Source organism: Seriola dumerili, unplaced genomic scaffold (assembly GCF_002260705.1).
Source record: "Seriola dumerili isolate Sdu_G_001 unplaced genomic scaffold, Sdu_1.0 BDQW01000017.1, whole genome shotgun sequence".
NCBI lineage: Eukaryota > Metazoa > Chordata > Actinopteri > Carangiformes > Carangidae > Seriola > Seriola dumerili.
The window spans coordinates 10,603,003-10,675,091 of NW_019174272.1; the positions used below are offsets into that span (position 1 = coordinate 10,603,003).

Sequence of the window (72,089 nt, forward strand, 5' to 3'; positions counted from 1 at the left end):
TTACTGTCTATGTGCTCTACTAAATTACATTATAGTTCCCATCATCCACATCTTCAGAGACTGTCCCTGTCTGGCCTTACAGCATCCTTCTCACTGTCTCTTGTGACCAGATATTATTATTGTACTAGAAGAACAATAACTGACCCTGAGGATCATTTTATCATTTTATTTCGATACATTGAATATTTTGCTTGTATTACTAGTGTTACACACACACATACACACGACACAAGGAGAGAGAGAGAGAAAACAACAGCACACATGGAAGACACAGAGTTCAAAGGACCCCTTTGAAAAGTTTTTCCCCCACCAGAATTAGCCTAACTTGTTATTTAGCCCAAATTGTGACGGGCTATCATGACATCGTTGGTACTAGCTTCATATTATACAAGTTTCTTCACTTCAAGCTAGCTTAACTAACAAACTGAGCCCTTTTTAACGAGTTAAATATTTCAAATTAATTCAAAAATTAACACGCTCATTTTGACAACATCACTCCTCTTTAGCTATCTAGCTGCTTACTGTCTGAAAAAAATGTGTATGTCCTGCTTTTTCCGCTTTTTGGGCAAAGTCGGACCAATTTCTCCCTCCATCGTTTCTCATTCACAGCTCTATTGTTTCCTCAGTCGTGTGGCGGTCGGAGGCGGCGCTTCAAATGGAGCCGGTGTTACATGGGCGCAACCAAGTGTACAATCGTTGTTGGCAACTGATAATCAATTCAATGTAATAACTTTCTTATCAGCTGATTGGGTGGCTGATTTGATCAAAATTGTCGTACAGTATTCAATTACCTTCTAGTATTCACCCTTCTTAGCCCCGCTTGCCACATCATGTAATGTGCATTCATCATAATCTGCTATGTAAACATTTTATTCAGCATTTTATGAGATGAAACTCAGTTATTTTATATCCTGGATTTATTATATTCTAGATTTTTAACCAGGCCGCCTGCATGTGGATTCATTACGTATAAAGGTGCATCCATCCTGAACAATGAGGCTCTGATTCAGGGGCTCTCCATCCGCTGACTCACATATACACACTGTCAGATGTGATAAGGGTGATCTCATGTGCCAGGCTGTGGGGAGAAAGGGTCTTTCCTGAGTTTGATTCAGACCACACCACGTACTTGGCATTATGCCTGGTTTACCTAAACTATAAATGGCAACAAGATTAATTTAATTTTGAGCTCGACTCATTTCTTATGAAGGATATGGCATCAAATATCTGTGCTCAACAGACAATGCAATAAATGTATTTAAACCAAATTTTGAACTAAATCTGATAGATTGCCACTTATTCCCCAGGGCAGTCTGACCTATTGCCTGCTACAGAAGGGGGGGGGGGGCGCCTTCAGGTCCTGTTAATACAACATTAGTCACCACCTTCCAGTTCATGGCAAGACTATTTCAGGAATTGTCATCTGTGTTTCCTGATTCTTAAATCCATTTAGGAGGCATGAGGTTGACTTTTCCCGCTGGTAAACTCAAATGTAACCAATCATTTAAATGCTTCCTGACTGACTTTAACCAGGATTTTGAACTGGTTTTGATTGTTTACATTGTGCAAGGACTGTCAACAGAGGGAATATCATCATCATTCTTTTGTATGCAGTGTCCAATCCTGCAGTTTTTGTGTCTCATGATAATTAACAGGTAGAATGTGCAGAATGTGATGTACTCATATAGAAATTAATGTATCCTCTAAAGAAAGAAAATACAGGCCCAACCTAATAAGGTCACAGTTTGCATCCAAAATAACAGTCTGGGAGCTAAAAATCAACACATTAAGTCAAATAGTTGCAGGCTTTTACTCTAAGAAATTTTTACAGGAGAAAACAAAGAGAATTATCAAATTATCAAATTATCAATGTAGATTTTGGAGGATCAATCCTCTAAACTGAATCCACTGCTTCATTCTCTGTGCATGTTAAAGAGTATAATTGAAAAATTAACATTATACACCATGTGAAAAGGAATACATACATTCGTTACTTTGTAAATACATATCTGATACATATTAACAATTCCAAAAAAAGAACACAGAAAACATCATAAACAGATTTGATGAACATACACTTAATTGCCTGTTTGGGTAATTGGGTCTACCTAGCGAATGCAATTTTTTAACAGTCTTGCAATTAATCCCACCATAATAGGGGTTAATCATATCAAACTAGGGCTTTATTGATTCAACTTTATTATCATTTTAGCAATGAATATATTGCACTTTGTTCTTGCTGTAAAACTGTATTACTGTATACTGTCATGCTTCTGTTTAGTCCACCCCATTTATTTCAGTGAGGAAAGACTAAATATTCATAACACCTTACAGCACATAATACTGTTCAAACTACAGCCTCCAGATTGATAATATCTACAACTGGTAGGATTTATTGCAGTGCTATTGTATTAAACTGCATTAGATTTAGCTAGGTGTACCGATAAAGCTGAGGGTGAGTGTTTATATTGAGGTTGAGTGCTTATGTAAACCCCTTTAGCACGGTGCAGCCTCTGGGTACATCCAGGTCTTCCAGGACTTTCCTCATTCATGATCCTTGTGCTAGCTGGATCAGACTTTATGGCACCTCTGTCTACAACAATCTCAAATGATGTTGATTTATTGCAGTGCTATTGTATTAAGCTGCAATAGTTTTAGCTAGGTTATGTAGAATATAAACAATAAAAGAAGTAAAATAAAGAAATTTTTTTGACACCTTCTAGTGTACAAAGATGTCTCCACAACAGCCTTTTCAGGAGAGGTTGGAGAAATCCTTGGCAAAAAATACACAAGAGGTGCCTTCTTCCAAGGCGCGAAGGTGTCTTGACAATCGAAGAAACGCAAAGGAAACCTAACATTTTAAAAAATAAAATGAGAAAAAAAACTGGAAACTGATTTGACACCTCTTGACAGTAAAATCAATGCAAATAATGACATTGTTTTACAAAAACAAGAAGGAAATATGTGGAAGACATACTCACGTACAGCAATGTCACAAAGCTCCAGGGCGTCTTGACAATAACCAAAAGGCAATGATGTTGATATATACAATGAAAATAAAGAAAATAAAGAACTTTTTTGACACCTTCTAGTGTACAAGGATATCTTTACAACAACCTTTTCAAGTGAGGTTGGAGAAATCCTTGGCAAAAAATACACAAGAGGTGCCTTCTTCCAAGGCGCGAAGGTGTCTTGACAATCAAAGAACAGAAAGGAAACCTAACATTGTAAAAAATAAAATAAGAGAAAAACTGGAAACTGACTTGACAGTCAATGAAATGTCAATAAAATATTACATTTAAATAAAAAAAAAACCCAAAAAGAAATTTGGAAACTGACTTGACACCTCCCTCATGTGAGCAAGAAAAAGCTCCAGAAAGACTTTGAAGTCATAATGGAGTCATTCTTGGGAAGAACTACACAAGAGGGGCCATCGTCCAAGGCTTGAAGGTGTCTTGACAGTAAAATCATTTCAAATGATGAAAATATTTTAGAAAAAAAAGCAGGAAAACTTTGCAGGACATAGTGCGGCAATGTCACAAAGCTCCAGGGCGTCTTGACAATAACCAAAAGGCAATAATGTTGATATATACAATGAAAATAAAGAAAATAAAGAACTTTTTTGACACCTTCTAGTGTACAAGGATATCTTTACAACAACCTTTTCAAGTGAGGTTGGAGAAATCCTTGGCAAAAAATACACAAGAGGTGCCTTCTTCCAAGGCGCGAAGGTGTCTTGACAATCAAAGAACAGAAAGGAAACCTAACATTGTAAAAAATAAAATAAGAGAAAAACTGGAAACTGACTTGACAGTCAATGAAATGTCAATAAAATATTACATTTAAAAAAAAAAAAAACCCAAAAAGAAATTTGGAAACTGACTTGACACCTCCCTCATGTGAGCAAGAAAAAGCTCCAGAAAGACTTTGAAGTCATAATGGAGTCATTCTTGGGAAGAACTACACAAGAGGGGCCATCGTCCAAGGCTTGAAGGTGTCTTGACAGTAAAATCATTTCAAATGATGAAAATATTTTAGAAAAAAAAGCAGGAAATCTTTGGAAGACATTCTTCAGTGTGGCAATGTCATAAAGTTCAAGGGCGTCTTGACAATAACAAAACGGGAAATGATGTTGATATGAAAAATAAAAAGTAAAATAAAGACATTTTTTTGACACCTTCTAGTGTACAAGGATATCTTCACAACAACCTTTTCAGGTGAGTTTGGAGAAATCCTTGGTAAAAAATACACAAGAGGGGCCATCGTCCAAGGCTTGAAGGTGTCTTGACAGTAAAATCATTTCAAATGATGACATTGTTTTACAAAAACAAGAAGGAAATATTTGGAAGACATACTCACGTACAGCAATGTCACAAAGCTCCAGGGCGTCTTGACAATAACCAAAAGGCAATGATGTTGATATATACAATGAAAATAAAGAAAATAAAGAACTTTTTTGACACCTTCTAGTGTACAAGGATATCTTTACAACAACCTTTTCAAGTGAGGTTGGAGAAATCCTTGGCAAAAAATACACAAGAGGTGCCTTCTTCCAAGGCGCGAAGGTGTCTTGACAATCAAAGAACAGAAAGGAAACCTAACATTGTAAAAAATAAAATAAGAGAAAAACTGGAAACTGACTTGACAGTCAATGAAATGTCAATAAAATATTACATTTAAATAAAAAAAAAACCCAAAAAGAAATTTGGAAACTGACTTGACACCTCCCTCATGTGAGCAAGAAAAAGCTCCAGAAAGACTTTGAAGTCATAATGGAGTCATTCTTGGGAAGAACTACACAAGAGGGGCCATCGTCCAAGGCTTGAAGGTGTCTTGACAGTAAAATCATTTCAAATGATGAAAATATTTTAGAAAAAAAAGCAGGAAATCTTTGCAGGACATAGTGCGGCAATGTCACAAAGCTCCAGGGCGTCTTGACAATAACCAAAAGGCAATGATGTTGATATATACAATGAAAATAAAGAAAATAAAGAACTTTTTTGACACCTTCTAGTGTACAAGGATATCTTTACAACAACCTTTTCAAGTGAGGTTGGAGAAATCCTTGGCAAAAAATACACAAGAGGTGCCTTCTTCCAAGGCGCGAAGGTGTCTTGACAATCAAAGAACAGAAAGGAAACCTAACATTGTAAAAAATAAAATAAGAGAAAAACTGGAAACTGACTTGACAGTCAATGAAATGTCAATAAAATATTACTTTTAAATAAAAAAAACCCAAAAAGAAATTTGGAAACTGACTTGACACCTCCCTCATGTGAGCAAGAAAAAGCTCCAGAAAGACTTTGAAGTCATAATGGAGTCATTCTTGGGAAGAACTACACAAGAGGGGCCATCGTCCAAGGCTTGAAGGTGTCTTGACAGTAAAATCATTTCAAATGATGAAAATATTTTAGAAAAAAAAGCAGGAAATCTTTGGAAGACATTCTTCAGTGTGGCAATGTCATAAAGTTCAAGGGCGTCTTGACAATAACAAAACGGGAAATGATGTTGATATGAAAAATAAAAAGTAAAATAAAGACATTTTTTTGACACCTTCTAGTGTACAAGGATATCTTCACAACAACCTTTTCAGGTGAGTTTGGAGAAATCCTTGGTAAAAAATACACAAGAGGGGCCATCGTCCAAGGCTTGAAGGTGTCTTGACAGTAAAATCATTTCAAATGATGACATTGTTTTACAAAAACAAGAAGGAAATATTTGGAAGACATACTCACGTACAGCAATGTCACAAAGCTCCAGGGCGTCTTGACAATAACCAAAAGGCAATGATGTTGATATATACAATGAAAATAAAGAAAATAAAGAACTTTTTTGACACCTTCTAGTGTACAAGGATATCTTTACAACAACCTTTTCAAGTGAGGTTGGAGAAATCCTTGGCAAAAAATACACAAGAGGTGCCTTCTTCCAAGGCGCGAAGGTGTCTTGACAATCAAAGAACAGAAAGGAAACCTAACATTGTAAAAAATAAAATAAGAGAAAAACTGGAAACTGACTTGACAGTCAATGAAATGTCAATAAAATATTACTTTTAAATAAAAAAAACCCAAAAAGAAATTTGGAAACTGACTTGACACCTCCCTCATGTGAGCAAGAAAAAGCTCCAGAAAGACTTTGAAGTCATAATGGAGTCATTCTTGGGAAGAACTACACAAGAGGGGCCATCGTCCAAGGCTTGAAGGTGTCTTGACAGTAAAATCATTTCAAATGATGAAAATATTTTAGAAAAAAAAGCAGGAAATCTTTGGAAGACATTCTTCAGTGTGGCAATGTCATAAAGTTCAAGGGCGTCTTGACAATAACAAAACGGGAAATGATGTTGATATGAAAAATAAAAAGTAAAATAAAGACATTTTTTTGACACCTTCTAGTGTACAAGGATATCTTCACAACAACCTTTTCAGGTGAGTTTGGAGAAATCCTTGGTAAAAAATACACAAGAGGGGCCATCGTCCAAGGCTTGAAGGTGTCTTGACAGTAAAATCATTTCAAATGATGACATTGTTTTACAAAAACAAGAAGGAAATATTTGGAAGACATACTCACGTACAGCAATGTCATGAAGCTCCAGGGCGTCTTGACAATAACCAAAAGGCAATGATGTTGATATATACAATGAAAATAAAGAAAATAAAGAACTTTTTTGACACCTTCTAGTGTACAAGGATATCTTTACAACAACCTTTTCAAGTGAGGTTGGAGAAATCCTTGGCAAAAAATACACAAGAGGTGCCTTCTTCCAAGGCGCGAAGGTGTCTTGACAATCAAAGAACAGAAAGGAAACCTAACATTGTAAAAAATAAAATAAGAGAAAAACTGGAAACTGACTTGACAGTCAATGAAATGTCAATAAAATATTACATTTAAATAAAAAAAACCCAAAAAGAAATTTGGAAACTGACTTGACACCTCCCTCATGTGAGCAAGAAAAAGCTCCAGAAAGACTTTGAAGTCATAATGGAGTCATTCTTGGGAAGAACTACACAAGAGGGGCCATCGTCCAAGGCTTGAAGGTGTCTTGACAGTAAAATCATTTCAAATGATGAAAATATTTTAGAAATACAAGAAGGAAATCTTTGGAAGACATTCTTCAGTGTGGCAATGTCATAAAGTTCAAGGGCGTCTTGACAATAACAAAACGGGAAATGATGTTGATATGAAAAATAAAAAGTAAAATAAAGACATTTTTTTGACACCTTCTAGTGTACAAGGATATCTTCACAACAACCTTTTCAGGTGAGTTTGGAGAAATCCTTGGCAAAAAATACACAAGAGGGGCCATCGTCCAAGGCTTGAAGGTGTCTTGACAGTAAAATCATTTCAAATGATGACATTGTTTTACAAAAACAAGAAGGAAATATTTGGAAGACATACTCACGTACAGCAATGTCATGAAGCTCCAGGGCGTCTTGACAATAACCAAAAGGCAATGATGTTGATATATACAATAAAAGTAAAGAAAATAAAGAACTTTTTTGACACCTTCTAGTGTACAAGGATATCTTTACAACAACCTTTTCAAGTGAGGTTGGAGAAATCCTTGGCAAAAAATACACAAGAGGTGCCTTCTTCCAAGGCGCGAAGGTGTCTTGACAATCAAAGAACAGAAAGGAAACCTAACATTGTAAAAAATAAAATAAGAGAAAAACTGGAAACTGACTTGACAGTCAATGAAATGTCAATAAAATATTACATTTAAATAAAAAAAAAACCCGAAATGAAATTTGGAAACTGACTTGACACCTCCCTCATGTGAGCAAGAAAAAGCTCCAGAAAGACTTTGAAGTCATAATGGAGTCATTCTTGGGAAGAACTACACAAGAGGGGCCATCGTCCAAGGCTTGAAGGTGTCTTGACAGTAAAATCATTTCAAATGATGAAAATATTTTAGAAAAAAAAGAAGGAAATCTTTGCAGGACATAGTGCGGCAATGTCACAAAGCTCCAGGGCGTCTTGACAATAACCAAAAGGCAATAATGTTGATATATACAATGAAAATAAAGAAAATAAAGAACTTTTTTGACACCTTCTAGTGTACAAGGATATCTTTACAACAACCTTTTCAAGTGAGGTTGGAGAAATCCTTGGCAAAAAATACACAAGAGGTGCCTTCTTCCAAGGCGCGAAGGTGTCTTGACAGTAAATTAAATGTAAATAAAATATTACATTTAATTAAAAAAAAGAAAAAAACAACAAAAAAAACAATGTGTCTGTATGTATCTGTGTGTGTATGTGTGTGTGTGTGTGTGTCTGTGTGTCTGTGTGTGTGTGTGTGTGTGTGTGTCTGTGTGTGTGTGTGTGTGTATGTGTATGTATCTGTGTGTGTGTGTTGTTTTTGTGAGAGAAAAAAATGGAGAAAGTGGAAAAATAAGAAGAGCACTGCAGCCCACCAATACCCTTCAGGTCTCACACCATCACTTAACATTACAGTCATCAATATAACTTTCTTTTACAGTAATGATTCAAATGAAATCTCTTATTCAGCACGTCGATCCTTACCTTTCAGAAGTTATATCCAGGATTTTGCAGTTAAGTTTTCCGAATCCACTTCCAGAGCAGGTCAAAGTCGAGCAACATGTCTCTTTCTTTTTTTTTTAGGCAACTGCCACCTTGTCTGTGGTCTGACAAGATGACAGTTGCCTAAGTCAAACAACTACCACACCTACCTGCTGTGAGACCTTACTAATTTGATTTGCAAAACTAACTTACTAATCCAATAACAAAAGCTATATCATGACAGTCATTAAATGACGGTCATAATGTGTATTCTTCCTTTTCCACAAATGACGGAAAATGTTCTTTGTTTCTCGAGCAGCTGCAGGTCTCAGAAAGTTAAGAAAAAACTTCAATAATGAAGGAAAACTCTGAGATGTCTCACCAGCTGTGCCCCGATCCACTGTGTCGCTGCCAGGTGGTTTGTCAGGTATATGGAGACAGACATTCTAAAGTGGCTTTGATTGTCATAATGATTAGAACTTAGAATGACATCATAATGAGGATTCCACACACACACACACACACACACACACTGAATACCATCTACTGAATACTACACTCCTCAGGGTTAAACAGTAGCTAGAAAAGTTATGCATTATTCATGAATTGGCCATAAAATGTGATCTGATCTTCATGTAAGACATAAGTATATTAAACACAATTTACTTAAGGTAACAATACACAAACATTTATAAGCGTTCGTGACTATATTGAACACAGCAATTAAACACTCACAATGCTGGTGGAAAAAATAAGTGGCCCTTGGATTAAAAAACTGGTCCCAGTATTAACCTCATACAAGCACTTCCAGTAGGTGCTAATCAGACCTGCATATTGTTCAGGATGAATTTTGGACTATTCAGACCTGCAGCAGCTCAGACATAGTCTTTAAGATGTCTGCTGTTAATGTCTTTCTGAGGTCATTCCTCCGTATTTCACAACTAAGATGATGTTTCTGTGTTGTGATTCAGTTCCCTTTTTATGCCACACCTAGTGCTGTTTGTTCTTCCCAACCAATTCAACTTTAGCTCCATCAGTCCACAAAATCCTTTCTAAGTGTTATGTGTTAAGTTGCTCTTTGGCAAATATCTGATGTGCAGTGATGTTTCTTTTTTTGGAGTGCAGCAGCTTCCTTCATGTTTTCCTGCCATGGACACCATGCACCATGATTTGTGTATGGTAGACTCATGAACAGAGATATTAACCAGTATTGATAATTCCTGTAGTACCTGGTACTAAGATTCACCTTTGACAATATCTGACAACGCCACCTCCCACTAAGGGGCAGGAGGAACCCATAAACCTTTAACATCTCCCGTACAAGTTGTGACCCACTTTGACTTCCCCGAACAGGAACAATTTACCAGAAGCGTATCTTGTGTAAAAGTTAAGTTGGTTTTATTAAAATAGATAAATAAAATTTCCATAAAATATAGGCATGAGGCAATAAGAAACGAACAATTCCGCTGATGGTTCAATCAATCAGTTCTCTTCACAATAAGGGCGGGTCGGCTCTACACAGCAACAATAAAAATGACTGTGGGAGACAGAAGAGGGAGACAACAGAGCTACCACCACACACATGCACTACACATTAAATGGCATTACACACTTAAACTCTATAGATTTATCGCAATGGAATACATGCAGTGTCACAACAACTATACACACCACTACAGAGTGTCACCCGTGCGGTCCCACCACAGGAAGGGGGCTGTTTGTTGATGCAGACCCGGCCTTTCACAAAGTCAAACTGTAGATACGAAGAGAACAAACATTAGCTTTCATCACCATCCAAAATGACTATACAACCATACAATACAGCAATCACGCTAGAAAATACTAAATGCCTCAAGCCTACAAATCAAAATAAACAACAAAAAAAGCAAATTAACAGTAGAAAACAGTGGCTGGCCTGGTCCTTCAAAGAAAACACAGAAATGCATTAGTTACCAGGCCAAGGTTCAATATATTGCACATAAGTAAAACACTAAAAAAGTAATAAAAATATAAGCCTACTTTGCAAAGGTACACAAACTCCCATACTTAAATAATGCAGGAGTGAGGAGAAATCCAGTGCATCACTATTAGAAAAAGGAAAACACAGTAATAAATACTACAATCTAAAAAATACATTACAATAAACACATGTATATTTGTTTACCAGTCTCTGTGCACCTCTACCACAGTGGGCGTCAATGGCCACGTCAATCCTGAACTGAAACATAAATAAAATATATTTAACATAACTCTCAGGTGACGTTACCATGTCCACACAGGTTAAAATACAACACAAAGAGTGCCAGAGCGCACGGGCATGTGGCCACACAGGTGAGACAGACAAAAGGCCAGCACAAGCCCGAGCCACTCATTATCAAAAATGCTAAAACTACAGAGCATTATCGTCAGCTTCGCTGCCTCACCCTGACGGACACCCTCGTGTCTGCCTGTCACCCCGTATGAGAGGGAGAGCCAAGTCGGGAGGAAAGGGGCTTTCCACTGGGGCAACCGGCGTTTTATCACTTCCTGATTGATACCCGGTCACATGACCACAGACGACCAGTCATGTGACGAAGTGTCAATGACAAGTGTCACATTTTCCCACATTCCTTTAAGCTGTTAGTTACTCTGGGCTTTTATACCTCACTGATCATTTTGTGTTTTGCCTTTGCAGTCACCTTAGCTGCACACCCACTTCTAGGAAGAATGATAACTGATGAAAATCTGAATTGTTTGAGATGACTTTGTAAACCTTTCCATGCAAATTAAAAATTTTTTCATCACATGTCCTCTGAGATCTTTTTGTTCTGCAATGACAAACTCAAAATATTGAAATGTTTTTCATAGGTCAAGGTAGCTCTAACCAACAACTCCAATCTGGTTTATTCACTGGACTCCAGGTTTGCTAACTCCTGACGCCAATTACCTTTTGTTAATGTCATTAACCTAGTTGTTACTTTTTCCAACCTACACTGTGAATGTTTTAATGATGTATTCAATGAATTGTGTGTTATTAAAGTAAATTGGGTTTTTTTCCATTCCTGTAGAGTAATGAATGATAGATAGAGAGCTGACAAGACAAATTTATAGATAAATGCAGGTCATTTCAAAGGATTACTTACTTTTCCTTGTCATTGTACCTGTAATATACATCTAAATATACCACTGTGATTTAGTCTCCTCTTTTTTCTGTTTCCTGTGATACACCTTGGAGAGTTTAAAATGTTTTTTTTTTTTTTATTTGAAATTGAATGTGCAGTGGTTTCAGGGAACTGTTTACTTACCACCGTGTGCACAACTTGCACAATTAGTAGTCAGTTACAGTTTTTGTTTTTCATCCCAGGTCAAATAAAAGTACAACTACTCTACGCACTCTCTCTGACCTGTCTGTCGTAGTTGGACCCCCCACCCCCACCCCCACCCTCCGTCAGCTACAAATATAATCCGGAAGATCTTATTATTGTAGCTGTACTGTAATATGCCAATATCCAGTCTCAAACAATATATCTCACTCAGCTACACTGACTGTGATTATGTGAAACAGTCAGACGGTATCTGTCTCTCTTTAGAGAACAACCTTGGCTCGACATGTTGATGGAGACCAGAACAGCTGAAACAAGAAGGTTGTGATCGCTGATTGTCAGAAAGGCCAGAAAATTAATGTTTTAATTTATCTTAATTTGTGACTGGCCACGTGAAGTTTCCAGTGACCACAACAAACAAAGGAATCTGTTTCTGTTCCCCTGTGGCCTCTAGAAGCAAATGCATTTCATGGCTGAGTTTTGGTTCAGTGTAGGAACTTATGTTCATGACTAATAGGAGCTGCTAGCAGTGCTTTGACGTTCATGACTTGTGTTACCCTTCATTTTCGCTATAATTAGCTTCATTCCTGGTATGGTCTTTGCAGTCAAAGGATATTTTCATTTTTTCATTTTTTAATAGTATTTAATATGCTTGCTCCATGAATGTAGCAGTGAAATGCATAAATCAACATAAAATGTACATTTCGTTTTAGTTCATTCATGAAGACATGAATCATTGATTAACTGAATCCCTGAACTAATCAAAGACGTGGGCAGCAGTTCAGGGGACTTGGACCAGGCCACTCAGACAGTCAAACAGAAGTTCACGCTGAACCAGTCCCCCAATTTTATTTAATTTTTTTTTTACCAAATCGTCATTCCTTCAAACTAAAAAAACTGTGTTTTGAAATCATTCCACCATAGTTAACACATTCCACACCTGTCCTGGGAGACTCTGTACACTCTTACCATCTACAATTCATTTCTACAATTCAGCAACTTGCATTGATTCTGTGCTAATTTGGTAGCCTGATCATTTTTAAGGCTCTCTTAATTAATTAAATTTAATATTAGAAGATGCTTTACTTGTATAGGTGATCCACCGTCTGACTGTTGCCAGCAGGTGCTCCTCCTCCATGGGGGGGGGGGGGGGGGGGGGGGGGGGGGGGGGGGGGGGTCCATTAAAAGTCCTTTACTCCAGCATGAGGTCACTTTAACGATAACGCTTTTCTCTGTGTTTTCCTTCAGTCGTATCTGATAGTTGGTTTCACAGCAGAAGTTTTCCAAGTGAGCAGGTATCCAAGAGTTCAGCTTCTGGCAGACGCGAGCCCATGTGCACGTGTGCGTGAGCATGAGAGATCTGATTTGCAGTGATTCACATTCCTGGATTTCTTTGTGATCAGTAATCTGAATCTTTTATTTGTCTGTTTTTTTTTTTTCTTTTTGTGTTTGAGACACATTCAAGACTTTGTATTCGAAAAAGAAGAAAAAAAACTGATGTGCATCTGACTGACGACATGACTTACCAATACTGTGAATCACAATTGTGTTGAGTGTCACGGTCATCAAAAGAAGTTTTTAGTAGGTAGCTGAAAAGAGGTCTATTGTCTGATATGATAATGCTATATGGAGTGGAATTGAGAGTAAATACCATCTGGCCCTGCATGAGGGACTGGAACTTTATAAGTGCAAATCAGGTGTAAATTCACTCCTGAACAGAAAATGAATTACTCTCCCTTTTTAAAATCATTGAGCCTGGGATAGGCATGGGCTATGATAACCAACACCACATATACCCTAAAGAGAGACACAGAATCAATGCCCCTCTCCTCGTCAGAGACTTCAATGATGTTAATGACCCCCATATAACTATGTTATTATTAGAGATATAATATTTGGAAAGTAAGCTTTGATAGTCCTATGGATTTAGATAGCAGGATGGCAGGAGGCACTAAAAAGACCTTGCTCTGTTTTCATATTTCTTTGGTGGTAAGCAGAGCTGCTGACAGTGAGCTCTGTGGGTTATCCAGACAAACAGGGACGCTTTTTGGAAAGCAATGTTCAATTTAATGAGCACCACAAACCAAATGTATTTCTCCTCCATTGCACTGGTGAGTGAGCAGAAATTCCAGAGACGGGTATCTCCAAATCTGGTCCAAAACTAAATCCTTAAAACAAAAACCTGAAATTGAAAACACTGTTATGACTTTGCTGAGCAGTCACTTAAAAAGAAATGGTTACAGTGGAACTGAACCATATGTTTGTTGTAATTTTCCACTATAGTGTGAAGGTGACACATTACCACACCTGAATGGTTCCAGTCATCCTGCATTTACATTTATCAAAATTCCTTCATTAAATGTCCATGCCTACCTGTTGACTGCACTGTCTTCATGTGGTTTCAATTACTTCAAGATTAGATTTGCCAACAGCAGAGACTGACAGTTCTGGTTATTAAAATACTGGCTATTATCCTGACCTATTATACTGACTATTAACAGAACTGCACTTCATTTTGCAGCGTGCCCTAACTATACATGGGTTCAGATTCATTTTCAAGGATTTCAAGCACTGTCTTCAAGTCTCTTTGATCGATCAATATAGTATAATGTCTGTCTGGCTGAATGGTTACATTAAACTCATTACACAATATACCTGATGAATGGAACATTTTTACTCTGCTCTGCATATCTGTCTGAAGTTAAAACATTGGCCACCAGGGGTCATTCTGGTATCATTGCTACAACTGCAGATTAAAAGCAATTATATAGAAGTATTAGAATTTACTATTCACAGTTACAGGCCAAAACTTTATTCTAATGCTTTCTTCTCTGCTTCTAAAGTTTGTCTCTAACATATTTGTTCCATGTGTATTATGGCTGTGAATTAGTGGTTTGGCTATTTGTTTGAATCAACCCAAAGTTTGTGCACAGTGTTAGTTTTGACTGGTCATACGACGAATGAGCAGTTTAAGACATTAATCTGTTTTCTATTCACATCTTACACGTTATTGGTGTATTAAAGCCTTACAGATCAGGTGGCCATATTATCTGTGTTTTTGAGAATAATATGAACAAATAAATCATAAGATTGTATGAGGAAAAAGAAACTGCAATAAATCTCGAATCAGTCAACCACTCAAAGATCAAGAAAACACATTTTAATGATGCAGACAGCTTTGAGAACATTTCATTTTTAACAGCAGAAATTTTATGTTACAATTCATCAGTTTATTCTTTCCCATTTCAGTTAGTACATATTTACCAAATTCGGCATGTGTTCTGTTTTCTCCTCCGTCTTCGTCCGAAATCCGCCTTCGTTTAAGCCACCAGATGGCAATTTTCTGTTCCTATGAGTCTTGCTGTCAAATGTGAACCAGTATGTACAAGCAAATAGTACAACATTAGCAGCCTAATGATGTTTGGTTAAAAATATTAGTAATTCATAGTTTTCTAATTTTAACAAAACTTTATGAGTGAGTTTTTACGGGGAGGGTAGCGGTACTGGCTCTACTCCATTCAATGGACATTCAATCCATGCGTGAAGGAGTGTGTCCTGCCAATATGGGCTGGACAGGGATATGACTTAAAAAAGTTATAAAAAAAAGAGAAGAAGCAGCTGAGCAATCAACAGTACCATATCGATTGAAGACACTAATGCATTCTCCCATAAATATCTCTAAACACAGAAATATCACAGAATGAGCAGTTCAGGCGAGATGCTCGAGTCCCGGAGTTTGGATCTCCTCTTCTCCTGGACGTTTTATCTGTGTCCACTTCATGTATCTCTGTCCCAATATCTTATTTTCTTTTCATTAGCAGAGGAGCTACTGTCCTCGTATGCTATCCAACAATGGCATAGATTATAAGTCCGAAAAGGATGAGTGCAGCTACCACTCCAACGACGATGAACAGAAGCTTCATCCTCTTGTTCTCCCACATTTTCTTTCGCTTCACCTGGTTGGAGGTCTTTTCAAAAGTTTTACTCTGGGGGAAATAAAACACAATGAAGATGTTACATTACATTGTTGTGTAACTAACCTGCTTTTACATGTCTGATAATCTTGAACATATGCCAAGATAGGACAGCATAAAACCAGAGCAGCCATGCTAACTTCTATGACACTTCCAAAGCATACTTAGAAAACATGTCTAATTAAGAAATGCCATTTTCTACATCCATACACCAGTAGCTCTTCTGTAAATAACTGAATAAATAACAGACTGAATTTCAGAGGCAATTTAAGAGTTTTCATGTGTGTATAAGAGGAACTGTATTCAGAGTACAATTCTCAGACGTTCCCCTACTTTGCCTTTGTTTAAGCAACTATATTCAATATTCTTTATATTAAAAATGGATCACGACTACTTTAGTCTGCCTGCGGGTCAACAAGCAGGTCAGATCATTTTCACATCGACCCATTGGCCTGTGCTTCACTGTTCTTTTAGCCCTCTGAGAACTAAAAAAAGCAAACAGCCAGATGAATGTTTTTGTTGCATAACCAGGATACAGTTTGGGGGAACGCAGATCAAATAAAGTAGGAAAACAGTTCTCAAACTGGCGTTTAGCATGCATAGAAGTTTGAGACGATTTGACAGCATGTTCAACTTAAAGTTGCACTGATCGATTTCACGTAACACAATGGAGGAAATGGCTGCATGTGATGTGAAATGGGCTGCTCGTAATGAATTATCACCCAACTCTGCAGTTCCTTTTGCCTCTATGGAGTATTTTAGCATCTTTAAGGTCATTGTTTTGGTTTCATGGTCCACAGATTTCCTTTCTGGGTCAGTTTCACCACTCGTAGCAGGCAGCTTTAAAAACCCACTGTACCTTACCCGCCCAGCCCCAAATGGCAGACTGTGCGACAAGGGTAGTGAATGTTAGACTTACATTCATCGGTTGCACAAAACACGTTTCCAAATGAAGGTAATTTTTCTGCTGGATGTGTATATAAGCAACTGCTTGCTAACAAGTTTGCCATTTCCAGTTGATGCAGGTTTAATGCTGCATTTTTTGGCCACGTGGGGGCAGCACAGAGAGTTATAAACACAAGCTTAACACATTACCACTGCACAAACTTTTTATAAATTGTTTTTATTAGTAGTATTAATTAATTATTAATTATTAGTAAACACTAAACATCTAGCACACACAACATTTGCATTCATTCGCAGTCATTATTCTGGCCACCTGGCCAGTGTAAGTTTGTCTGTCTGTCATTTGGGCAGGTAGCGTACAGTGGGTTTAATAGGCCTTTTCTCCTGTAAACAGCTGCCTGCTGCTGGTGGAAAACCACTCAAGTGAGACTGAATGGAAACAGTAAAATGTGTGCAACACCAAATCAATGAAGTGAAAGATGCTAAAGGGAACTGCAGGGTCTGGTGATAATTCTCTGTGGGTCTCGCTTAATACTTCTATGAGTGAGAGTAAGTTCCTGCTTCCCTTGTTTGCCTGCTCCAAACCCATGTTATGTGAAAGTGCATCCAAGCTCTCTTGAACTTAAATTTGTTGTTTTAGAGAACTGCTCAGCAGTGTGATGTAACACAGGCCAGCAGGGGCAATGTGGGAATGATGTGACCCGGTTTTCGACCCCTGGACGGACATTTGTCTCGTGGCATGTCCTGGACTCACTCTGTCATACCCAGGGAGACCAGCTCACTTCATTCATCTTAGAAAACAATAGGAAATACCTTTCTAAAAATAGCACCATAAAACACAATCAGGATGTAAATTGTACATTTGTTTTCCTCTCCAGCTCCACCTAAAGTGTATTTATAGACATCAATATGACATTTCCTAGTTTCATTCCCTAGACGCCTGTGGAAATGGAGTGTTTGTGCTATTTGCTTCAGTCATTCACCTTATCCATACAACACAGAGACTTCCACTCAGTTAAAATAGTGTAGTGTGACGCTAACTTTTTCCACTTGAACAGCTAACCTGAACTCTCCATGCATACCGTTTCCAGCAGCTTATCAGCCCTATTCTCCAGTTCGCCCAGTTTGCCAGATCTTTCTTCAGCCTTGTTCAGGTTGTCCAGCATGATGACCTTCACCTCCTCCACCTCCTCCTGGGTCTGCTGCAGGCGGCTCTTCCCGTTCTCCTGTCCAATAAACACATGGTTACAGAGTGAGATAAATGTAGCCACTTGGCACTTTTCACTTTTAAATTTATGTCCTCACATTGTCTGGACACTCCTAAGTTGAAAGACGGATGCATAATGGTAATTTCTTAGAGTAAACAACTGGTGTCAGCTATGTGTTTATGAGAGAGAATCCCAGGCACACAGGAAGTGATGCATTTAATGTTATGGGATAAACAGAGGAAGTTAGTTAACAAGGGCAGTTAGCATGGCCATTCATTGCCATCATGAAAGTCAAACATGGAGAGTGCAGCCTAGAAATACCTAGCGATGAGCATTCACCACTTAAAACTGAGACAATATTAAAATATCAGCAACTCATGGATGCCAAAATACAAGGATTTGGTCAATAATAATTTGAATGCACTTATTTAACACATTTAATACAATTGAATATGATGTAGCTGCCATATTTCAGGTGTCCTGGGCTTTTACTTTCATAAAACTGAAGTTGTTTCAAACTTCCCCAGTGGGAATCCAACACCAAGGTCTTTACTGCAGATTTTAGAAGTTTTCTCTGCACAAAAAGATGTAAAGACATGTCATAAAAAAAATGGTGAAGATTAATTAAAGTGACCAAAACACTAACAGCCTAACCAGTTTTTGAATGCAAAGACAGGTTTTGATGTTCAAAGAGGCATTCGACCAATTTTCATGCATAAATGTCTTTTCACTGGTCATAGGGAGTACTACTACTCAGCCAGTGAAATAGTTGTAGTATTGTCTTCTGTGGCTCTGGAGGGATTTTTGTCAAGTCTGAGAAAACAACCCCTGATGATGTAATCAGGTCATCATGGAGATTAACAGAAGGCCTGCGTTACAAACTGGGGTCACGCAATTTAAAAGATGGTCAGTTGTATTTACCCAGCATGAAAAGAGGCTACTGGTTGCATTATGGGAAACGTAGCATTTTTGGAGCTCGATCCATATTATGGACTAACATAGGATATCTCAGGCTTTGATTTTTGTTTAATCTGTCTATTGCAAGGCCCTATAGGTCTTCTGTACTTTCCCATAGAGAGCTTTATAATTACTGTATAATACTAAAAGTTATTAGCTCCTGTTGAAAATTGTATTATTATATCTGTATTTCCCTCATGTTGTTTTGTTTGCAAAATGTTTAATAAGGAAGTATAATAAAAATTTTACAGCTTGTAAACAGGCTGCCATCTCCAATGTCCTGATATAGATAAGACTGGTCAGTAGTCTTGCAGTTTATTTTAGAACAAGCCACGCCGTGGCGTGGTTTTCAAGTAGATTAAAGCGAAAGTATATTATTTTGTAACTGTTGAATCACGTGACAGAACAACAAACCTAATAGTACTGAAACATGAAACCAATAAAATGAAGAAGGACAGGTTTTCCTGTATCATGAACCCTAACATCTCTCCAGCTGTTAACAATAACCTCTATGTCTGCTGTGAGGACAAAGTCGCACATACGGGCCAGGACAACAGTAAATAAGCTCAACAGCAACAGCTTGTATCACTACAGATTGATAAGAACCCTGGTGAAAGATATTTAGAGAGTAGTTTGACCTCAGAGTAATTAATATCCTGAGAAGTTTCTCCTTCAACTTTGCCCTCGGAGACAAGAGAGGAAGCCAGCATCTCAGAAGTTAACAGGAACAGGAGACAGACAGATAGAAGAAAAACCAGCACAGCATCTTGATTTGGTTCATAACTCACTGTCATTTCCTGTAAAGACTTTCATAACCGACTTCCTGTGTGTACGACTTCACAGCGGGCTAAGCCTGTTTATTATGGACGACTGGTCAAAAGTGATTCACGGATACCCTGAAAGCCCAGTTATCTCATTCTGAGCATACCAAATAGTAGCTGAACAATAGTCTGTGTTTAAAATTCAGCCGGCTATGTCTTAACACTGCTGCCCCTTCCAGATCCCCTCCTTCCTTCCTTCCTTCCTTCCCTCACTCCCTCCATCCTGCCTGCATTAATGTACCTGGCATTATCCAGGGAAACCACACCTACATGGTATTATAGCACATTGATTAAAGTGTAGTAAGGTACTTCATCCCATCTGAACGGCTAAAACACGTGCTGTTTGTCACCTACAGTTCATTCATACTGAAGTAGAGCATACATGAAGGTTAAAGGGATATGAACCATGCTGTTCTTGATTCTTAATTCATAACTGATGAAGTGGCTTCATTGTGAAAAGCTAAGAAAAACAAGACTGGATCCAGAAGAGACAGTCCTTTATATTTACATTAATTTTATTGTCTTAATCCATCACTTTACACCCAGTCCTTCTCTTTCATTTTGATCTCACAGTGATTTGTCTATATTTAAGTTTAAAAAACAAACAAAAACTAACTCCTTGGGGCATTTCCTCCTGACACGTGTTAAAAACAAGTATTTTGTATCTCACTTTAATGCCTATCTTCATTTAAAATAGACGACGTTACAATTGACAGCAGCTCTCGTGTCCCATTTCTCTGCTATTACCTTATAGGACTTTGTCCACAGATTACAATCATAGCTTCCCTGAACCGCTCTGCAAACACTTTCCTCTTGTTTTCTCTCTCTTCTTAACCAAGCTGTACAATGTCCTAAAGCTATTTAGCTCAGATCAGGAGACTGATATCTACTCACCATGTCGGCCGTGTCTCTTGCTGTGTTTGTGTCGAAGCTGTCACCGGATCCAGTGCATTTAAAGTGCGACTCCAGTCAACTTTAGAAACAGGAAGCGCAGCATACCAGCTCTCCGCTTTTAAACCTCGACACAAGCCCGTGCAGCGCTCTGCTGCTCCTCTCTCTGTCCTCTGCTGAAGGGTGAACCCCCAGTCTGTCTCGCTTTCACTTCAGCCTAGCTGCGGTTCACTTTCCTCCTCCCTGACTTGTGGACTGAGCTTTCATGGTATTCCCGGAAAATTTACTATTACGAGAGGCGATCACGTGACAAATGTTAAAATTCGTCTGATCTAATGCTGAATCGATTAAGTCCGGACTTCCCGGATTTGATGACTCGTTGACAGTGTTGGAAAGTAACTACGTACATGTACTCAAGTACTTGACTTTTGTACAGTTTTTAGGCCTTTGTATTTTACTCAAATATTTCCATTTTATACTTTATACTTCTACTCGACCACATGTCAGAGGAAACGACCAATTGTACCTTCGCTGCACTACAGTTATTATGATAACAGGTAGTTACTAATTACTTTTTTGAGATTAAGACTTGACATAGGAAAAGCTTGTGAAATACAATGTATTGTGAAAGATTAAACCAACTCCTTGAAAATTCACTGTCTGGCTCCCTAACATGTGTAATCAATCATCTCATGGCCCCTCAGATTTGTCCTGTGAGCTTTTAGGTTGGCTGCCACAGCACTAAACTAAATAAGTGTATACAAACTAGTTAAAACCAGCTCCATTTCAGCCAGACACAGCATTAAAATGCTGTTTCCTCTTTGATTCATTAATAACAATCTAATAATGACATATATGTTAATATAGCACTAATTGTGACTGTCTCTCTCTGGAGCAAATACAAGTACTGATAATACTTTACATGCATGATGCCTCACATTTCCCCCAGTTTACCACAGTCCATGAAAGCTGCAGAAAGTACATGAACTTTACATTATTGTAATACTGTGCTTAAGTTCAGTTTTGAGATACTTTATATACCTCTTCTCCCCTACATTTCAGAGGGAAACATTTCACTTTTTCACTCCGCTGCATATATTTGACATCTATAGTTTCACTGCAAATTAAGATTTTATAAAACTTAAATATATTTTTCCGGTTGCGTACTTTTCTCAAGTAAAATAGTGAATGCAGGATTTTACTTGAGTAATTGTAATTTTCTTTTAGTACTACTTGGATCTGAGTATTTCTTCCACCACTGCTTATTCAACTGTCTGTGCAGATCTAACAAAAATGTATGTGGAAAACGACAGAGAAAGTCAGACTTTTCTAGGCACAAGGTCGTATATACACTGAGTTGGCAGGTTATTGGGTACCTTTTGCTAAAACTAATGCAGTCTAATACAACTAATTTCTAATGTTCAGTTTTTGTGTTAAGAAGTGTTGATTCAATGATTATTTTGGAGGCTGCAGTCTGTGGTGCTGCACCACAGTTCTGGTCTGTTTTTTGGTTGTTATACCATAACTGCGAAAAGTGAAGCTCTGTAAACATAATCATGGTCCATCCTTCTCCATATTTGATATCTGCACATTGTTATGTTCTTAAGTCACTCTACAAAAGTTTTTTTAAATTGTTTTTATTTACATTTTCCTCTATTTTCTTCTATTTTGTATGTACATTGTCCTGTCAATTGTCAGTGTCCATGAAATAGCTCAACAAAACCTGAAATATATATAAAAAAGGTTGTTTAGTAGTGATGTGTTTAAATTTGCGAACTTTGTCTGACTTTTCCAGAATTATATAATGAATGTTTCTTTCAGTGATTTGTGAATTTTGCTGTAGACACTGAGAGTCTGTAGATCTGGTTGTGAAAGTTTCTAGAGTTGGTTTTGTATATGCAGCAGTCTGGGTCTCTCCTACTTGATATTTTCATCCTAATTACAGCAAATATCAAAGTAGAAATTTAATAATTCATAAAAAAGTAAGATTATGCAGTTGTTCATATAGTCTATATAATGGGGTAAGAACAATCACTAAATAAGTTATTATAATGCTTGCTGTACGTTATACTACTAGTATTTTATTGTCTTAGCTTTTAATACACTTAATGGAGTAAAAGCAAAATGAAGCTATTTCTCATATTGCCTGGTGTCACCTGGAGAGTATGAACACTGTGTCAGTATCTGTTGTTAATCATTACATGCTGTGATATAAATAGGAATTTACCTGACATGCAAATTCCTTTTTTTACTTGGAGTTGATGTTGAAATTAGCAGCGGCACTTGAATGCAGCACTCTTACTCCACACTGTGTTTTCCTTATCTCTGTCGTGCAACAGGGAAACTGTAAAACATGCACAACAGATAGACCACATGTTCAGTGAGAGTTTGGCAGTAGCCAGCTCTTTACAGTTCAAGTCATGATCTGTCATCTAGTCTGTTTCTAGCAGGCCTTTGCTAACTTACTTTAGAACATTGTGTGCTGTGTGGCCACTGAAGGGTGTTGCCCACTTAATGGGCTGTGCACAATTTTAAGAAGGTGACAGCTGGTCCACCCTTGTGAGAAATGTAGTATAATATTCATACAATATCCCCAAAGGGACCCAGTGTGTCTGTGGTACTCAATAGTAAACTTTTATAGTCCTTACTGCCCTTTGTTGTACTTTCTTATTTCCTGTCATATCATTTTTAATATGTTGTTTTTATAATTTTATAATATCCTTTGTTATAACTATAGTTGTTTTTCCATGAGAACAAAACAGCAGTACCCTTGTCCTGCAGTCCTTTGGGATAGTTACACATACAGTCTCTGCTGTGACGTGTGTTGGGTCACATGGTGACCAAAGCCTCTCTGTGAGTTTTCTGAAGGTGGACCGCTGCAGAACAGTTGGTCATCAGTTACTAAAAGCAACTGCGCCACACTGAAGACTACACAGTCTTTTTAATAAGAGCTGCTGTGTGTGTCCCCACCACCCTTATCAGAAGGGGCTGACAGGCAGACAACACAACTCTATTGTGGCTCAACTGCGTCACTCATATGAGCAATCAAAATTCTTTCCCGCAGTCTTCAGTTCAGTCACTGTGAATTAATATGCCAAACAAAACAGCTTCAGACAGACCTCATCATCGCCTCTGTTTATGGAAAGTGTCCAAACATAATTGAGAGATTGAGACATAAGAAGTTGCTGCATTAAAGGATGAAAAAAGAGGATGTTAACAAATGGAGGATCTAGATAAAAGAGGTCGTCAGAGGTTTGAAAGTAAAGAAATATCAGAAAGAGGAAGTAGGGTAATTCATGCATTTCATCCTTAACCCTAAACAGAAAGAAAATCACCTTGTTTATTTGGTTTTTGAAAGATCAAAAACCACAGAGCTTCATTTAGTTGGTTGAATGAAAACACTGGCGTAGATAAACCATTGTTGAAGCCGATTAGCTTAAATTGGATTAAACTCTCAATTTATGTCCATAAACTCACATTGCTCACCTTTGAAAGATTCTGCACCCATGTATTATTTTACAGAAAATGTTGTCACATATTGTTTAAAGGTTTAATTTCATGCCCTTTAAAGCAAGGGGATTCTGAGCAGTGAGTACAATAAGAAAAGACCACAATAGGGAAATTAAACTAAATACAGAAGCGGAACAGATTACATGTAAATGCAGTGGTAGGGAACATGTGAAATTAATTTCTCATGGCCTTTATATAGTTGGAATTGTTTGTTTAGTTATTTTAATGTAGAAAAAATTAATGTGGAAAATCCCAACCTTAAAGAAATATAATTTTATAATATAATTTTTTAGAATCTTTTTGGCCATATTTTTCACTAAGGGCATTGAGGACATTTTAACATAAATAGATAGATAGATAGATAGATAGATAGATAGATAGATAGATAGATAGATAGATAGATAGATAGATAGATAGATAGATAGATAGGTAGCTGAGGTGTTGTATAGCCTGATGGCAGTGGGAACAAAGGATCTCCTGACCCTCTCTGTTCTGCAGCGCAGTGAAATGAGACGTTTGCTGCAGCTGTAGCTGCTTCTCTGTCCTGGCCACCACTGACTAATAAAACATGTGAAGCGTTTCACTGCAGATGTCAAAGGACCTGAGCTTCCTGAGGAAAGAGAGCCGGTTCTTCCCCTTCAGGTAGAGGTGGTCTTGGAGGTGTTCAGAAGGAGGCAGTTCTTGTGGCTCCATTCACTGAAGGCCATTGTCAGATCCCTGTACTCCTACCCATTCCTGATACACACCACAATAGCTGTGTCATTCGTGTATTTCTGGATGTGGCAGGACTCAGAGTTGTATTTAAAGTTGGCCGTATACAGGGTGAACAGGAATAGAGCTAGAACAGTCCCCTGTGGAGCCCCAGTGATGCTCATCAAAGTCCCTGAGACACAGTTAACCAGCCTGACGTACTGTGGTCATCTTATAAGGTAATCCACAATACAGAACGTGAAGCAGGGATCCACCCCCATCCCTTCCAGCTTGTCTTTGAGAATGGGGGGTTGGATGGTGTGAAATGCACCTGAAAAATCAAAGAACATAATGTAACCTCATGTAACCACCTGGTTCAACCAAGTAACTGTAGGGAGTCTAGTGCATGTTCAACCTGTGACCGGTCTGTAGTCATTTATCTCAGCCGGTCGTCCTACTTTAGGTACCGGAACAAGACATGATGTTTTCCACAGGACCGGGAACCTCCCCGTTTTGAAGGCTTAAGATCCTCTGGAGAGGCTCAGAACAGTCCTTTAACAGCCTCGGACACACACCATCTGGGCCTGTTGCTTTTCCAGGACGTAGCCTCTTGAGCTCCACCCTCAGCTTCTCCACTGTAAAGGACAGGAGACTTGACCCCAGTGAGGAGGGAGTTGCAGCTGCAGTGTCAGGTTGTGAAGGAGATGCCATAGGAGAAGCTGCAGCTGAAGCAGTGGACATTGTTGACATTGTTTGCAGCATTTGGACGAAGTGGTGAAATTTCACATAAATAATAAACACTGTAGAGAAAGTGAGCTGCTGCATGAGTAAATACAACTGATAGCCTTCTAATGATTATCCTCTGTTAACAGCCTGATCCTGTAACTCTATTTACCATATGACACATGTCAGTCTATTTCTGTGGCATATTATCAGTTTACATTATAGTTACACTACTCTATGTGGCCAACTCACTACATCTACTACCACTATTACTCTTACTATTACTGCAATAATGTTAGTATAGCTTAATACTATAGTACAGGATATAATAATATAACATGCTCTAGAATGTTATATGGTGTTGTACATTATGATATAGCGGTGTAGTATAGTATTTTATTATAATAAACAACATTTTTACCATACTATACAATAATAGTGTAGTATAGAATAATATGTTATAGCATAGTAAAATATAGCATAGGTTTGTATAATATAGTCTAGTATACTCTATGGTAGTGTAGTGAAGTATAGTGTAGTTATATACAAGTAGTAGTGTAGTGTATGGTCCACTGTAGTATACTATAGTATAGCTTAGTGTAGTATGATACAGTGTAGTGTACAATGTCTCATATAGTCTAGTATAGTATAGTATAGTATAGTATTCTAATAGTATTTAAAATTGAATGGTACATTAGGATGATTCAGTGAGAAAATCAGCAACTTCAACCTGTATCAACTTCAAATATACCTCACATTCATTTTACTATTCATTCATTTCATTCTCTCTCTTTCAACTCTCTCTCTCTCTCTCTCTCTCTCTCTCTCTCTCTCTTTGTCTTTCTATCTTTCTTTAACTCTGTCTCAAAAACTTTCTTGACCCCTCCATGTTACTTGATGCACCTGTAAGTGGCAAATGAATAAATGCAAATATACCATCAGATCATAATTATTCTACATTATTCTAACTGAGGCAGCACATCAGATTTTGTCAGGTCAGAGCTGGCTGGGTCAGAGACGTGGTCAACAAAGGCCGTCTTCTGGGAAAAGCTCCACAAATACAAAGGCCATATTCAGTATGCTGACCACCCTCCCTTCGGATCATTGTCTACTACTCGTCCATGGATGGCAGACTCACATCCGCATGACTACAACAGCATGAGTCTAGGCTGATTTCCCATCAGTAACAAATGGCCTTTCAGTGGATTTTTTTTTTTTTTTTTTTTTTTTTTTTTTTTTTTTGTGCGTGTGTTTGTGTTTGTCTGAGATGCTGCTGTTCCAAAAACTCACCAGGACTTTTGTCATGGGGGTAAAACCTTAATAGCTAAGGCACCATTTGTTGACAAAACAGCACATTCACACTGATAAGTTACAGGGATTCACTGTGGTTGAGTCAACAGGAGAGGTGAACCTGTTACGACCTGTTCAACAGTCTACCTGAATGTTTGTTGAGTTCAGTAGTTCTTCTACAGGTTGTTTGGTTTCAGTGCAGTTTGAGATGTTTGGTGGGCATATGCAAGGTGGCTTTGGATCTTGAAAGATACTGAAAAAATACATTAATGGGATAGGTCCCCCTTATTTTCATCTATTTGATCATTTCGACCTAAAGTTTCATCTGTCCTTATTTGAGCACAGGTGTGTCCACAGTGAAAACATGCTGGCAACTGTTCTCACCAGCTGGGTGTGATTTGTTGTCCATTCCTTTTTTTCTTACTACATTCTTCACAGTGCCCAAACTTGTATGACCCACTTTTGTTTTATTGCTTGCAAAGTTAAATGTGTTGTTCTGCAAGGTGATTATAGCCTTTGAATAAACCAAACATAAAGCAAAAGTGTGAGAACATGTGCCATCATGCACTTTATAACTTTGCCAATTTGAACAACCATGGAAGCTTTTGGGAATTCCTTCTGATTTACTTCCTCAAGTCTCAGACCTCAGTTATACTCTCCATCACCATCTTGTGGCAATTCAACAAACAGCAAAGGAGTATGTAGTGGCTATTTGTCTTCAATCAAATCTTAAATTCAACATAAATTCAGTGGGCAACTGTGGCACCATGGGTATGTGGTTTACGCAGGCAAAAGACTTTGTCCAAACAAAGCCAATGTGTTTTCTTTGTGATTTATTAATCCAAACAAGCAAACAAACCAAGGAGCAAAGAGATTGTTTCCTGCTGCCTCTCCTGCTCTTGTAAGAAAAGCATGGGCCCGCCAAGGTGCATGCTGGTCCTAAACCAGTCTACCTACATAGATAACCTAATGCGCCCATAGTACTACCCAAAATAAACAAAATATTAGTCAACCAAACTAACTATGCTAGATAAGCAAATAATATAAAGAAACTAATGACTAACAAAACACTAAACAAATTAATTAATATAATCCAAACTCAAATAAATGAATCAACAAACAAACTAGTAAGCAGCTCTTACAGAGTGAAAGTATATACTACTGTACTATTTAATAAACAGTGGTTTTCAGAAAGTATCCAGACCCCTTCACTTTTTACTTTTTAATGGACACAACTGCCATTTTGTGCCATCAGTCCACACTCAATTACCAATAATGACAAAGTGAAACTTTTTATTAAAAATCCTAAACTCCTTTTTACAAAATAGCCTTAATCCAGTACTTTGTAGAAGCTCCTTTAACAGCAATTACAGCTTTGAGTCCTCCTGGGTAAAGTGTCTACAAACTTTGCACACCGGGATTTTGGCAGTTTATCTCATTCTTCTTCACAGATCCTCTCAGGCTCTGTCAGATATATCAGACTATTAAAATCATGAGTCTAAAGAAAAAGGCCTTGTGAATTTTGCAAATCAAACAGTTAAAGACACTGGAAAGGTTTCTGACACAGTGACAGACCTGCTCCAGCTGTGGCCTCACGTGGCATGGATCAGCTCAGTGTGTGAAAGGGTAATGCGACTGGTGTTAGTCCATGTCCATGTAAAACAGTGTTTGTACAGAAATCGCACACAGCTTTCATTTGTCCATGTTTGATTAAAAAGAAAGAACATGAATAACATAACATTTTTAAATTATATGCTGTGTCTGTGGAAACCTATTGGTTAACATGGGCCCAGCAGGGAGAATCATGGGGGGCTGTAACTGATCTCTCTGAAAGAGCCTGGTCGTCCAACACAAGAAGTGTGGGAACAAGCTCTTCACAGCTGACCCTGGTGATGTTTTTATGCACCCAAAGTACCAAAAAGCTGTGCCTGTTTTCTGTCGGTCAATCATCTCTTCAGTTAAATCTGCAGTTTCACAGAAGCAGGAACATGGTCTCTGAGCTCAGTTCAAAGCAAAGTCAAAATAATTATTAATTCTACAGACCATCTAGATTTGACCCTATGGCCCAAATCAAACTCTCCTGTGTATGTAAAGACATTGAACATGGTGGTGAATCAATAACCTCACATTTCCTACCAGCTCTCGGTTGAATATTTGAAGCTCAATAGCATTGACAGATAAATCTGACATCATCAAAAGGGCGCTGATTGCGTGACTTCACAATTATGCGATTTTATGCGAGCAACAGATTTTTTGTGCAAAACAGTTTCTTTAACTCTGATCTTGTCTTATTGACATTTGTACATTTAAAGAGTGTGTGATATTGACAGAGGAGTGTGTATCTCCCACCAATCGTTAAGGAGTAAATTACAACATTTAGAAAAATATAGCATACAACCTTTGACAATAAATGATTTGATAAATATAAAAAGAAATTTCTATGGATTGCTTCTGAACTTTTTGTAGATTTTCTGATTTAGTTTGGATTATTGTATTGATTATGTGCAAAACTGGTTCTATTCATTTTTGACTATTTACGGGCAATCTGTACCAATGGTTTTAAATCAGCCTCCATCTTATAGCCTGGTGGCACATGGTTCTGTGCTCAGTCCCTTATTATGTACAATTTATTAAACAATAACATTACTCCAACAGACTTGTGATATCCAGGTTTTGCAGATGACACATTTGGTTCCTCTCCAACTCAAGCCAGATTAAAGACGGCCATTAACGTTCTTCAGACATCTACACATAATCTTAAACTTGTACTCAGTGCTGCTTTACACTGAAAACCCACACTTCCATCTCAAATCTTTTTGCCATTCCCATACGTGTAATGGTAAATTCTGTAATTACAGTGTCAATATTTTGTAGGTGTGGGTAGAAAATTAACATGTAATTTGTTAAATCGTATATATAGTGAAAGTATATTTATTTGGTTCTGTGTTTTTTATCTGATGATATCACAGATTGTCAGATCCAGATTCAAACCATCAATTCAAAATAATTTAAAAAAGCCTTATGTTTTGCAGCAATAATAATATACATTATACTGTTCATGATGCCAAAGCGTATCATACATTTGAAAATATAGCATCATTTTAAGATACGGTAAAAGATAGCTGAATTTATTTTATTGCAATATTAACAGTTTCCCTCTTTTTTTTCAAATTTTCCTCTTTGTCTTTTTTACTCTATAACAATATTAGTGCCCATAATTATCAAATTAAATAAACTAAAAATACTTAATTTAATTTTAATTACTAAGTTGTTACCCCCAACCTCTTGTCTACTACCTTTGTCTTACAGTCTCTATTTGCCCTGATATTGGTGTCCTGTATGTATTTTATTGATACATGTATTTACAAGATAATTGCATTGTAAGTTACAGGCTGCATTTTAAAGTGTTCCCATGATTTCTATTAGCCACTGAATTACATTTACATAAGTCTCTGGTGAAGATTTAAATGTATTAGGGTCACAGAGATACATGCAATGAATTGAATGAATAGTACTTTTTGTTTTTGTTTTCCTTGTGCAATAGGAATGTTTGTTTATAATTTAGTTGTATTTGTAAGTATGCTATGTGTATTTTTGTTGGTTTATGGCTTGGAGGTCTCCGTGACTTTAGTAGGGATGACTCCGGTGGCCAGCAGGATGATGATGAGGAGGAGGATGATGAGGAGGACGACCACCACGACGACCACATTCAGCTTGACGTTTTTCCACCAGTAGGAGCAAGACACTTTCTGAGACTTGTACTTGAAGTGTTTAGCCTGAGCAGGGAGAGAGGCGAGACATACCCCTAAATCAGCATTTTGTGTATTCATGACACGCCGGTCCACACTTTTCTGAGATCCTAATCTCTAACAATACCTGAATCATGCGCTTTAATAATAGCTTGGTTCAGAAAACAGGAAGTTGTAAGCTGCTTTACATTCTCTAAGGATGTGACTGTAATGATGACAAGACCTGACTGAAAGAGACATATTTCCTGGAATGGGAAAACAAGAATAACAGGTAGAGCTAGTCACGGAAAGTGGTAACTGATGCTGAGCAACACAGCCTATGCAGTGACGCATTTGAACCTCAGACAAAAGGGTGCAGTAACTGTAACTGTCTTGAGTGCGGGATGGCCTCTACTGACTTTCTGTACTGGTTAAGCTGATGAGGATGAACTGAGATCTTACTTTAACAACCTTTTTATCTGACCTCACATCCCACTGTAAGTGCACAGTACATCCAAGATGCATTAGTGCAAGTGTATGAACAAAAATAACCCACAACACATGTCACTTTTACACAAACCATAGTCAAAGGAACTTCTGGAGACTTACCCCTTCTTCCATTTCCTCTGACCTGGTTACGAGGTTGACCACCTTTTCGTTTTTTTCAATGATTTTCTTCATATTTTCCTTCATCTGGTCTGTGACTACATTTATCTGATCCTTAAAGTCCTGCATCTTGTTCTGTGGTGCCGGCTCTGCTGCCATTCCTTCCTGCTCCTGGGAAGAGTGTGTTTATTCATTAGATGTAAGTACATTACATGCAAGAGTTTAACCATATTTTTAAGTTGCCACTTTTATTTCAAAATAACATTTAATTTCCAGCAATTGTCTCCGTACAACTATTGATGGTCCTGGATGATAGCTATGAAAAGTAAGTACATTTACACAAATACTGTACCTAAGAACTATTTTAAGAAATATTAGCATTTTGTGTCATTTCATACTTTTAGTCCTCTACTACCTCTGTTTGCCCTTTTTACTCTATAACATTCATTTGACAGTTACTTTGCAGATAAAGATTTAATTTGAAAATACAATCATCATGCATTGTTTTGTTATGGATAAAACTACACAACAGGATATAAAGTAGGTGAAATTTGAAAAGGTTAGATTCACTGAAGAAATTTCAAATGTTTGCTGGTGAAAATTTTAGATGCAAACACTATACACAAGTTAAAATGTCCTGCATGTGAGGTGTTTTACTGGCAGTTTAAGTTGAGGCACTAAAAGCATTTAATGTGTCACATGAAGTTGAAGCACTGAATGTGTTTGAAGTATCTGTTGAAGTGTAGGAGCTGAAAGCTCAGGAGTAAACCCTGCAGGCAGATGAATTGTCAGTTTCTATGTAAATACTTTAGGAAGTTGAAGTAACCGCTGAAGAGTTGAAAAGAGGTGAACCATCAGCTGAAGAGTAAGGGACCAGAGCAGCCGAAAAGTCAGGTGTTTGAACTGTCAGTTGAAGTGTAAGTAATAAAAGCAACTGTCATTAAGATAACAGCAGTCGAAATCTCAGTTGAAGTTCAAGTAAGACAGTGGAAGTGTGTACACTGTAGGTAGTTTGGGTGTCAGTTATTGTGAAAGCAGTGACAGCAGCTGAAATGTCAGTACCAGCTAAAGAATAAAAAATAGTTGCATGTCAGTTGATGTGTAGAGGCTGAAAGCTGTGTGAATATGATGTTAACGTATCAGTAATACACTGATTACATGACACATTTTCACTCATACAGGGCCAATTCTGCATAATGTCCTTTTACTATTTACATGTAAGAACATTTTGCTGATAATACTTTTGTTTCACTTCCAGGATCCACAAATTAAACCACAGACAACCATCTGATAAGATGTTTGCTTTTAGATGTTTTATTACAGAAAGTGTTTGAAACCCATGACCAAATTAGTCATGTCATTACTTACTTGTGGATGGAATTACAGGGAAAATAAATGATTTTTTTGCTGGGGAGCCCCAGGAGCCTCATCAAGGACCCCATTTTGAGAACCACTGCTCTAATTATGTTTTATTGCTACTTTTACTTAAGTAAATTGTAAAGTGAATTAAATTCTTCCTCTACCACAGTAACATTTCTGATAGATTTTGTCTGGTCAGCTGTGCAGCAGCAAGTTAGCTCTTGTCAGGGGTATAAATTACATGTTGAATACAGTTGCTGATTAATCCTGATCCTTGGTTTAACCTTTGATACTTCTTAGGAAGGGGATTGGATTTTAGGAGATTCACTTTAAGTCTTTGGATAGGGCCATCTTCTTGAAGACATGTGGAGTACCTCAAGGCACAGTGATTGCATCACTTTCTTTTTCTTTGTAAACGCTACCTCTAAATCACATAATGATTTTTAATTTTTAATTCCTTATAAATGTGCACACAACCTTCTTTATCCATACCAGCTGCACACCTCTGGCATCAAGGCAAACTTTAACATACTTTAACATAGTTGTGTATGATTAGTCTTGAAGCTAACAATGCTTTTGATGTCTTGCCACTTTGAACCTATGTATTTATTAGATAGATTTAACTTATTTCACTTGTTTTATTACAGCTTACCGGACTAGTTATTTTTTAAATCATGTAATGGAACTGAATGAACGTTGAACGTGAACAGGATAAGGCTGAGATGAAGCCAAAATGAGAAGAGGAACATATTAAACGAAATAACTAACAATATGATGTCAAGCAAGTTTCCCCAGATTAGGAGAACTTTAATCTGTTCTGTGAGTAAAAAGGCAACACACAAGGGCCAGGATAGTAAATGAACAAAACAACAGCCTGCGTAACTACAGATTGGTGAGAACCCTGGAACAGGATATTTAGAGAGTAGTTTGACCTCAGAGTAATTAATATCCTGACAGGTTTCCCATTCACCTTTGCCCTCAGAGCCACAAGAGGAAGCCAGCATCTCAGGAACAGGAAACCCACAGTTAAAGAAAAACAAGCACACTCAGCATCTTGATTTGGTTCATAATCATAGCTATTATCAATAGTTGTACCATGTAATAGAGTTCAGTCAGAGTGGGTTAAGACCATGTGTGATGGTTATATAAATTTTAATTAAGTACATTTACTGACAAACTTTATTTTATTTATCTCCTGGATCATGATTTCCCATTTTAAAAAGTAGACATTACAGTTGACAGCTGTCTTCCCACTATTACCTGCCCACAGATTATGAAGGATTATAATTCACAGTCTATTGTTCCTCTCTCTCTCCATCTCTCATAATAAAGCATTTATCCTTTTAAATATTAAGCTGCTATTCACTTACCATGTCTTCCCCGTCTCCTGATGTGTTTGTTCCAAGTCTGTCATATGGCCAGTGTATTTAAACCTGAATTACTGGAGTAACAGAACTATCATCAGTGGTGATGTCATCAGCCTTTCTCTCCATAAGTGATTTAGGTTAGGATTCAACACTCACTGATCTGCTTTAACAGGGAATACATCCCATTAAATCATTAATGATAATATGTCATGGGACCTTTGCATTCACTAAGAACAGGAAAAACAATGATTTCATCTTGGGAGTGTTCATTATTCCACTATAGCCATAGTGCTAACTCCAGATAAACAGTCTAAATGAGCTACTTTTGGTGTGTTATCTATAAGTAAGTGAAACCAGATACAAACTGTATAGCTCCTATAGAATGAGCTGAATCAATTGTATTGGTCTTTAAGTTGATGTAACTGCCATCATGTATGCCGGTGCATGTATGTAGTTCTTTTCACCACTCTGGGATTTTGTCAGAGCCCAAAATTCCTGATATCTCTGACTCAGCCAACATCAAGGGTGACTCCTACTTGGGTTTAAACTGAATATGATGTGAACGTGGCCCTTTTGCTGCAGATATTCTTTGTACCTTTTCATTTCTCACATTGTTTTATTGTCTTATTGTTTGTTTTTCATATGGGTACCAGGACTCCCTGGAAAACAGCTTGATACTGAGTGAATGACTCTGTTTAAATGAAAGTAAATCAAACTGAAAATCCCAAACTGCAGTTGTTGGACTTTGTGATCTCTGATTATGTTGCGCTCACTGTAATCCCTCAAAGTTTACAGTTACAAAAGGTGATCACATGACCATCCTGACTAATGCTGCTCCCTGGATGTTGGTTTGACAGGTGTGAGCTTTTATTAGGCAGGTAAGGTTTAATTAAAGATGTATCAGGATGCATTATGGGAAGTGCAGGATGCATTGTTTTTGGATATTGACCCATATTAGGGAATGAAAGTCAGAATATTCCAGTTTCTGCTCTTGAAGTAACTTAATGGAAGTGCAATACTTAATTGCAGTGTCCCTTTAAAAAGATGATATGGTCCTTCAGATATATATATATATATATATATATATATATAGTGTCTATAAACTAAATGAACAATGTTGTATTTTACTTGAGGTGTATCTTTCAGTATTTTTATAGCAGTGGTGGAACTTTGACACAGCTTAGACATGAATTGGCTTCTTCTCTATGTGGCTCAAAAGGCTCTGATCAGATTGCGACTTCAAATTGTTTTATTTTGAAATATAGCAATCACTTATCACGTGTTCTCAGAATCAACTGCATTGCTTAACAAAAGATAAGCATTCCTCATGTCTTAGGGTATCTGTCTCCATCTTGTGGCAATTCAACAAACAGCAATGGCAGGGGAAACCATGACAAGAGAGCCGGAGTAAATACTATTTATTTCATATCAGACCATTAAAACCATTCAATGTCACAAGTCATCGGTATAAGATGCACAGTTAATGACACTGTAAAAAGCCTTCAGTGGTGACAAGGCCTTACGAAGAGAAATATGATTGCGTCGCGTACAGCATTGATCAGGCCAGTGTCAGTGCGTTAAAAAGACAATGAGAGGAGGACGACTGCATCCCAGAAGCATAAAATAACACTTTGAAGAACTTGTTCCAACACAGCCTCCTGTTTATACCTACCTCTAGAAAATGATTGAAAAGCAGAGTAACTGAACTGTATTATATCAATTATATTATGATTAATCAGTATTTGTTTATACAGAAATCACACGCTTTCATTGGCCCATTTTTGATAAAAAAAAAGAAGAAAAAAGAATGAACATGAGTAACATAAAGCATTAAATAAATAGCCTCTAAGGAACAGATACTTTCATTAACACATTGGTTAAAGGCTGTTGCAAATATACACTAAGGTGAGAATATGTTGACTATATACAGTTGATAATTGTTTTCATTTTGACCTCTTTGAAGCTGAACTGCTACTGTAACAGCAAAGCAAGATGGGAGGTGAAACACACGAGACTTGTATTCTGAAAAATGCACGCTACGTGTTTTGGAAGATTATTTTCTAGTTGTAAGATGCTGAGGGTGTGGAGGCTTTTTGGTTGACATGGGCCCAGCAGGGGGAGCCACGGAGGGGGTGTGTAAATTATCTCTCTCAGCTGGCTGGCTGGAGGAGCCGGATCCTCCAACACTAGAGCAGACCTTTAACAGCTCACCCTGGTGCTTTCTTTTATTATATCAGTTCCCAAAGCCCTAAGTTCAAACTGCAATATTTCTAATACACAGAGAGGAAAAGAACTAACATGATCAGTTAAAAAAGGCTGATGATACTGCACAGCACAAATGTACTTATCTACAATTTCTTCTCCTCTAAAAGGACCACTCATTTCCGCCGAGCAGAAAAACCACTAAATGCTGCATTGCTTTTCAACTGAAGGTATCATCTTCACTTTCATGACCCAAATTAAACTGATGTGCATTTACAGATAAACTCCTAGAGATTCTGTGCAGTAGCTACTGCTGGTGTTTTCAATCCCAACACACTTCAAAATATTTCACAATGAAGTAATTTTTGTCCTTTGTGCAGAAAAACTGTTTTGCAACTTTGACTGTTTACAAGAAACATCTCCTCAAACACCAGTTAAGGAGCTAAAGGACTAACGCAGTGCGAAGTGTATACATTCAATAAACTATCTTTTTCTAGATGTATGAATACAAAGAAGCTGTAAGCACTTTAAAAGGAATTCGCCCCAAATCATAACATACAAATCCAACCTACGACGCAGCTTTTCATTAAACATATTGTGACCTAAATATCTTATAGATTTGTGCTTGGTGCATTTCTCCAATGTCAAAAATTTCTTTTAGACATGTAATTTTTTGTCTTTTAAACTATACAAACCGTCCTTTGTAGTGCACATAAGCGACAAACATGATATCTAGAAAGAGACTGGAGGAATCCACATTATTCATTATTTCCATCTACACATATTAAAGTGACTTCCTCTTTCCCAGGATGAAATAACCCCTGGTGGTGAAACAGTTTAAAATAATGCCGATGGTGGTGTTATAGAGCGTCCTTTGAGAACAGTGACGAGTGTTTTTTCTGCTGTCGGATGAAGACCTCAGACCTTACAGAGAATTCTCTTTAATTTTGTACAAATTCAATGTATGGAAATGTGTTTTTGGAAAGTTTCAAAAAGGTTTATGTGTCATTGAAGTTCCTTAAACCAAAGAATGAAATCCTTGAATTTCAATACAAGCATGAAAGTTTCCGGTAAGTTGTAAAGGTTTCACCAGACAGCAGTGATTTGCTTGAGTCTATATATTACTTTTTATACTGTGCAACAGGGATGCGATTGTTTATGTATGTACATATGTGTGTGTGTGTGTTTGTGTTTATGGATTTTTGGTGGGATTGACTATAGGAGGCACGGGAGCACTGACGGGGATGACTCCAGTGGCCAGCAGGATGATGATGAGGACAATGATGAGGACGACCACCACGATGACCACGATCAGCTTCACATTCTTCCACCAGTAGGAGCGAGCCACTTTCTGAGACGTCTGCTTGAAGTGCTGAGCCTGAGCAGGGAGAGAGAGAGAGAGGGGAGAGAGAGAGAGAGGTGGTGTTGGTATCAAGAAAGGCGCAGCAATGCACGTGTGTCGCAGAATGAATGGGCCGAGATCAACGCACAGATAATAGCCCCTTTTTCCACGGAAGATAGTTTGACATGGTACACGCCATCATCACATAAAAATGGTTTCACTGCCATGACTTCCTGACACGATTAAAACAGAGAAGATTTTTACACAACTCAAAGCAAAGGAATAAACTCCTGTGGTGAGACTGACCCCTGCTTGCAGGTCCTCTGACTTGCCCATGAGGTCGTCGAGTCTCTCCCCTCGGGCCAGGATCCGGTCCACATTCTGCGTCATGATGTTTTTAACTCCATCTACCTGATCCTTCAAGGTCTGCACCTTGTCCTGCGGTTCTGGCGCTGCCGCCACTCCTCCCCGCTCCTTGGATTGGACAGAAAAGTCATTTTAGAAAATGAGTTGAGGAACAATGTATAAGACATGTCCAAACTTTATCTTGTAGTTTTTAAATCAGTGTATAAGAGCCACTGTGGAATCTAGCTGACAAAAAAAATGATTGGATGTTTGTAGCAAAAAAATTTACTGTGTTTTAGGGATTAGAAATCTGCCACTTTAAGTTAAAATAACCTTTACATTACATACAAACTCTAAGTAAAACTGTGGGCCAGGGCATCTCTATAGCACCACAACGCAAAAATGAACAACACTATTAAGTTGCATTGTGTAAAATGTAGGATCTACTTTTTTGGAACATGACTCACACTCACTGCTTTAAATTTGACCATTAAAAAAAATCTGTCTCTCGTGAGTCCCAAAACTTTATGTAGATGCAATACCCGATCACTGGAGAACCCTTTTCAGGTTTGGCATTGCCTTTGCAAATATGTCTGTTTGAAGTTAGACATCATGATGAATGTGTGCAGAGGTGACTAGATTTCTACTGTCACGGCACCATGAGCTGACTCATGAAAAATGGCCAAAGCAGTATCTCTTCATCTGACACATTCTTTTATTTCCTCCTACTTTTTTATCCCATTGGCTGGGATCATCTGTCTAACGCCAGTACTTTCAGACAGCTGGCGGTGGCTTGGAGAGTCCCTTCAGTCCCTAGGGCTGTTGCATGTGACACCACCGCCTGCTGGCTATCAAAACGATTGTTTTTACATTTCTGGGAACGGCTGCTTGTCTGCATTCAACAGGAAGATAAGCTGTGATCGCACACAGCCACAAAAGTAAAATGTAAAACACAGTGTGTGTGTGTGTGTGTGTGTGTGTGTGTGTGTGTGTGTGTGTGTGTGTGTGTGTACATACAGTAACTTAACAGCTCCATGAGCCAGCAGCAGACCGTAAACAAACCTGTCTCTAAGAAACAGAGCAGGTTTTGCTGCGTCATCTGCTGTCTCTCCTGTTACCCTCCCTTCTCTGAATTCCCTCCTTCCTTCATTCCAGTGTTTCTTTCTTTCTTTTTTTGGTCGATTATCTCCCCTCATTCTCTGTTCTCTTCTTTATTCTGTTAATTCGTCATTTTCTTAACTTCCCTTAGGAGCTGTTGGTCTATCCAGTGTCATCTAATTCACCTCTCAAAACAAAACTTTTACAGACTTCCCTCTATGTAGCTGGTTTTGATCATGTACAATTTGTGTCATTACTTTTGTGTTTAATTTGAAATATCTATGTTCTTCATCTCCACTTAATACATGCAGATATTTCTGCACTCTTTCCAGATGCTTTGCTCCTGTTTTCCACTCTTAATAACCTGCCATATACACCAGGTTCACCCTCTTTCCCTGTCTCCTGTACCGGTGCTAGTAGTTCTGACGAATGGCAGCCAGCTATCAAGTATCAACATTCAGAGAAAGAGAGCCAGTACATGATGTTCATGCACTGACGGCTACATACAGTATCCTTTTCAACTATTTCAACTGTTGAAAGACGTCATCCAAAAATGTCTCTGCCATTCATGGAAAGTGACTTTGGTCTTCCAATAAAACTTGACAACTCAAACAAAAGGCTGACAGTTCAGGTACAATGTAAATATGTAGCTAATGCATGAGGAAAAAGGATGATACACAAGGATGTGCTCTCTAAAATGCGAGTGTGAGAAATGAAATCTTTGCCGTGGAAATGTCTGACTGCAGTTGTATATGCAAAACATGGATTAAATTTGAATTGTTAGACCACATGAAATCCTCCCTGCTCATATCATCTAGTCAAATGTGACATTTCCATAATCTGTGAATACACACATTGAGGCTGGAATTGACCACATGCTGACACTGGACAGTTAGTTACCCTAATACATGCTGCAGGCTACAGGAAAACACTGTTTGTTGGTTTAGCTCTTGCCCTCAACACAGCTGAGTCAGTGTAGCTAGAGTGCAAAGGTTTTCCGAGGACCTTGACAGAGAAGAAAGTCAATGGTTCAAAACCACAGAAGTAACAGTTCAGACTGTTCAGCAGAGGAAGCAAGACCCGCGATGGATGAGCCTTTGTTACTGAGAACTGCCCGAGAAGATCTGTGTTAGATATAAGTTGAAAAACTAAGCTTATAGCTGTTTATAGCACAGTAGTGAGAGAACGCGGAAAGAAAGAAAGAAGAAAGAGGTTTATGTTAAAATAACATTAGTAATAATAGTCCTTCGTTTTACTCCTTTAAGATTCTGGGGCTTCATGGGAGACTTTCAAGGATCTTGAGCTCTGATTGGTGAAGCCCAGTTGAAAATGTTTCCAAATTCAAACTTGATCCACAAGGTTTTACATTAGGTACAAATCATTTTCTGATTCACAATCTATAGAAAACAAGACTTCATTTGATAACATGATCACATGACAACGGCTTCTCTTAGCACAGTGTTATTCATACACAATATTATCTCCAGTTTGTGCCTTCCGTGTTAGTAGAAAAGCATGCGTTGAGACAAACAGGGGCTAACAAAATAAAAGTTCAAGCTGTAAAGGTTGAAACTGAACTCATTGAAAAATGATGCACGGTGGATATAAGACAATAGATAATAAGAAGGGTTTTTCAGAGAGAAATGTGGCAATGTAGAGATGTCATGAGCCTCACTGTGCCGGGGTGTGATCTCAATCAGCAGGCCAGGTAAATAAGAGTAAAATCGCTCCATCTTTAAGTGGCGTTTGGCTGCAGGCACCAGGCTCAACCGACAGTGAAGAAGTGAGTCGTACTTTTGAAATATGTGCAGAAAACATGTTTTATCAGTTAGTGAATGGAATAAAAATGTGTAGATACATAATATGAGAGAACGGGTTACGTTTAAGTGTCTTAGCTTGAAGTGAAAAGAAACATTGGTTTAATCATAGACTGCTTGGTCCCAGCAGTTGGTGTCAATTAGGCCATTTTGTCAGGCTACTCTTCGACTTCCTTTCTCGACAACGAAAAAGTTAACACGCTGACTTTACTAATGTTCAGACCTGTTCCAACAGTTTTATATCAAAAGTAACTTATTTAATCGGGAAATACACCTGTTGCACGTCTTGTCTGACGTTAAACATGGTGACGGCGGAAAGGCTTTCTAAAAAAACAAAAACACAAGCTTCAACCATTATCACCTACCGGATCAATGTCCATCTTGTCGGAAACAATGCCCTAGAACCGCAACCCGATGGATCAACGTAGTTTTAAGTTGACGCTATTTTTAAAACCTTTTTAAAACCTTTTAAAGAACTTGAAAGTTAGATGCTCCACCGAAGCGACTATGTTTCCTCTTCTGTTTAACTTCCTGGTTGTTTTTTTCCTTCAAACTGAATTCCGTGAGGTTCAAGTGTCAAGTCGACCATTACATAGCCACAGCTTCCTAAATATATTTTCAAAATAAAGCACCCTTCGTAGCTTTTTTGAGGAGCGTACCAGGTTGGCACAATTAGCCAAAAGCCCCAAAGTATAAGTGAAAATTAAACACTCGTATATAGTCATATTATAATAATATCCACTTTATAGAATATGTATCAACGCTGCACCATGGAAATTGCGTGCTTTTATTTTGAAGCCTCTTGTCTTAATTTCCTTTATTGTTGTACAATACAACAGCTTGATGTGGCTCTACATTTTATCCTTGGGATGGTGTCATAGCAAGGTGTTCTCAATACATGTAGGTTGTGTGCATACTGAATCAGTAATGGAGATAAAGCTATCACACTATTTCATAATAAGTTGTCTGCTTCTTGACTAAACTCGCGCTTATGTCATCATGTGTGTTTATGATCAAACAAAACGGCCAAGGTGTGACTGTGTGCTAAGAAAGTCAGATTTATTCAGAAAAAGCCCACAGAAAGCATAAAAGTACTAGCAAGAATTAAAAACACCACTGACATTAAGGCAATCACAGTGTTAAATTAGATAAACTCAGTAAGTGTAGGAATGACCTACAACATCTGACTTTGATGCCATTACAGCATGAACAATAGCAAAATTTCTCAACGATTCCTGATCTTACAGATTTTTCATTGGATGACTTCTAACCAAATTGTCAGAAATCATCTAGTGTATAATTTTCTTGATTATAATTTTATCTTACACAATTTCTCTCAAATTCTTGAGGGGCATTGACTTTTTTCCACTTGGTTAATCATCCACTCTTAGGCTAAAGACTTTCATTACAGGAAAATAACACTAATTATGCTCTAATTTCCATATTAATCACTTCTCACTGTTGTATTGCTGATGGCAGCAGTGCAATATGAAATCTAGGCCTCATCAGTCCTCTGCAGCTCATTCCTCAACACAATAGCTGAGTATCTCTAGATCAGCAGCAGTGTCCTACAGTATGTCATAGATCTAATCTGATTAGATAAAGATGTTGTTTCAGTGTATTGATCCACATGAGAAACTGTAGGATTATATTAGTTATTTGTCTTACTTTTCTACATGAACCAGTGAAAGAGTGAAATTTAACCGCTGCCTCTGATAAAGACCACAGGACTCCTGAGACTCCAGTGTCTTTCTCAGCTGAGTGACTCCTCCCTACCCCACTGCTCTTTGACGTAATGATGCAACACTGAGTCCCACCCAACCAGCAGCACCAGCCCTGACCAACCGGTTTCAGCTCTAGTTTATATACTGATTACCTGCCTTCATGTCAGACAACTGCTGCAGGCTGAATCACAAGCAGCTAAAAATAATCTAGGCCATTATGTCCATTTGGAAAAAAATGCCTGTCTGGCATTAACAAGTGCACTAAAAATATTGGTCATTGCATTCTTGGAAATATGAATTGTAGGGAAAAAAGACCTAATGTTTTAGAATAAACCTTTACAGTGCGTTTAAGAAAGAGGCTTTTATTTCTTTGACAATATACATTTTTTGTGCAGTGGCTGAGCAGTTAAATTATCTACACAAAAGAGAAGCATTGACAGTACAGAATAAAAGGAAAGGCAAATGTTGAAACCACTATTCAATGTCTGAACACTTCCTTATTTTATATTTGCTAGAAAAATTGTAAAAAACATAATATCTAAACAGGAGAGAGTCACAGAGAAACATTAGATATGACAGAGTAAAAAGAGATGAATACATAGAGAATAGCATAAAAGAATAGCAGTGATTCTCCATACAACATCCCATCATTCTTTCTCCTCAGTGGCCTTGTCTGATGATGATATCTGACATGTCATCAACCTTCACCAACTCCAAATTCTGTTAAAAAGAAAAAGAAAAGAAAGCAAACAAAAATTATATATTGCACACTCAATATTTGTAAGATATGTGTAACTAAGTTAAATTAAACATGTAAGGTGTGTACACATTTTCCACTCCAAAGGTTCATCTTTTCCACATCTTAAATTCTAAATTGCTACATTGAAAGTAAACACTACTATACCAAGAAGACATTACAGTAATTAAATAATCATGTACAGTATTTTATATGAAACACATTTGAGTGTACAATCAAACTTAAGAGCATGATCAAAAGGAATAACATCGGCCATTTTCAAATTATTTGTACGTTTATACAGTCCAGATGTGATTTTAAAGGACAACTGCCAGCCCATCTATTAATCTAACTATCAAATGGGACTTCTGTACTAAAACTTGATTAAAGTATTGGTTTAAATTTTCTTCACTTTTCCAGGACGTTGACCAACGGAACATTGTTTCAGTTACCCAAATATAAAGTATACATGAGAGAGTATTTTCCTTTATGCGCAATAAACAACCAAAAACACTCACCTTTTCATTGGCAAGATGAAGCAGAGCGACAAATGCCAGAGGCACTGACAGGTTCTGAGCCATCGTGTTTGGCAATCTGTACCATCACAAAGACAGAGAGAAGAGAAAAGACAAACACAATAAATTTTTACATTGGTTCAATCATGCTGTTCATACCGAGCGCCTTTAAGGAAATAGTAGTTTTTAGTTGTGCTGCCAGCTGGTTCACAGCAGGGTTTATATGATGCATATCTGCCACACTAAGACACAAATCACATCCACCCACACAAGTGTTGTTTCACAGGCCACAAACTGCAGGGTTCCTGCACAAGCTCAAACTAACAAACGTTTCCCCCGAGAACACTGAGGCCAGTGTAAAACATGGATGAGTATGCTCCTAGTGGCTGTATGCTTTTATTGTCTAACAAGCCAATATAACTGTTTGGGTGAAGATTATTCCCCAGAAGAATGCAGACATATTGGATGAGACAGTGTGTTTAAATCTATACTTCCATATCCCATTCTTGACCCCAGCAACAGTGAAAAAAGGTAAAACATAGCATGCACACATATTTAAATGCAACACTCTTTTGGCCAGTGCTATTCAGTCATTTTTATTGCTAATTAGTACTTAGCCACAGTGTGCATGGTAGGTGGTCTGCTGGTACCTTTGAAGCAGCGTCTTTGTGGTCTGACTGAAGACTTTCTCCCCGCTCACTTCTGGTTGCTCCACAGCCTCCACCACCTGCAGGGAATACGAAGGCATAACTAATAAAATGGACTCGTACACACAGAATCAATACAGAACAGAAGAAACACATCACTAGAGTTTCAAAACCTGAAATTGGTGAATTTACCATTTTATACACCTGCAGACATAAAAGCTGACACATAGCTGCTGTGTCAGTGTAACCTACCTCTTTGGGTTTCTCTGGGCTTTCAGTGAGGAGAGTCCACATACTGTTCTTGAGTCTCTTCATGTCCATTTTCTTTGCGGTCTTAGCATAGTTGATCTCAATCTTATTGACCTACAGGAACAAGCAATAACATAAGTACAAAACTACAAAGCAAAAACTTATATTATAGTTAGTCTGATTCATGATAAGTTGAATCTTTTGTGTAAAATGTGCCCACAGCCTTTAGACTAAAAGGGGTTTAAGGGTTTTGTTACATTCAGAGTTACTGACTGTAATTGAAGTGACTTCTTAGAAATCATAAAGCAGCTTTAGTTCCAGCCACTACTGTGTAAAGTTGTGTGTCTTGGAGAGATTATTACAGAAGCTTTTGAGCAGAGTGCCGCGACTTATAAAAAACCCAGACCCACATGCAGTATTGGGTCAGTCTTGGGTTACTCACCCTGTGCGGTTCAGGTACCAGATCCTCCTCCCCATAGGTGGAGACGCCCTCTAGATCTTGAGAGGGCAGAGGGATACTGTCACCTGGCTGTGTATCGTCTGAACCGGCAAACCCTTCGACATCATCATCACTGTCGCCACCCTGAGGAGGAGGAAAGACAAAGAGATGCTGAAAGGATGAAAATTTGAGACGTGGTTACTAAGCAGTTCCTGCTTTGCTGTGACTGCGACATTGCTGCTGATTATTCTCCATCTCTCATTCCCCAGGATATTAGAAGTCCTCATGTTTGGCAGATTCTAGAGTAAAGTATTTGGTTTAGAGGTTCAAAGGTGGTAGTAGTTCAATCTTGTGTTCATGCAATGTCAGTTACAATGGAATCGTCAATGTGTGGATAGATCACAGCTTTGATCACTGTAAACTGTCATATGCCCTAAATATCGTTCCTGCTTACCCACTCTCAGTCCCTCTAGTGCGCTGTGCCATATCATATTGTTTGTAATATTGGTGCAAACCTTATGTGAAAAAACTGTTTATATCATGATATTTAATGTTTTGCTGTTTGTTGTATTTACATCATGACTGTACAGCAGCAACAACTGCTTTATAGAAAAAGAGCAGAGGTGCCACATCACTAAACAAAGGCCACATACATCATCTCATAACAGATGAAAGAATCCGATTCAGCTGAGGCGGCAATGACTGATCGATCACTACATTGTTTGCTGCATAGTAATTAATCAGAGCAGCACACTGCACTGCCAGGTAAAGGATAAACCTTCTGAGTTTAACCCTGAGTTGGGAAAAGTAGATTCAAATGTCTCAATTCATTAAATTCAGAAGGTGCTGTGATAGAAAAAGCCGACCCACAAGCAGAGGCGCTCGAGTGTGTAGTTTGATAATGACCATCCAGACACACCTGATCCAATATAATGTGCATCAAGTTCAAGTTAGTTCTAAGTTGATACGGATCAGCTGACTAACATCCGTACAACAGGCCCCTCCGCATCACTGACTCTAATTAGAGTTGCATTGAAAAGACAGAGCCACAGCTTTTCCTCTCAGTGGTTCCTCCAAAACATCCGGTGAATCCACCTTGTATCAAACAGTCAAAATACAGGACCATGCACCAAACTAACTGAAATACCCTGTTATATCATGATATTAATTTAAAATATAACCCACCCCTCCACCTTAGATAAAGAAAGTCTGTTAAAATACAGTAAAATCAAACAAACAAGAACAAATTAAATCCAAAGTCATATAAAAGGTGGTTTCAGACCTGAAGACCTGGACAGAAGTTGGCTGTGTCGTTGGCATTGTTGTAGTCATAGTCTCCAATGCCTTCTCCAAGCTCTCCAGACAGTCTCTTCTGGCCTTCTTGACTCAACTAGGGTAAACACAAGCAAATATACCATTCTTAATACAACACAAATGATCTTTATTTAGGGATGTTAGGGTAGCTTTTATAGTTACTTTGGCATGTCTCCATTTAGTGAAAAGCCAAATTTAGTATAAAAAGCTGATAGCCATGAGAATTACGTGCCTACAGTTGTGTTTGCAGCACATTTTTCTGATGTTTGTATGGACTGAACCGATAATGATGTTGAACTTAAGCTAACATCTGACTCATATGGGATATCAGAGCTTAATCTCAGACAGCAGACACTGCAGTAGTCAGTAGTGAGGTCTCACCGAGCTGGACGGTTTGAGGCTGAGCTGGGAAAGTGTCTCTGGGGGAAACTGGAAGTCTGCTGGTAAAGTCGTCTTCTTATTGCTGGTACTGAGGGCAGACTTGCTGTTAGTGGTGGTGGCCTGTGAGGGGAAAGGAGACAATGTCAGATTCAGTTCAGATACAAAGTCCAATTTCAACGCTTATGATTTTTGTCTGATTTTAAAGATTTCCCTACAATTCTGTGTCCTGTTTCACTGACATGAATTACTACAGCCAGTACTGTAGTTGTATCATCATCTTTATTGCGCCAAGACAGCACCCAAAGGCCTGTGCTCAGATCAGCAAACACACCTGCCCTGACATGTTCCCTTCAGACTTGGTATTAACATCTGCCTCGGGTGACCAAATCAAAAGATGCAACTGAGATCTGATCACTCAGACCACATTTGGAGGTGGTCACATTCCTTTAGCAGTGGGAACGCAAATGTGTCCTGGGCCACATTAAAGGACAAATCTTAATTCCGGGTGTGAACTGACATACTTAGAGCTGTCCTGTCATGCTAATGCCAGGTGTGAACAGGACCCAATTCACTGTTAACAATTCCCCTGTGTTTTCATCTATCCGAAGAAGCTGTGATTTTTTAAAATGGTGACGCCATCATTTAATCAGACACATAACAAAAAATGCAATTGTTGCTTTAACTTAGGTTGTATTAATTATCAATGATTACTAATTCAGCCTAACTTAATTTATTATTTATTCATGCTGGCCAACTAACAACTAAAACCACATTCCCGCAGCAGAGACATAAAAGACTCCCAGAGCTGATACCTGTGACACCAGCTGCATCAAAAATAATTCCCAAAGTGCTGAATGCTGTGTTGCTATGGCTACCACACCAAAAAAGTGCCATGTTATAGCCTTAATGCCTCCACATTTTGATAGATGAAACTTGTTGAGACGGACCACCTGTGACTCCACTGATAGGTGTCAAAGCTCTGGACTGCAGAACATAAAGCTTGTCTCGATAAATGATGCTAGAGTTTCACTCCATAATCACCCCCCCCCCCCATTATTCAGATACAATGATGATGATGATGATGATGATAGTATGAAAAGCATAGAAAAGCAGTACTGAGAGGAATATTGTAATGACTTTGAATCTTATAACTGTAGCCTTATCTCAGCCAGCTAGCGTTTTGAAATGTCATCACATGCCCCTTGTATCAATGCCTCTTTCAGCACCAATAAATCAGTCAATTTTCCCTTCATCTCTGCAGGATTAAAATCTGAAACACAAAATGCATGAAATCTTTTGGAGATCTATGTCTCAATGTTGCTTCTTTCTACCAGTTGAATCAAAAAAATATTGGCAAGCAATTCTTTTAATACTAAGCTTTGAGGTAATATTTGCACTCTCCCACACTGAATATGATGTGTCTGAGATTAAAAAGCAGCAAAGGTTTTTACCCTTGTAGTGCGGAAATATGTGTCAAAGTTGACATCATCGTTGAAATCTATTTCAAAGGTCTTCTTGGGCTTCCTTTTACGTGTCTCCTTGTCAGGCAAATGGTCCACTACAGAAGATTAAGTAAATGAAAGACAGACAGATGAGACAGATAATTGTTACTCTGCATATATTCAGCAGGGGAAGACAACCAATAGAAAATCAGGTGTGCCTACAGAGAGTTTACAGAGTATTTGCAACATTTCAAAAGATTATTAGTTGAGATTCAACTCTCTAACTAACCCTGACTATTAAATGGTTTACATATTTGTAGGAAGGGTCTGAGTATTTGTATACACATTTGTTGAACATTAGATTGTTCAAAGATTAGTGAAATGCTACAAATACTCACTAAACTCTCTGTAGACAGACTATTTAAATAAAGTGTAACTGAAAATCAACTCAGCTGTTGGAGAAAATATGAAAGCCTAATTTATCCCAGAATCCCTCAAAACACAAAAATGAGCCTCATGTGTATAGATTATGCTTCTAGTGTAACACAGTATCCAAATACATTTCTGCTATATTTATGGCATCACATCCAAAGGAATGGCTATTGACTGAGAACACTCTGATGAGCGCCACAAAACGAAAGTAGAACGAAGAGAAGAAATGCAGTAGACCGAGGCTAAATTAACTGTCATTACAATAAATAATTCATATTCATTCATTGTTACATTGTTATAGCACCAGTCTGCCTACATTTATCAAAGTACATGGATAAGTAATAATAAGTAACCTTTCTTTCTCAAAGGAACTTAATCTCTACTCTTACATCACTGTTGTTAATTATGTCCATGAATGTCACTCACACTTGTGCTTTGGCTTGAACTGCCAGTAGCCTGGTCCGGCCCATGTGGCCATGGTCCTGGGGCTGAAGTACGAGTACTCCCTGGGCTGAGAGGACAGGTGCAGACACATAGTGGCGATGTCTCCCTCTCCGATGGGAATTACATCCCTGTATCACCATCACATCGGCGCAAGGAACAATTCAAACCAACACAGAACACAGAAACACACACACAGACCTTCAATTAGTAGAGGGAGACAGTGTATTTTGACCCATTCATTGTGTTCTAATGAATTAAATGCACTCATGGTGATAATGGGCAATGCAATTACCTTTCCCCCCCATGACAACGTAATGCATTTTAAACTTGCAGGCTTAAATAGGCATTAAAGAAGAGGCTATTTTTCTGTTAAGAAATTAATGGAAGCCATTCTTTCATCCTAAAACAAGGTTCAAAGAGTACGAGGGGAGAAATGAGAAAAAGTGCAAAAAAGAACAAAGAGCCATCACTAGCAGCGTTTGCCCATTTACCCTGAGACTATATAAAAAAACAATCAAAAATCAATTAATCGGAAGGTCTGTGGTAAAAGGGCGCCCTGTAATCCTTGATCTTACCTTCCTTTGCCGGAGCCAGAGGCCTCACAACCCTCTTTGTGCTCCTTGGATCCGTCCTCACAGTCGCCCTGTCCCTCCTCATAGTCGGCGTCAAAGTCAAGGCAGTCATCTTCCTCAGGTTCAGGCTCGGGCTCAGCATTCACGTCAAACACGTGTTCGCCCTGCTTCATCTTCTCCAGGAGCTGATTCATGGTCTGAAAGAAGACGCACGGTCAGACAAATGGCACGCTGAGCTCTGACAGTCTCGCACAGTTGATTTAGGATCTGATGTGTATAAAGCAGTGAATCCTAAACAGTCCGAGAGAAGACTCCTGGATGTTAAATTTGTCATCTTTGGATGGAGGCTCCATCACTATATCAGAATGCACGGATGAAATTTAACACAATATAACCGCATATCAACACTAACTGTTATAGAACCACTGAGATATATTAAACCGATAACATTAAGAGAATAAGCTAAAAAACAGGATTAGACGATTCTGTGTTCTAGTCAAGTGAAGTCAGTTTTATTTATATAGCACATTTAATACGACAGGCGTGAACTCAATGTGCTTCAAAATAAAAGCAAGAATACATCATACATGACAAAATAGCAAGTAAGATAAGAAAATATTACATAAATAAAACATAGAGTAAAAAAACATACAGAATAGGAAGGTATTATTATCATCATTATCCTAAAAAGGGAAATAATAACAATAATAATACTAACTTGCATCACACACTTAAACCTAACTAAAAGCTTGTGAAAGGACATGTGTTTTTAATTTACTTTTAAAAGAAGACACTGTTGTAGCAGAGCATAGTTCATATGGTAAAGAATTCCAGAGAGTGGGTCCATAATGACTGAAAGCATCATGAGCTGATTTAGAATTAATTCTTGGTATAGTGAGGAGACCTTCATATGATGATCTAAGGGATGTCTTTGATGTGTATTTAGTGAGCATGTCACAAACATAGGAAGGAACTAAACCATTAAAACATTTAAAAACAATGAGAAGTATTTTAAAAATCTATTCTTTGTTTTACTGGGAGCCAGTGAAGAGATGATAAAATAGGAGTAATCTGCTCAGACCTTTTGGTTTTTGTTAAAATACTGCGTAACAGTAATCCAATCTACTAGTAATAAAAGCATGGACCAGCTTTTCAGAGTCTGACTGAGATAAAATACTTCTAACTTTTGCTATAATTCTAAGATGATAACAGGCAGTCATAGAAATGTGGGACATGTGCTTTTGGAAGTTGAGATCGACATCCTAAACCACACCCAAGTTTCTGACATGCTCACATGGTTTTACAGATAGAGGAGGTATCAGAGAATGAATCTCACTCCTCAAAGCCTTAGGACCAACTAATGGACTTACCATTGTGTTTGTTTCCACCTCAAAGATAGTAAACTTTTAAGATTTTTTCTTTGGCTTTGTATGAAGGTATTAGTGATACACACAGGAAACGTGGGGAGAGAAGTCTCCACTCGCTGGAGTTGAACAATGGACGTTGCTTTTTATTTGGTATGTGCCTTAATCATTAGGCTGCTGGGGCACCCCAAAGATGGTAAATGTTTAAGATCAATTGGTGGTTCTACTGCCAGTTAATTTGTGACATATGAAAGGATTTAATTAGATTAATGTTTATATGGTTTGTCTCACCTGCTCAGGGTTCCAGCTAGTGAAGGAGAAGTCCTGCAGCGAGGGGCAGATGGAGCTTTTCTCCTGGGAACGCTGTAGCCCAGCTGGCAGAAACACAGCACAGAAATATGGGGTTCAGCATTTCTACTGAGGAACAGCTCAAAACACTTAAAGGGACAGTGTTTATGGCTAAAACACATTGCTTGGGCTTGATAAATGATCTTTACCCATGAACGGGGAAGAGGGGACTCCTTGTGGGGGTGGAGGAGAGTAGGAGGGTCTGGACTGTAGGAGGGTCATATAGGAGGGAAAGAGCAGCTCGCAGCGGCTGTTCTCACTGAAGAGGACTGACAGGAAGACGCCAGCTGTGCTGCTCTCATCGAAGGATGAGGCCATCCTCTGAAACATGGGGTCCACCTGAGCAAGAAGGGAAAGAGGGACAGTTGATCATGTTCACGGTCATATAACAACAGAACTGAGGTCAAAGATAACTTATAAATGAAACAGTGCACTGAAAGAGACTTTAGAGTAAAATGTCGATCATCATTTTAGACTTTGAATTAAATGCTCTGCTGCTGCTTAAAGCTCTTAGATCCTCTACCACCAGGCTTTTAAATACTTTTTAACCAATTTACGCACGAGAAAATAGGCAGTGCAGTTTTTTTAAACTATGCTCCAAAACTATGGAATACCCTTACAAAGAGCTATAAGATATGGGGGCTCAGGGAACATTTTTAAACAACCTAAACCTATTATTGAATTTGGCTTTTAATTAAGTCTCTCTTGTTTTACTATTATTACCAATGTTTTTATTTTCATTTAATTTATATTGTCTAATTTCATTTTCCTATTTTATTATAAGATTTCATTTTTTATTTTAAAGCACTTTGAGCTACACTCTCTTGTATGAAAAGTTCTCTATAAATTTTAAAGTTTATTATTATTATTTATATTAATGTCTTAATTATTCGAGCATGAGGATCAGTTTGGATCTGGAAAGGTGATGTATTCATGATGGACACCAAAGATAAAACATCTTCAGAGAAGGTGAAATCTTCATGACCCACGTCTAATTATTTACCTTAATCCATCCTGATTAATTTATCAGTCATCAGTCAGACTTGGTGGGTATAAGATGATAATCACGTTTTAATCAATTATAGAATGACATCTGAGGAATTGTGTAGATAAGACAAATAAGACCGATGAGGGATTAAAAAAAAAACAACGCAATGTCATCCTAGTGATTATTTTACATGTCTTTTAAGATCGATTTTTAAATACTTTTAATTGCGTTTAAGGCTCTGTCTGGTTTGGCACCTTCTTATATCTCAGAACTGCTCTCTTCTTATGACCAGACGTGATGTCTGAGATCCTCAGTCAAAACTCTGTTATCTGACCCAAAGTCTCATCTAAAAACCAGCTGAGAGCTCCCAGACTTTGGATAGGCCTGCCCAAGGAGATCAGGCGTGCTGAATCACTGCCCCAGTTTAAATCACTGCTCAAACATACTTATATAAAGCTGCTTTTAATTCTTGACTTCAAGGATTCCTACTTTCTATTGTCTGTTTTATTGATTTTACATATGTATTTGTAATTATCCGTTATACTTACCTTACTAATTGACACTTTGCCTCTTTTCTGTGTCTTTTATTGCTTTGTTCTCTCTTTTTGCATGAACAGCACTTTGTGACTCTGTCTTGAAAAGTGCTATTTAATATAAAGTTATCATTATTGTTGTTGTTTGTATGTTCTGTTGTGACTGTGTTTGAGTTGAATGAATGAAAAGGAGAAATACAGAGATGGAAATGGAGGCTGAAATACCTACAGTGCCTGTCTCTACAGTACTGATGATCTGCTGGGTGTCTGATGCACTGATCATAAGCACTATGACACTATCAAATAAAGTTTTATTTGTCTTGTCAATTCGCAGTGATCTCTCATCTCTCATCGCGCTCACTTTCTCTTGTTCCCTCAGTTGGAACAGGTTTAGCTTCTGCGTTCCTCAGTGGGTTCTTGATCGCCTGAGAAAGATCCTTCTGTTCAAACGCCCTGACAATTTTGATGTATTGTATTAACACCCTGCTATACAAAGAGAAATACAATATGTGGATGGAGCAGCTTTCACGCACAACAATCACTGAAACTTAATGACACAGAAATTGGTAAACGGCAATATTATGTAAATAACTCCATCCAACAGGTCAACTAGCATCCTTTTGGCTTCGGGGTGGGTTGTATTTGAATATACTGTAATATAATGTATTGTTCTGTAAAAATGACACGTTACCTCACACTTCCTCTCAGACTCAGCGCTGTTGATATTGCTCAGGTTCTGTTCCACTGTCCTCTTAGGAGGCCTCTTTTTCTTCGGCTGCTTCGCAGTCACTTCAGCTGCAACCCCTTCATCATCTCTGCCCTCTTCCTCCTTTGGACCATGGTCTGTTTACACACAAAAAAAATTAAAGGAACATAAAGGAGAAATGCAAATAATGTAAATAGTGTTTCACATTCTGTAGGACAAAGCCTGAAAATGTAGCCCTTAGCTCCAGTGTAATACAGTGTACTGAAATGAAAATCCAACAACACACAGTACTCAGGCTCTCACCATCTCCAGGTTTGGTCTCAGCCCCCAGGCCACCCAGCACCCTGTAGGCATCAGCATGAACAGCATCCACCCTCACAGCGTAAATTTTTGTACTGGCATCCAAAGTGCCAGCTGCAACCTTTAGTAAAGACACACCCACACACACACACACACACACACACTTAAATAATTATAACAATCCCTTCAAACTCATGCAAAAGTGTGTCTGCAACTTTCATTAGGTTAACTCTGGATAATTCACTCTTTATCAGGGTAAGTGGATCAATTTCTTATCAGATACAACTCCCTGCCAGACAGTCTACTTCATCAAGATATTTAAACTTTAAGACTTGAATGCCCTACTTCATTGGATTTGAGACCTTTAAAGAATAATATAAAACATTTACAGGACCTGCAGCACAATATCTAACCAGGCCATTCATTTGAATCACTGTATCTAAATAATGTAGATGGTTATCAACTCTCTGATTTGAAATATTCAAAGATATCTTTCACATTTCTTTTGCCAAATTACCAGTCTGTGTTCCTACATTTATCATGATTACAATATTAACCAGGAAAAGAACCACAACATAAACATTGACACATCTGATTTAATAAAAAGATCAAAGATTTTTGGGGAAATGAAGGGAGTTATCAAAGGCTCTTAAAATGGATAAAAAACTCATACCTTGAAGTTTGTGAGCTCAGAATCCTTCTGTTTGAGAATATCAGCCATGTAATCAATCAGATGCAAACCAAAGGCATTTTTGGTGGTGATTTTCTGCCATGGAGAAGAAAAACAAAAAATGCATTAATCTTTGTTGTTCTCTTAACACATTGGAAATGTATGACAAATAGAAAAAAATATATATATATTTCCAGAGCAATTATTGTAACACTTCAAAATGCAAACTGTGTGAAACACATAATCAGTTCTCTGTACTCTATACTTACATTCTCAGTGGAGAGTTTTATGCAGGTGGAATAATGCTCTGAGATCTGTGCATTTGACAACTTGGGCACGGCAGCAGGAGTACCTGTGGCACTGCATACAAGCATGAAATTATCTTCAAGCTCTCAAGATACATATTAGCAGGGCAGAAAGAAATTGGCTGTTAAAGCCATGAGGTGACCAAATGAGTTGAATGCCATGAGTTAAAGCCAGCTTGGATTTATACTACAAGCATTACATGACAGACTATCACTATCAAGTTATGCTGAAAACACAGTCAAAAACTTGGTTTGGTAAACCTTATCTCTACAGCTTACCTGTGAGATGCAGAGTCATTGAAGGAGGAGTCAGTGGCCGTTTGAAGGTCAATGACTCTTGATCTTCGCCGCTGACGACGTTCCTGCTCATCATCGTTGCCGGGGAAGGCTGCCAGCAGTGGGGTGCTGCAGGTTGCAGGAGACAGACCCTTGTTCTTCATGGAGGATGACGTCCATCCTGGATGTACCCGGGAGACGGGTGTGGAGGCTGCACTCATCTTAGCTAGAAATAGAGAAAAAAGTTTCACTTTCAAGAGAAATAGCTGGGGTCATTAGAAAAATAGAAACAAAATAGGTAGCAGAGGGTTACACAAATTTAAAAGTATTTGTATTTCAACTATGTTGTATGACATTTCAAAGTTGTTGTTTTATTTCAACACACTCACTTAGCCTTTACACCTTAAATTGTGAAGTTGAGCATGACACTGGAAAGAAATGATACTTCTAAAGCAACATGCAGTATTTTAAATGTTCAGTACATATAACATGTTTAAAGAGTCTTCACGCATGGGAAAAAGCTGATTTATAGTATTTGGTCACATGTAAACAAAATGATTTAGGTGGAAACTGAGAGAATCTCGGAGGAAGTATGAAAACAATCATTACTGCTTGATGTAAAGGAATGAACAGGTATTTATATAACTATGTTAGCATTAACATTCCAGTAAATTTTCTTCCTGTAAGCCTTATTTTATTTCTACGGCCACCTAGTGCAGGGGTGCACAATCGACTAAATACGACTATTAGATTAGATTATAGATTATTATAGATTGCTTCACTCTTCAGTATAGATCTTTTAACAGACCACAACTTACTTTACAAAGTTTTAGCGATATTTTTCTATTTATCTATTCATATATGTTTTAAGAAAGTTGTACTTTGCGGTTTTTCGTTTTAAATTAACAATAACTTTGGCTAACCGTGACATATAAACAATAGGACTCCATCTGAAAAAAAAGCTTAAAGCTAGCTAAAACGTGATATAAATCAAAGTTAATGGACGTCTTGAAGAAGCAAAAGTGAAATTAGCACAGTATATTTGCTAAGTTAAGTTAATTAGTTGACTAGAAGTTCAGCTTGGTCTAAACAACCCCAATAAATCGTTGCACAAGCACAATGAGCAGCTAATTTTGCCTATGCTATCTTCACAGCTAAACATAGTAGTACCGCTAGCCTGGGCTAGCATTAGCGATTATGAACGTATTCTCACTATCATTGTTGGCTAACTGGTTTGCCGACACACAAAAGCAATACCACAAGACCTGCTTCGTCCAATTAACGTACCTCCGAGTGTCTGCTATCCGATGTGGCTTTTTGTAACTCCTTATAATTTGTGAAATAGCATGGGAGATCAGCGCAAGCTGTAGTTTATCTTCCTGTTCAGTGTTTGAATTTTTGCGCCGAACGGTTTACGTAGCACCACCATACGTCATGACGTTAAACCACGCCCACTACTATTCTCAAAAAAAAACAAAACACAGGCACTCGGTTTTACCAACCAAATAACCCTTTGTAATATTATTGTTCTTTTGCAAATTAACTGTATGTATCTCTTCTTTATGGCTTAAAAGGACTAAAGAATGAAGCACTGACTGATTATTTTAATCAATTAATTGCTGTAAGATTATGAGATAAGATAGATAAGATAGATAAGATAAGATAAGATAAGATAAGATAAGATAAGATAAGATAAGATAAGATAAGATGTACTTTTATTGATCCCAAGTAGAATAAATTCAAATTTGACACAGTAGCACAAAAGAATAGCAGCAACAAAGTGAAAATGTAATAACAAATGAAATAAGAATAGAAACAGAATTCAGAATAAATAGGATAAAATAGAGATACTATATATAGAATATAAAAAAAATGATTAAAGGGTTGTGCAGTTTGTGCATAGCAGTCTTTCTTGAGGTTTATGGATTGCCACAGCTCCTTATGCGTCCTCCCTAGCACACCCAAGCAAAGACTATGACACTGGCCACCACAGACTGGTAAAACATCCGTAGCAGCCTAGTGCACACATTAAAGGACATGAGCCTCCTCAGAAAGAACAATCTGCTCTGTCCCTTAGAGGGCCTCAGTGCTATCTGACCAGTCCAGTTTATTGTTGAGTTGCACCCCCAGGAACTTTTAGCTATACACCTCCCACCTCCCCAGTCTCTGATGTGATTTCTTCATTTTATGATTATGATTACTGACAATTTGATGAGCCCTATGATTGTGTGATTTTCTGAGTGGCCTGTTCTTCGACTAGAACAATTTTTTTCTTCTGTGCAGATGTATAATGACACAGTGTTTGTTGTAATCTCACCAGATCAGGTAAGGACAGGCTAGGGGTTGGAGGGCACTCAGTGAAACTAAACAAATATTGTAATTCATATCACGGTAGAACAGAACACACATCATACCTAAATGTATCCTTCCCCCTTGTTTCATCAAAGTTGCCTCTAAGAACAAGTCAGTGCAGACAAATAGGCCTTCAGTGTAATGTTGAATATGTCAGAAAGTAGCAACAATCATGTTGCAGCTACAGTGATCCCTTACATTTACCTTTACCAGCATTCAACAGGTTCTTTTTCTATATCTGTCAAATGAAGTGTAATGACAGTGGAATTAGTCCAATCTATATGCCATATCTTTTAGATCTTCCTTACATCTCTAACAAAATTAATTGACATATCATCAGTTTAAGTGGAAATCTGCAGATCTGATGTTCATAATTGAGCCTACGATGTTGTCTCTTTCAGGACTATGAGAGTACATTGATGAATATTATGTTCTGCATTTTGAATAGGGAATTTGAATATGTGTTAAAAATAGAGAGAATAGATAGAATAGAAAGGTGAGATGACAACAATAAAAAACAATAGTTGCTCACCAGATGGCAGTAACAAATAAGGCATTGCTCCAGTGGTTTGCCATTTGTCGTTCTGTCTGTTGCATTTTTTTTTATTTTTGATATTACCTCTTCTCAGACTTTGCCTTCTACATTTCATTTCGCCTCCTGGCTGTCTGGCTTATCACTGTGTCTGAGTTGTGATCATGTCGGCTTTGTTTCAGACAAGACAGAGCAGAGACCAGAACGATTCAGCCAATAAACCCAGATGAAGCCTGCCAAACTTTTCATTATTTTTTTTTACTATGTGTTTTCACAAATAAGTTTTCAACTTTTCTAAGGAGAAGATTTGGATGTTTTTGGGTCTAAATTTCTGAGCTGTTTCTTTAGGATGACTGTCTCACACGATAATCCTCCTCGATTTCCAAATCTTTTCAGAACTCACAGAACCATTCTTCATTAGCATAAAGTCATTTATTCAAGTTTCAAGTCACTCAAAATTTCAATTTCAGTCCAAGTGAAAAAGTAAAAAAAGCAATTTACATATCATTTTACATTTTATCAGTCTAGAAAATAACAAATGTTCATATCATGCTTTCGAAATCAATGTTAGTCTAATCAGAAAGTAAAAATAAGTAAATGTCTTTATATTACATTTCTTTTGTCATCACATACTGTATATCAAATATAGTTTTTGTTGACAGAGACCTCATACTAATGAGATTGTATGTGCATCATCAACTGATCCACCCTTACTACCATATATGCAAAATGCTTGATTTTTGTCATTTTAATAGGAATATTGAAATACTGAGAAAAAATATAGATTGTTTGCTTTTTTTTTCTTACCCAGACAAGTGTCTGGTGTATTTTTTCAGCCCTGACTAGTGTCTTCTCTCAGGCTGGAGCTACAACTTCTGCCTATCAGAGGATCAGGCCTGTACGTAGCCTAAGAGTGAGGTGAGACAGCCTGGATAGTGAGAGGAGATACTGCTCACAGAGATTTAAGTGAGTGACTAACTGAAACTGTAAAAGTGACAGGAACAAAAATATAGTTGAGAAAAATGAGGGGGATGTCTCTCTGACCCCATCCCCTGTGGAAATGATGCCCTTGCTTGTCAAACACAAACTGAAGCTTAGTTAACTTATTTTATTTCACTCTTACTTTCCACAAAACACAGTATAACACCACAGAGTGAGAGATTCACGTGAACACTTTGACTCCACTCTAGTGCTGAAGCTCTTGAGACTTACAGTATGTATGTGTATGATAGAAAAACCCAAATATCATCTGTCACGTGTGTAAGCTATTCTCTGTATACAGTATATCCTGACAGACATGAGCAGAAACATATGTCTTTCTTGTACGCAGGTAGTGTAGAGATTTCTAAAAATATCACACTATTAATCTTCTGGTGGAAAAATGTTGTAGCCTTTGGTTCAACTAAAACACAGACAGACCCCAGTACATTTGTGTGTGTGTGTGTGTGTGTGTGTATGTGTGTGTGCTGTGAAATCTGCACTCCCTCCAAAGAGAAGCACCCCAGTGTGATATATGGTTATGGCATTAACGCTGAAATTACAGTGTGTGTGTATTATGTGCGTGAACTATATTTAAACCACATATACATAATCACACATACACACACACACACACACACACACACACACACACACACACACACACACACACACACACACACACACACACACATTCATGTAAACATGCAGCAGTGCCTAACAAATGAAAGGCATTTATCTCTCCAACAGAAGCTTTAGCTCGGTTTAACCATAGCCAAGTTCATTTGATTGATTTTTTCCTGTCAGGTCATTGATGGGAGATGATGAGGATTATTAAATGACTCCATTTTTCTCTGCCCTCTCCGTGCTTCAAAGTGATCCTAATTCATTTTATTGCGTAGCTGTCAACGACAAACATTTCTCGCTGAAGTTATTTTAAAGATGCACCTTGGTCAGGCTTGGTCACTGACCGTATGCTCTGGTTAGCTCAGGGTTAAAAGGGCTCTTAAATTTCAGCACTTTAAAACGTTATGCGTTGCTAGGAAAGCTTATACTGGATTGTTTTGTTAACTTACGTATATGAGACAAGTCAATGAGAGAGATATACTGTAGGCTATAGGCTGTACTGGTCTAACGCTTTTAATGAAATTACAAAGCAGAGGAGTGCTGTGAATGGGCAGACAGGGTTGTTAAAACCAGACCAGACTGACGCAGTGGACAAATAGAATATAGTGTTTGCCATTTGTTTTGACATGCTGGGAAGGAGGCGTGTCATACTAAATAAGATAATAATAGTCAAATGGAAATTCAGAATATATTTTCATTTAACAGCTGAAACAACCCCCCAGGTGGCTGTATTGGATGTCCTTGGCTTTGTTGCAGTAACAGCCTCAAGCACCTCTAAAAGTACACCTTGATGTCTGAACAAAAATAATACAAAAATGTAATCAGTATGCTGTTTTCTGACCAGGAATTGACAACTTCGCCCTGACCTTTGTCGACCTGGTACATTGATTTTCATACCGGACTCTCTTCTGTCTTCTGGTTGCTCTCAGAATCTTTTTATAGTCCTTATAGTTCGGAAATTTCATGAGCACCGGTCTGGGCACTGAAGACTGGCTCAGCTGAACTTGGCCTATCCGGTGAACGCGCTGGATGACTGGGGTGGGGGTGAGAGCATCACCCAAAAAGCTGCATGTCTGGACCCTCGGCTCTTTCAGGGAGACCGACTAGTCTCAGGTTAGAGCGCCTTCCTCGGTTGTCTTGGTCTTGAAACTTGTTGCTTAGTATCTCAATTGCTCCATCCAGGCATTGGTATTAGGTTCACTCTGGTCTTCATTAGCAACATTGCTACCGTTGGTAATGGTGTTGTTAGTCTTGTTATCTTGTACCAGTGGTTGGGATGGTTAGGTTTAGAGTTTTTTGGTGGCATATAGAGTCTTTTTTCTGAGACTTAAAGATAAAGTTATTCGAGCTGTCACTTGTTTTTCTCAAGTTTTTTCAGAAAGTTACAGATGAGCCAAGTTACTGCAACTTTGTCAGCGGCACGCCATAACTGGAAGTTACCCTAAGTGCATTGGATTGAGTTTTGGTAATGTTGTCTACTTCTTACTGGTTATCTCTCATGCCTTAGTATGAAGTCAGCCACCACTGTCCCATAAACACATCTAATCGAAGAGACAACAATTACTAACTAAAAAACCCTTATCTGTGAATGTGAGCAATGTGAATGTCGTCTGTTTCCACTTGTCAGTCCTGGGATTGACTGGTGATCTGTCCAGGGTGTACCCTGCCTCTCACCCAGTGTCTGCTGGGATGTGGCTCCAGCCCCACTGTGAACCTCAAGGGTAACTGCGTGGGTACAACTAATTGATGGATGGAGAGAGATGCATATTTACTTCATATATGTTACCTCTCACACTTCAGAAATGTAAAGTCAATGCCATGGCAGAAAATATGTTGACTATGCAAACTGTACTGTGTCTAACGTGGCTAATGTCTAGTAGTCTCTCATTTTGGTCACTACAGACTCCTCATCTGAGTCTGGGTCTGACTCAGGCTCTCTGATGTTTCCTGCTCTAACCATCTTGATACTCTCTGCTCTTTCACCTGTCAACCTAGTGCGAGCAGCGGTGGTGGGCGGGGCACAGGGCCTGATCCAGAATTTCTCAATGAGTAAGTAAGTGTAGATGTGCTTTCGGCCTCAGATTTCCTTTTTTTTCACTTTCATTGTTGGAAAACCATGTTTAAAAAAATATGAATTATATAATTATATAAATATATTTTACATAGTTTAAAACATGTCTGGAGAGGAACTTCACCTATGGACATTCAGGTTAAAGGTTTCATACTTTTCATCTGTTCAACAGTTGGTGGTGATAATGCATTAAGAAATATTAACTAACTCACATTGACCTCACATGGTGACGCTGACAAAACTGTGTCTGATTATATGAAAACTGCACATAGCGCCTTTAATAGATGAAACTTTAAGAGAGAGAAAACGGTGTCTTTGAAGCACGATGCCTTCTTGCTATTTCCCATTTGGAGGTGTGATGTACATACAGTGGAGGCTGAGGGCTGATACCTCTGGGAAGGCTGCTAGATTCTCTGACCTCCGCTGTGTTTGTGTCTTATATTTTGTGAATGTTTCATCTTTAACAGCTGAGGCCTGGAATTGTCAAAGAGCCAGCTGAGGAAGATTGGTTGACCTGGAGAAATGGAATCATGTGTGACAGAGAAAATACGTTTTTTTGAGACCATGTGTCTGTCTTTCTGTCTCTGCTTGTGTGTCTTTCATCATACACGCTCACCGAAATACACATGCATACACAGAGACACACAGATGTGCACTGACACATACACACAAGGACTCAGATGTGAGCAGATGCACATTCACACAAAATGTGCAAAATATTTCCACATTAGTATTTATGCAGTGTTTACTTGGGAAGCAGCTTTAATCCATAAAAATCAAATCAACTTTACCTAATTCATAAAATCCTTTCAAATATTGAGCTGTATATTGAGGGGAAGTTGAAGACGGATCAAGCACACTCTGTAATGGCACCATAGAGTCCCATCTCCTACATCTGAATAACCCCACAGCGATTCCATGAATACTGATGGCTCATATCAGGAAAGCAGGTGGCTGCAGTTGAAAAATATTGATTTGATTTCTCGATCTGCTGATTAGAGGTAAAAATTGTGATTAGCAAGACTGACATGAGCCTATTTACTGTCCGTCCTTTATGGAGTCACCCGCAGCAGATCACATGGAAAATCTGACTGTCAGCGTTGTCGATTTTTATGACAGCCATCGTCTGTGTGAGTCAAGACTTTTCTCCTGAGATATCTGACAAAGCACATGCTATTATAAGCATATTATAAGCGCCTACATTTGGGAAAATGCCTCAAGCGTAAAATAAAAGAAAATATAAAGGTAAATTACATCTCCTATAGAAGTTTTAGTTCCCAGGCAACAGAAGGAGATGAATGAAGACCATCCCCATTTTCTTGAACGTGTGGGATAGGCCAGTGATGGAGCATCTTCAATTTCACATCAGAGGTGGAAGGCGAGAGATAAAGAGGAGCCCTATAGCCACTATATCCTTGGATGTAATGATGCAGAGAAAGAGAGAGAGAGAGAACAACAGGTTTGTATGCAATCTCTCACCACTGGAAGCCGTTAAAAACCTGCTCGGGATCTTTATGCTATTCATCTTCCGCAACATAAATTGTCCCTGTGGTGCAGTCCTTTTATTTAAAAGATCAGACAAAATAGCTGTTCCTTCCTCTGATTAAGACAAACATGCATTAAATTGATCAGGTGTGACTGCATCTCCCAGCACGCTCTTTCACATGCCGATATAGTGTGCTAATCTTCTGGCCTCTGTGGGGAGCGGGCATTGGCATCATCATGGCAAATAGGACTGTGGGGAGAGAGAGAACAGAAGAGCGAACAGAGAGAAGGCGAGCGACATTACGACAGCAGCCATGAGTGCAAAACTGAAAAAGACTGAATGACAATATTCAGTGAAGCGGAGATGCCAGTCAGGAGCAGTCCACGCTTGTCATGTGCTTGTTATCACTGTGAGAGGGTTATACGTTCAAGAAAACATCTTTGTTTGTGGTTTGAAGCCATTTGGCCACACTCTGCAAAGGAGGTCACCTTGATGGTGACATGGGAGTTTCAGTCAATTTAAAAAAATCTCAAACAGTACTCTTGTTAGTCACACTTGGCTTTGTTCAGGGGAAAGATGAATTTTATTTTCACATGCGTGAAAACTTCAATACAAAGGCTCTGAGTTGGATTAAATAAAAAGCCTGTGGCAACGCATTGTCATTCATGATCGTATCTGGTGTTTGTACTTGCACGGCTCCGAAGAAGATGACAAGAGCCGAGCAAAATAAACCAAACTTTTTCTGCAAAATGCATACCTAATCTTATCACAAACTAACTTTAGAAACTTTTTATGAACTAAGAAGTCTATTATATATGAAAACTTTGTGCCTGGACTGTGTTCCTGACCCTTTACCATAAATCCCTCTAGATCACTGTCACATCTCTTTCTATATAGGTAATATCTCTGGACACAAAATTAACTGGGCAAAATCTAAATTAATGCCACTGAGTGCATTAAGTGGTCAAACAGCTTCTTTTAGTATTCCTGTTGTTCACAATTTTAAATACTTAGGGGTCTTTCTGTAACCTTCCCGTCACACCTTAACACAAAACAACGATTATGAAGTCGTATACAATGTGCAGTTGATGGAGATTTAAAGAGATGGGGCACGCTCCCTACCTCCTCTCAGTCTAGACTTCCAGTCATTAAGATGAATGCGTTGCTTCATTTAAATTTTATCAGCTCAATGATACTTCCAGCCTCACAGGATGGCTACTGGAAGAAGTTGCATTCTGTTAACAGCACTTTTTTAAGGAGAAAGGAAAAAAAAAAACAACAGAAACAAAGTTGTTACCTTGGAAAGGCATAAATTATCAGGAGGTGTAAACCTGCCTTATTTTGAAGGGCAAGTCCCTCTAGGACAAACACTGACAAGACAATCTGCTCACAGACAACGTCCTTTGTTGTGTCGACTGCTCACACACACTTTCAACTTAAATGTGCAACCCTCGATAGTGGCACTTTTCTTTATATGGTTTGGCGTGGTTAATACATTTTGACAAATCTCTCCATATTATAATGCCCACTATTATTGGGATAGCCATTCCTCACTCATGGTGTTTGCTATTACTTAATGACACCTCCTCTCTGGAGCTAACCACGAATGATAGGTCTCTCCTGTGAGCTGGTCTCACAGCTCCTAAAAGGTTTGGTAGCTCGTCATTGGAAACCGCTACACACGCTCTCGGTGAGGGAGTGGATTTCTACTTACAGCAGCACAGCTGTAGCTTTCCATAGCTCAATTTACATTTAATTAAAACACAATATATTATTTGCTGGTTGAAGCTATTAGAGAAAATTGTGAATATGTGTGGTTAACTGTCATCTTCTGATATGTTTTCATGGATTTGTTTGCTAGCTAAATGTATAGAATATTATACATATTTACTAGCTATATGTATATTATTTGGTTACTTCATATGTATATACTTTATGTATAACCTTCTCTTGGCTATTTCTGAAGATATCATCATGGATGTTGGACATAATTTTCTAATTCATTTTGGGTTTGAATGTTGGTTCATATATTATAATTTCCATGGGATTCCTGGGTAGCATTGGGTGGGCTTGGGAAATGGAATGGAATGGAATGTACGTTGTCATGGTAGCTTCCTAATGATTGTTGCTTTTGTGTTTTTTATTTATTTATTTAAGTACACTGAATTTGTACAACTCCAACTAAATAAGGTCTTTCCAAAGGTTCAGGGACTTTGGGGGTGTGGTCTGCAGTGCTGAACATTTCTGGATGGTCGAGTACTTACTGCATTTTTATTTCACCCGCCATGTTTAAAAGCCCATAGCTGCAAGCCGACTGTTTTGTTTTTATTTTGAGACTGTTGTTTTTCATTGTGGTTCGAGATGGAGAAGAAATCCTATGACAGATGGACTGACAACAAGGTCCAGGCCTTGCTAACCATTTATGTGGAAGAAGATTTCCAGCAGGGATTGTAATCGGCTTGTCCATCGCCTTTATGGCGTTATCGTTGTTGTATAGCCTTCATCTTGTTCTTACCACCACCTACTGGACTGGAGGTGTAGTGCATTTACCTCCATTACTTTTCCATACGTCCTCTTCCCAGGACTTACGGCCACGGTGGAAACGCAGACAACAATGGGCCACAGGAACATTTTAGTTCATGTAGAAACGCGGCCAATGGAAGGAAATTCTTGATTTTGAATTACAGCTTGATAAAACAACTTCCTCAGGTTTCTCTGTAAAAACCAATAAATCATTTTAGGTTTTTTTTTTCTGAACAGGGAATCAGCAGGGCTGAAGTGTGAACTGCAGTGTGTCATGATGATTTTTCCCCTCTCAATGTGCCAACACATTCCCTGTCTACTCATCACATAGCTACGTGGCTCCTTCCTGGCCTCAGTATGTTCATCATGTTCTGTTCATGTCGGCTGCATCTGCAGTTCTCAGCTTTACATGTTTTGAACTGCTGGAGGCATAAAATAAACAGAACAGAACTTGTCATTGAAGAAGGATATATGATTTATACATACAGTATTTCAGTATTATGCTGTGATCAGTTATAATCATTACCTCAATTTTTCACTAACTCACAGTTTGAAAAAAAAATCAGGTCAGAAATTTGTATGTGTAATGTGTCATCCTGCTTAGTTTAATTATTTCCAATGCTTTCTTTTTTTTTTTTTAAACCTACACTGTGATGAATGGCTCATTTATTTCCCTTCATAAAAAACACAGACCATGTGTCATACTTTGAATGTGCTTTGTGTTTAAATTGGTCAGATGTTGATAATTACACTCCACTACATGCAGGATTAATTGAGGTGTTTGAGGGGTTTGCATGGTGGGAGGAAAAAAAATATTATGCATCTTTCGTTCTCTATGCTAGAATCAGGGTGCAATTTGTGTCAATCATTTATTCCCCATTGATTGTGAATGAATCAATGAAGAAACTTATAGAACTGCACCATACTTGCGGCTAATGCCTTCACCATGTTGGTGTGCTTGCTTATCTTTCCAGTGTGTGCTGAAGGAACAATTTCCAATGCCGTTTGATTGCAGACGGGGGTATACATTGTTACATTTGGGGAGGAAGTGATATTACACCTTACAAATCAAGTGAGAACAATCATCATGTGCTTGTCAGGCCGGCCTTCACACTGCCAGGCCAGTCAGCTGCCTAACAGGCTCTCAGAGGGCAGTGGCAGCATCAGTGTTGTGCCAGTTCACGCTTAAAAAGAACTAGTTCAAAGATCAGTTCATACAGATGAAAATGAACTAGTTCGTATTCATAGTTCATTTAAAAAAAATGTAACTAAGTTCACAGTTCCAAAAATGAGCTAGTTCACATTCATTTGTTCCGTTTTTTTTTTTTTTGATAAATAGGCTGATATTCTTTTTCAATAGAACCTCCTTCTACCCATCCATCGCCCCAAATCATTGCCACTCCCAAACTAAATGATTTATTGTATACCACTGAAGAATCACAGACATTAGTTAGATTTAAAATCTGTATATAAATATAATCCTTCACTAAAGTCTTCACTTGTTTGTTCATAAAACTGCTTCAAATGCTCAAACAAACTTGGCTTCTGCAGTAGTACATGCATCTGTACCATGGATGTCTTACCATCTGTACTGCTAGCACCGGCCATGCTGGGCCGTGTCTATGGAGACATCATGTGACGTGCCGTCTGCAATCTGCTCACAGAAACCGCGTTCACTCTTGGCGCTCACATTCACATTCATCATCTGTAAACTGATTCGTTCAGTTCAGCGTTCACAAAAAATATGAGCGTATTCAAAGAACGCCACTCATTGAACGCATTAATGCACAACACTGGGCAGCATCATAAAAAAATCAAGACAAAATCATTGGTGTTGAGACAAGTGGAGTGATTACAGCTTGAAGTGAGTGAATGTGCAAATGAGTGACCTTTATATTTCTATATTAGGGCATAACTCTTGTATCACGTTTGTCAGTGGATAACCAGGGGGCTGAAGGAAGATGATTTTATCAGGAACCCCCGCGCAACAACACATTCAGTCTGCAAGTTAGGTTATACGTGAAAATGTGTCGGGAAAATCTGCAGGAGTGAGGTTAAAGGCCAAGGCTGTCGTGTTCTGCCCTGAAGGGACTCTTTTTTTTGGAATTTGTTTGGATCTTTGTTTACTTCCTGTTTTATTTTGAAATCATTTACCTTGTGAAATTATTTACCTTGTGTGTCTCCTGGGTGTTTTACTTCTTGTCTAAGTCCAGTCTCCCTCCAGCGTGATTGTTTATCCCGGCTTAATGTGTTACACCTGTGTCTCCCCCTGTGTGTATTTAGTCTCTGTGCTCCCTGTTGTCTTTCACTACGACCACATTACCACGTTTTCATTTTAAACGCATCCCTTTTGCTACGTTTTCACCTCCCGTCCACACTACTCTGGAGTTTTCAAGCACAAAAAACGGAGACAACATGAATAACGATTTACAAGTGTTACTGACCTTGTTATATTTACTTGCAACTGTTGTGCAGTTAAATTCTGACTTAAATGCTACAACTGCCTTTGCTGTTCCTTGTTTGTAGTATTTTATGCGATTAATCAACTGCAGAGTAGACAATCTGCTTCCTGTTTATACCGACTTTAGTGTATGCTGTACGTATGTATAGGTATAGGTATGTTTGTCTGGACAGAAATTTTTTTCATTTTTAAAACGCCATTTTAAAATTAATGTGTAGTAGTGTGGACGTAGCCTTAGTCTCTATGCTCCTAGTTGTCTTTGTCAGTTCTTCTGTTTCCTCGAACATCCATGTTAGTTCCTGATATTTGACTTTTACTTAAGCCGCATGGTGGCTAGCTGAGCTGACAGTTCAGTTTGATGTGCTGAGGTTGTAAGGTAGCCATTTTAAAGACTTATGTCACCACTCTAATGGAATGAAGGTTTTAAAAGGTTTGTCTGAGATATTTTAAAGACGTAAAGATTCAGGGAAAGAGTTACTATTAAGGCGTCAGTATGCTCTGTACACCTCTCTGACACTGGATTGGAGGGGAGGCCGATTCCAACAATTTCTGTAACTTTCTGCAACTGCCAATCTGACACACACTTCATGCTGCCGTTGACCAGCTGTCTCAAGAGAGAGAGCAAGAGGGAGAGAGAGATCGATAGTGCTGTGTGGTGATCATTCCACTAGAGCAGGCTGCGGCACACTGTGGGTCTGTGTGGACGTGTGGATCTCCCTCGTGTCTGTCTCCTGAGTAAACTACGTTCAGTTTGCCGTTTACACACTGACAGCAAAGTATTAGAGATTAATCTGCAGCTTTATTAGCTTTAGATGACTTAATGAACCACGTTGCGTCTCTCCTACTACTGTAAATAACCTGCATGCTGTGTATGTTTTGTTCAGACAGCGAAAATGGCAGAGAAAAGGAAATTTGATATATGATTATTTTTCAGTGCACCCAAACGCCAAGAAAACCCCAGTAATATCAAAGGTAATTTGATGAAATCTTCATTAGAAAGGAATGAAGTCTATAAGGAAATGTTAACATAATGGTGTTATTAGGCAAAGGAGACAGAGAGAACAGAGCTGGGCACAGAGAGGCATGGAGACCAGGGACAGTCAGACAGTTTGAAGGTAAAGGGTAAAGTTTGTTCAGCTTATCAATGTTTTTGTGAAGTAATACTTTCCTCTATTTACATTTTTTACAAGTACACAGGGGTTAAAGTGGCTGCACTGATCCGGCACAGCGTTCCAGCACCTTTGGTTAATAAGTAAATAAATCTGAGTGTCTAAACAGAGACACACACACACACACACACACTCACAGGGACGACAGACACCCCCACCCAATCAAACCAGGCAATGGTCCTTTTAATTTCATTGTTGCAAAAGGTGTGACGTCCCGCTTATCCAGGAACACATAAAAAGCTCTACATTATAAATTTATGAGGTTATTACACAGATCAGCTCCATCTGAGATTAAAAAAGAGCAGAGCAGCAGAATCACTTGTTGACCAGTGGGGAGAGATGTGCTTCTGGTGTGAACAGCCAACAATATATCACCCCACCCCCTCTTTGTGTCCCCTTCTTTATGTCCCCTTCAGGGATTGCTCTTGAGATTTTTTTTCTGTTTAGCTGTGGTCGAAGAAAAAGAGATTGAACAGAGGTCTCTCTATTCACAGTGAAACTAGTTTTACCATTTAGACCTTTGTAGACATAGTCTTATTGTTCAATGTTTGAAATGCAACTTGTGGTAACTCCAGGTTAGCTGCTAGCTACAGTGGCTACTACTAAGCCTACATTCATGTATTAGCTGGTTTTGTTCAGGGTTGGAGGGTGTTAGAAACCAGCTGCTTCTCTGAGAGAATGGGATTTGGAGACGTAATGTACGGTCATGGGGTTGAGCTTTCTGTTTATGGTCAGTTTAAATCTCTCCAAACTGTAGGCTGGCTGCTTGTTTTCTATTTCTACATCTAATAGTATATGCATTGTGTTTGTGAGGAAGCTTTGGTATTGTTTGAAGGCACCTTTGACTGAGCTGGGCTAAACACAAGTAAGAATATGTAACAAGTAATTTGCTAAATGCTGGTCATAAATGTCACCAAGAAATGTAGTAATGAATAGTAATGAGGCAAACAATTGGGTCCATTGAGCATTCCAGATTTTAAAGTAAATATATATGAGGTGGTATCATTGCAGATAAAATGTAATCTTTTGCCTGGTAGATTTGAGTGTACAGGCTGACCCCTGAATACTTCAGCTGGTTCATTTTCGAGCAGTGACAGAGTGAAAGTGAACCACAGGAGCTCTCCTCTCTCTCATCAACTGCTGCTAAAAATTTCAGCCCAATCTTATTCCAGCGGAGCTTCTCTGGAAAACTCCAGGTGTATATAACCCTCTGCCCCCCCCGGCAGCAATACTTTGATAATGTTGTTATTATAAATAAAATGTATTCTTAATGGGTCTGACGAGCTGTATCTGTGAAAATATAATTGTTGATGTTACTACCTTCTTCTTTAACTCATCCTCCTTGTGTTTAACTGTGTCTTGCCTGGATCACTCATTTATCACAGTGTTTTGCAGATACACATTGTGCCCCTGTTATTAATTGGATAATATTGGGCCCCTCCCTCTTGACATTTAAACAGACTTTGTGAAAATAAAATCATTATCCATCAATTTCCCTCTTCCTCCCTTGTTGTTACCAAGCGGCTCCTCAACACTGGTAAAAGGTTTTTATTGTCTTCATCTCTGAGTGGGACTCTTATTTTTAGTGTGAGACTTTTTATGGCATGGCAAACAGTCAAATCACATTTTCTGACTGAGTTATAGGTGAGATATTGGCCTCCCACCATGAAATGAAGTAGTCCACTTTTTTCTGGTATGATGGAGCATCTCATAATTGTGTCCCTATTCCTGTTCATTGATCTTTCCAAAAGGATTTACGCTCATGTACTATAGACTTGGGCTAGGTTGATAGAGTGGATTCTCTGTTCCAAATCGATCTCCATGTGAATAATCTGATATCAATTCATAGAATCCAGAGATCGATGCTTTAATATAGACCTTTTACAGTCTTCTATGGATGTGTAAAGCTGTGGGAGAAGGTTATATAACTCACCAGTTTAAATTTTATTTAGGTTTAAAGTTCTGCATAATTGAGGGCATAACTGAATTGAGTTGCGAGAGGTGGGTGAGCGTATGCTTGATACAGGCTGACATGCACCGAAGTGTCGGCTCCTCACACGCCCCTCTGCCTTGCCCAATTTTGGATTAGATCAGGCCAAGATGGCGATGGCAGAACATCCTACTCAGATCTTTAAAACTGCTCTTCAGAAACCTATGTGTGATGTCATGGAGACTACAACCGTCTTTGTTTACAGTCTGTGGTGAAGCTGTAATTCCATTAGTCTTGCCTGACCAGCCTTCTCACGCAACAAAAAGTGAGAGACACTGAAGACACAGCACTAAAGGCAGATGTGTGGTTGCATATCGGATTTAAAACCAATGAAGACAGTGAAGAGCTGAACAAAAGCAAAACCATAAGATGTGCAAGAAGAAGCTGATAGAAGAAGAAGCTGTGTACCTGTTTGCACACACTGTAGCTGGTGCACCAGGGTACGTTAGCAACCAACATAACTTACCTACCTATTATTTCTTGAGATATGTGTCTAAACTGTTGGTCATAAGTGCATTAATGTAACTGCAACCCATTCTTAATGTTAATATAAATATATTTAATAATACACCAGGGTAGAGATATAATTTACAGCATTAGTTCTCTTTGAATCTCATTCATATCCAAGCAAAATTGGTCGAGACCTTATGAATTGGAATTGAATCAATTCTGGAAATCAGAACCAATACTACTATAGACCGATATCATTTTAATGTGTTATCAGGCAGGTATTGACATTTCATTGAAAAGTAATGCAGATGAAACTTAAAAGAGCTGCTAATTTCATTGGTGTCAGTGAAATTGTATGATTACTTGAACAAAACTGAATTCTTACATGTTTTTGGAAAGAGTCCCGGGATAA

General features: G+C 38.3%; 4 protein-coding genes across 4 annotated transcripts; all 4 read right to left on the minus strand.

The window, feature by feature from the left end:
* Positions 1-14,957: 14,957 nt before the first annotated feature.
* Positions 14,958-20,846, minus strand: LOC111226126 (vesicle-associated membrane protein 5-like). The gene is made up of 3 exons (XM_022751227.1): positions 20,580-20,846; positions 17,782-17,925; positions 14,958-15,805 (listed from the first exon to the last, which is right to left on the minus strand). Exons 1-3 carry the CDS (start codon positions 20,580-20,582, stop codon positions 15,662-15,664), a joined length of 291 nt encoding a protein of 96 aa, XP_022606948.1. The 5' UTR covers positions 20,583-20,846; the 3' UTR covers positions 14,958-15,661.
* A 9,084-nt stretch (positions 20,847-29,930) lies between these two features.
* On the minus strand, positions 29,931-34,557 carry LOC111228410 (vesicle-associated membrane protein 8-like). Its single transcript, XM_022754272.1, has 3 exons — positions 33,853-34,557; positions 31,127-31,294; positions 29,931-30,565 (listed from the first exon to the last, which is right to left on the minus strand). The coding sequence occupies exons 1-3, from the start codon at positions 33,853-33,855 to the stop codon at positions 30,392-30,394; spliced, it is 345 nt and encodes a 114-aa protein (XP_022609993.1). The 5' UTR covers positions 33,856-34,557; the 3' UTR covers positions 29,931-30,391.
* Positions 34,558-35,252: 695 nt separating this feature from the next.
* Positions 35,253-41,222, minus strand: LOC111228418 (vesicle-associated membrane protein 8-like). Its single transcript, XM_022754284.1, has 3 exons — positions 41,019-41,222; positions 37,700-37,867; positions 35,253-37,429 (listed from the first exon to the last, which is right to left on the minus strand). The coding sequence occupies exons 1-3, from the start codon at positions 41,031-41,033 to the stop codon at positions 37,244-37,246; spliced, it is 369 nt and encodes a 122-aa protein (XP_022610005.1). The 5' UTR covers positions 41,034-41,222; the 3' UTR covers positions 35,253-37,243.
* Positions 41,223-42,742: 1,520 nt separating this feature from the next.
* Positions 42,743-56,414, minus strand: ncaph (non-SMC condensin I complex subunit H). The gene is made up of 18 exons (XM_022756025.1): positions 56,326-56,414; positions 55,042-55,264; positions 54,727-54,817; positions 54,461-54,553; positions 53,791-53,908; positions 53,473-53,624; positions 51,410-51,599; positions 51,204-51,286; positions 49,552-49,745; positions 48,959-49,104; positions 48,110-48,216; positions 46,659-46,778; positions 46,246-46,353; positions 44,967-45,107; positions 44,528-44,638; positions 44,279-44,355; positions 43,632-43,707; positions 42,743-43,097 (listed from the first exon to the last, which is right to left on the minus strand). Exons 2-18 carry the CDS (start codon positions 55,257-55,259, stop codon positions 43,038-43,040), a joined length of 2,085 nt encoding a protein of 694 aa, XP_022611746.1. The 5' UTR covers positions 55,260-55,264; positions 56,326-56,414; the 3' UTR covers positions 42,743-43,037.
* Positions 56,415-72,089: the final 15,675 nt, after the last annotated feature.

What these genes read in the sequence shown, in the direction of transcription:
- LOC111226126 (XM_022751227.1), bottom strand. An exon ending in CTGATAAGCTGCTGGAAACG is followed by an intron (nt 15,806 to 17,781) that starts GTATGCATGGAG and finishes TATTTCCCCCAG; the next exon opens with AGTAAAACTTTTGAAAAGAC.
- LOC111228410 (XM_022754272.1), bottom strand. An exon ending in CAGAGGAAATGGAAGAAGGG is followed by an intron (nt 30,566 to 31,126) that starts GTAAGTCTCCAG and finishes CTCCCTGCTCAG; the next exon opens with GCTAAACACTTCAAGTACAA.
- LOC111228418 (XM_022754284.1), bottom strand. An exon ending in CAGAGGACCTGCAAGCAGGG is followed by an intron (nt 37,430 to 37,699) that starts GTCAGTCTCACC and finishes CTCCCTGCTCAG; the next exon opens with GCTCAGCACTTCAAGCAGAC.
- ncaph (XM_022756025.1), bottom strand. Translation starts at nt 55,259, where the DNA reads ATGAGTGCAGCCTCCACACCCGTCTCCCGGGTACATCCAGGATGGACG. An exon ending in CTAGCTGGAACCCTGAGCAG is followed by an intron (nt 49,746 to 51,203) that starts GTGAGACAAACC and finishes GTCTTCTTTCAG; the next exon opens with ACCATGAATCAGCTCCTGGA. An exon ending in TCTGGCTCCGGCAAAGGAAG is followed by an intron (nt 49,105 to 49,551) that starts GTAAGATCAAGG and finishes ATGGTGATACAG; the next exon opens with GGATGTAATTCCCATCGGAG.